Raw genomic sequence first — 72,089 nt, forward strand, 5'->3', positions numbered from 1 at the left:
TTGTTGCTATTATTGATATGAAGGAAGGTAATATTAAGTATCAATTTCTTCTCAAGAAAGGTATGGAAAACTTCCCTAGAAAGATAATGAAGTTACCTTATGATTCTATTATTAGAACAAATTATGATGTTGATGCTTCATCTCTTGATGTTACTTGATTCACACTTTCTGCGCCTAGCTGAAAGGCGTTAAAGAAAAGCGCTTATGGGAGACAACCCATTATTTTACTTCTGCACTTTTGTTTTATATTTGAGTCTTGGAAGTTTTTACTACTGTAGCAACCTCTCCTTATCTTTATTTTATTGCATTGTTGTGCCAAGTAAAGTCTTTGATAGTAGGGTTGATACTAGATTTGGATTACTGCACAGAAACAGATTTCTTATTGTCACGAAATTGTGCAGCCCCGTCTGTAGGTAACTCAGAAAAACCTGCCAATTTACGTGCGTGATCCTCAGATATGTACGCAACTTTAATTCAGTTTGAGCTTTTTCATCTGAGCAAGTTAAGTGCCCCAGAAAAATTCGTCTTTACGGACTGTTCTGTTTTGACAGATTCTGCCTTTTATTTCGCATTGTCTGTTTTGCTATGATTGATGGATTCCTTTGTTCCATTAACTTTCAGTAGCCTTGTGGAATGTCTAGAAGTGTTAAGAATGATTATGTCACCTCTGAATATGTGAATTTTTGATTATGCACTAACCCTCTAATGAGTTTGTTTTGAGTTTGGTGTGGAGGAAGTTTTCAAGGGTCAAGAGAGGAGGATGATACAATATGATCAAGAAGAGTGAAAAGTCTAAGCTTGGGGATGCCCCCGTGGTTCATCCCTGCATATTTTAAGAAGACTCAAGCATCTAAGCTTGGGGATGCCCAAGGCATCCCTTCTTCATCGACAACTTATCAGGTCACCTCTAGTGAAACTATATTTTTATTCCGTCACATCTTATGTGCTTTACTTGGAGCGTCTGTTTGTTTTTGTTTTTGTTTTTGTTTGAATAAAATAGGATCCTATCATTCTTTGTTTGGGAGAGAGACACGCTCCGCTGTTGCATATGAACACATGTGTTCTTAGCCTTACTTTTAATGTTCATGGCGAAGGATGAAACTGCTTCGTTCATCATTATTATGGTTGGAAACAGAAAATGCTTCATGTGGTAATTGGTATAATGACTTGAATAATTTGATACTTGGCAATTGTTATGCTCAAATAGATCATGTTTAAGCTCTTGCATCATGTACTTTGCACCTATTAATGAAGAACTACCATAGAGCTTGTTAAAATTTGGTTTGCATGATTGGTCTCTCTTGAGTCTAGATATTTTCTGGTGAGGTGTTTGAACAACAAGGAAGACAATGTAGAGTCTTATAATGCTTGCAATATGTTCTTATGTAAGTTTTGTTGTACCGGTTCATACTTGTGTTTGCTTCAAACAACCTTGCTAGCCTAAGCCTTGTATTGAGAGGGAATTCTTCTCGTGCATCCAAATCCTTGAGCCAAAAACTATGCCATTTGTGTCCACCATACCTACCTACTACATGGTATTTCTCTGCCATTCTAAAGTAAATTACTTGAGTGCTACCTTTAAAATTCCATTCCTTGTCTTTGCAATATATAGCTCATGGGAAAATAGCTTAAAAACTATTGTGGTAAAGAATATGTAACTTATGTATCTTATTTCTTATAAGTTGCTTGTTGAGTGGTAACCATGTTCCTGGGGAAGCCATCAACTATTACACCTTTGTTGAATATCATGTGAGTTGCTATGCATGTTCGTCTTGTCTGAAATAAGGGTGATTTATCATGATCAAATGGTTTGAGTATACATATTTTTAGAGAAGAACATTGGGCCGCTAACTAAAGCCATGTACCATGGTGAAAGTTTCAGTTTGGACACTAATCCTCAATCTCTTATGAGAATATTATCTGTTGTTGAATGCTTATGCATTAAAGAGGAGTCCATTATCTGTTTTCTATGTTGTCCCGGTATGGATGTCTAAGTTGAGAATAATCAAAAGCGAGAAATCAAATGCGATCTATCTCCTTGGACCTTTGTACAGGTGGCATAGAGGTACCCCTTTGTGACACTTGGTTGAAACATATGTTATGCAATGATAATCCATGTAAATCCAAGCTAATTAGGACAAGGTGCGAGCACTATTGGTATTCTATGCATGAATCTTGCAACTTATAAGATGTCTTATGCATAACACATGTATGATTTATTACTACCATTGACAAAATTGTTTCTATGTTTTCAAAATAAAAGCTCTAGCACAAAAATAGTAATCCATGCTTTCCTCCGTGAAGGGCCTTTACTTCTTTCTATCTTAAAAGCAAACACTTGTGTCAACTGTGTGCATTGATTCCTACATATTTGCTTATTTGCATTCATCATATTACTTTGTGTTGACAATTATCCATGAGATATACATGTTGAAGTTGAAAGCAACCGCTGAAACTTATATCTTCCTTTGTGTTGCTTCAAAACTTTCTACTAAGAATTTATTGCTTTATGAGTTAACTCTTATGCAAGTCTTATTGATGCTTGTCTTGAAAGTACTATTCATGAAAAGTCTTTGTTATATGATTCAGTTGTTTAATCATTGTCTTTACCATTGCTTCGAATCACTGCATTCATCTCATATGCTTTACAATAGTATTGATCAAGATTATGATAGCATGTCACTTCAGAAATTATCTTTGTTATCGTTTACCTACTCGAGGGTGAGTAGGAACTAAGCTTGGGGATGCTTGATACGTCTCAAACGTATCTATAATTTCTTATGTTCCATGCTACTTTTATGACAATACTCACATGTTTTATACACACTTTATATCATTTATATGCATTTTCCGGCACTAACCTATTGACGAGATGCCGAAGAGCCAGTTGCTGTTTTTGGTTTCAGAAATCCTACAAAGGAAATATTCTCGGAATTGGGCGAAATCAACGCCTAGGGTCTTATTTTTCCACGGAGCTTCCAGAAGACCGAAGAGCATACGAAGTGGGGCCACGAGGGGCCCAGACCATAGGGCGGCGTGGCCAGCATGGGGCCCGCGCCGGCCTATGGTGTGGGGCCCCTGCGCCGCCTCCAACTCTGCCCTTCCGTCTACATATACTCTCCGTCGCGAAAACCCTATTACCGAGAGCCACGATATGGAAATACTTCCAGAGACGCAGCCGCCGCCAATCCCATCTCGGGGGATTCAGGAGATCGCCTCCGGCACCCTTCCGGAGAGGGGAATCATCTCCCGGAGGACTCTTCATCACCATGATCGCCTCCGGATTGATGTGTTAGTAGTTCATCCTTGGACTATGGGTCCATAGCAGTAGCTAGATGGTTGTCTTCTCCTCATTGTGCTATCATGTTTAGATCTTGTGAGCTGTCTATCATGATCAAGATCATCTATTTGTAATGCTACATGTTGTGTTTGTTGGGATTCGATGAATATGGAATACTATGTCAAGTTGATTATCAATCTATCATATATGTGCTGTTTATGTTCTTGCATGCTCTCCGTTGCTAGTAGAGGCTCTGGCCAAGTTGATACTTGTAACTCCAAGAGGGAGTATTTATGCTCGATAGTTGGTTCATGCCTCCATTGAATCTGGGACAGTGAAGAAAGTTCTAAGGTTGTGGATGTGATGTTGCCACTAGGGATAAAACATCAATGCTTTGTCTAAGGATATTTGTGTTGATTACATTACGCACCATACTTAATGCAATTATCTGTTGTTTGCAACTTAATACTGGAAGGGGTGCGGATGCTAACCCGAAGGTGGACTTTTTAGGCATAGATGCATGCTGGATAGCGGTCTATGTACTTTGTCGTAATGCCCTGATTAAATCTCATAGTAGTCATCATGATATGTATGTGCATTGTTATGCTCTCTCTATTTGTCAGTTGCCCAACTGTAATTTGTTCACCCAACATGCTATTTCTTATTGGAGAGACACCACTAGTGAACTATGGACCCCGGTCCATTCTTTTACATCTGAATGCAATCTACTGCAAACATTGTTCTTTACTGTTTTTCGCAAACAAACATCATTTTCCACACCATACATTTAATCCTTTGTTTACAGCAAGCCGGTGAGATTGACAACCTCACTGTTACGTTGGGGCAAAATATTTTGATTGTGTTGTGCAGGTTCCACATTGGCGCCAGAATCCCTGGTGTTGCGCCGCACTACACTCCGTCACCAACGACCTTCACGTGATCCTTGACTCCTACTGGTTCGATAAACCTTGGTTTCTTACTGAGGGAAACTTGCTGCTGTACGCATCACACCTTCCACTTGGGGTTCCCAACGGGCGTGTACTCTACGCGTCATCAGAGCCTTCACCCTTTTCTTCTGCACAGGGACCTTATTATGACCACACCATGTATGATCCACCGGCGTGGAACCCTGACCCTCGCTGGGGTTGATCTCCACTTAGGCCAAAAGCCTAAGCTTGGGGGAGGTATGCCGGCATCACTCATTCATTGCATATTATAATTGTTGGATACTTGTACATACTTGTTTAACTTCTTAAAGTGGTTCCTAATAAGAGGGAGATGATATTTGGGGAAGTGCTGTTTGAAAACAGATTCTGGACTGATACCAAAAAAATTCCCAAAAACAGCCAGAGCGTTATTTTGCGAAGCCAATTTTGTGCATGTTCCCAGGTTATTATCTAACTTTCATTAGTTAAGCACTTTTCGAGCTGAGCAGCGGAAGATTTTTGTAAAAATCGATTACTGTACTGTTGTCAAGTTTGACGAATTTCTGCTGCTTTGAGTTTATGTGACTCTTTTAGTTTTCATTTTCTTGTTTTAGTTTTGTTTCTTTCCTAAAACACAAAAAAGACCAAAAATATTTATGTTGTTTCTCTTTACCATTTGTTTATTTTGGTTTCTTGTTCCTATTTTGCTTTATTTGCTATCGTTGGTTTGCTATGAGAAAATCCAAAAAGATTTTGCTTTGTTTGCTTGTTTCCTTTTGTTCTTATTTCCAATTCGAAAACACCAAAAATATTTGTTGTTCTTCTTTGGTTTTGTAAAGTTCATTATGGAGTTCAGTGGTCTTCGGTGGCTGGAGCTTGGTTTTCATTCCATATTATTCAAGCTACACAAGTGAAAGGCAATAATGACGATCTACAACAACTCGATTGTGGTGAGAGGCTGGTATGAACTCTATTTGTTTTCATTTTTGTACATATACTCATCCATGTGAGCATGCTTAGTTGGTGTATGTGAGGTATATGTCATTTAAGAAAGTCTAGTAGTTCATGATCTCTCATGTTTAGCTCCAATTTATTAATATGAGTAGCATGCCATAAATATTTGCTTGCATTGTTTTATTCATAAATAGGTATGACATTGTGGTATCCTCCTCTGAATAATTCACTTGAATCAACTTAGCACATGCTCACGCATGCATATGACTGAACAAAAGTCAATTAAGCCTCGATGATTTACTTTACCTCAGAGTTCTTGTATCACTTTATGCCTCTGTTAATTTATTTTGTCGCAAGCATGATTATGACAGTTACTGCTCTCTTGATTGTCGCTTCCCAGTCTATTGCTAGCCTTCACTTGTACTGAGCGGGAACGCTGCTCGTGCTTCCAAACCCCTGAAAACCAAGTTATTCGAGAGTGTCCACCATAAATACCTATGCATGGCATTTCAAACCATTCCAAGTAAATTCTCATGTGCTACCTTTAAACCTTCAAAGTGCTTCTCAATTTGTGTCGATGTTTTATAGCTCATGAGGAAGTATGTGGTGTTTATCTTTCAACCTTGTCATTTACTCCTGACAGACTGTCATCAATGGACTAGTGGCACATCCGCTTATCCAATAATTTTGCAAAAAGAGCTGGCAACGGGGTTCCCAACCCCAATTAATTAACTTTCATCAATAATTCTCTTCACATGTTTTGCCCTGATTTATCAGTAAGCAACTTAATTTGCAAATAGACACTCTTCCATGGTATGTGAATGTTGGAAGGCACCCGAGGATTCGGTTAGCCATGGCTTGTGTAAGCAAAGGTTGGGGGGAGTGTCATCCATAATAAAACTAAAGTACGTGTGTAAACAAAAGAGAAGAGGGATGATTTACCTTGCTGGTAGAGATAACGTCCTTCATGGGAGCCGCTCTTGAAAGTCTGGTTGACGAGGTAGTTTGAGTGCCCACTACCATTCGTTGACAACAACAAACACCTCTCAAAATAATTTTACTCCTGTTTTTAAAATGAAAAGCTCTAGCGCATGTTAATCCCTGCTTCCCTCTGCGAAGGGTCAATCTTTTACTTTTACATTGAGTCACCATCCTTTCTTTGAGCACTTTCTTGAGAGAACAATTGTCATTCTTAGTATAATATGCTTGTCCCAGAATGTGATTAACTGTGGTATAACTTTGATGCTTTTATCTTTGATAATCTCTACTTCCAGTCTTTCCATGAACTTCGAAGGTGTCCGAGCATTTATGTTTTGCTGTACAAATATGGGCAAGTGAGATACCACTTTATCATATCTTTTTATGAACATTGCAATCTTGCTGATAGACACGATTCATGATTCTTATTATTAATTTGTTGGTACCTTTTCCATGATTGACTTAGCTATTAGATTAGTTTATTTGCATGTATCTTATTATGAATTGCTTAAGTACTTGGCCATATCATGAGAATATTTACATCATATGAACAAATGTGTTCGTGAAAGTTCTTTTATCGCACTCAATTGTTAACTAAATTGCTTGAGGACAAGCAATAAGCTAAGCTTGGGGGGAGTTGATACGTCCAAAACGTATCCACTTTCCCGAACACTTTTGCTATTGTTTTGCCCCTAATTTGTGTATTTTGGATACAACTAACACGGACTAACGCTGTTTTCAGCAGAATTGCTCTGGTGTCTCGTTTTTGTGCAGAAACTCAACTTTCAGGAAAATCCCCGGGATTAATTCCAATGGGCCTATTTTCATAGAAGAGGGACGGAGCCAGAAGACCAGAAGGAGGGGGGCCACGAGGCGCCCACCCCACCAGGCGGCGCGGCAGGCCCCTGGGCCGCGCCGGCCTATGGTGGCAGCGCCTCGGCCAGCCTCTGACGCCCCCCTCTGGACTACTTAAGGGCTTCGACCTAAAAACGCACGGGGGTTAGACGAAATCGCCAGAAGACATCCATAACACCGCCGCCATCGCGAAACTCCGTCTCGGGAATAGAAACTCCGTTCTGGCACTCCGCCGGGACGGGGAATTGGAGGAGATCATCGCCATCATCACCACCGACGCCTCTCCATCGACCAGCCATGTTTCCCCCATCCATGTGTGAGTAATTCCCTGAAGGGGATGTTAGGGATTGGATGAGATTGGTCATGTAATAGTATAAGATCGTTAGGGCATAGTGCCTAGTGTCCGTAATTGGTACTTTTATGATATTGTTGCAACTTGTTATGCTTAATGCTTGTCACTAGGGCTCGAGTGCCATAATCTCAGATCTGAACATGTTATCAATTCATGATGATATTCATTGCTTTATGATCTTACCTGCAAGTTGTATACACGTATTGCTGTCCGGAACCCGAGGCCCCAAAGTGATAGAAATTGTGACAACCGGAGGGGAAGGCGGTGATATGAGGATCACATGTGTTCACGGAGTGTTAATGCTTTGCTCCGGTGCTCTAGCTCTATTAAAAGGAGTACCTTAATTACCAGTAGATTCCCTAGAGGCCCGGCTGCCACCGGCTGGTAGGACAATAGATGTTGTGCAAGTTTCTCATTGCGAGCACGTACGACTATATATGGAACACATGCATATGGATTGTTTAGTACTTGGATACTGATTTATTACTATCTGCAAATGCCCTACCTTGATTGTTATATGATTTCTCTCATCCATGCAGCGCCCATTCATCCATCCCTGTGCCTACAGTATTTTAATCCTGCTGTTTACTATAATCACTACTGCTGTCTTTGTTACACTGCTGCTGATATTTCACTACTGCTACTACTATAAAACTATTGCTACTGATAAACTTTCGCGAGCAAGTCTGTTTCCAGGTGCAGCTGAATTGACAACTCCGCTGTTAAGGCTTACAAATATTCTTTGGCTCCCCTTGTGTCGAATCAATAAATTGGGTTTTACTTCCCTCGAAGACTGTTGCGATCCACTATACTTGTGGGTCATCAGTGGACTTTTTAGGCATAGATGCATCCTGGATAGCGGTCTATGTTCTTTGTCGTAATGCCCTAAGTAAATCTCATATTAGTCATCATGATATGTATGTGCATTGTTATGCCCTCTCTATTTGTCAATTGCCCCACTGTAATTTGTTTGCCCAACATGCTATTTATCTTATTGGAGAGACACCACTAGTGAACTGTGGACCCCGGTCCATTCTTTTACATCTGAAATACAATCTACTGCAATCATTGTTCTCTGTTGTTCTTTGCAAACAAACATCATTCTCCGCACCATACGTTTAATCCTTTGTTTACAGCAAGCTGGTGAGATTGACAACCTCACTGTTAAGTTGGGGCAAAGTATTTTGATTGTGCTGTGCAGGTTCCATGTTGGCACCGGAATCCCTGGTGTTGCGCCGCACTACACTCCTTCACCAACAACCTTCACGTGGCCTTCATCTCCTACTGGTTCGATAACCTTGGTTTCTTACTGAGGTAAAACTTGCTGCTGTACGCATCACACCTTCCTCTTGGGGTTCACAACGGACGTGTGCTTCACGCGTTATCAAGCTCTTTTTTTGGCGCCGTTGCCAGGGAGATCAAGACACACTGCAAGGGGAGTCTCTCACATCCAATCTCTTTACTTTGTTTATTGTCTTACTTTACTTTATTTTATTTTCTGTCTTGTTTGCTTTCTTTATATAAAAACACAAAAAAATAGTTACTTGTTTTACTTTACTTAATTTAGTTTGCTTTACTTATTTTTATTATTGTTAAAATGAGTACTCCTGAGAACACTAAGTTGTGTGACTTCACAAGCACAAATAATAATGATTTCTTATGCAGACCTATTGCTCCACCTGCTGCTACAGCAGAATTTTATGAAATTAAACATGCTTTACTAAATCTTGTTATGAGAGAGCAATTTTCTGGTGTTAGTACTGATGATGTTGTTGCCCATCATAATAATTTTGTTGAACTTTGTGAAATGCAAAATTATAAGGATGTAGATGGGGACATTATAAAACTGAAATTGTTTCCTTTCTCCTTAAGAGGAAGAGCTAAAGATTGGTTGCTATCTTTGCCTAAGAATAGTATTGATTCATGGACTAAATGTAAAGATGCTTTCATTGGTAGATATTATCCTCTTGCTAAAATTATATCTTTGAGAAGTAGCATCATGAATTTTAAGCAATTGAATAATGAACATGTTGCCCAAGCATGGGAAAGAATGAAATCTTTGGTAAAGAATTGCCCTACCCATGGACTGACTACTTGGATGATCATCCAAACCTTTTATGCAGGATTAAATTTTTCTTCAAGGAACCTATTGGATTCAGCCGTTGGAGGTACTTTTATGTCCATCACTTTGGGTGCCGCGACAAAGCTTCTTGATAATATGATGATCAACTACTCTGAATGGCACACTGAAAGGACTCCACAAGGTAAGAAGGTAAATTCTGTTGAAGAAACCTCCTCCTTGAGTGATAAGATTGATGTTATTATGTCTATGCTTGTTAATGGTAGATCTAATGTTGATCCTAATAATGTTCCTTTAGCTTCATTGGTTGCTCAAGAAGAGCATGTTGATGTGAACTTCATTAAAAATAATAATTTCAACAACAATGCTTATAGGAATAATTTTGGTAACAACTATAGGCCATATCCTTCTAATAATAGTAATGGTTATGGTAATTCTTATGGTAATTCTTAGAACAATAGTAGGAGTGTAGCCTCTGGTATTGAAGTCATGCTTAAAGAATTTATTAGTACACAAACTGCTTTTAACAAATCTGTTGAAGAAAAGCTTGGTAAAATTGATGTTCTTGCTTCTAAGGTTGATAGTCTTGCTGCTGATGTTGATCTTTTAAAATTGAAATTTATGCCTAATGAAACTAAAAGTATTAAGTCATTTGCTACAACAAACGCTATCCAAGTTCGAATTAATGAAAATATTAGATTGATGGCTGAATTGCATGCTAGGTGGGAAAGAGAAGAAAAACTTGCTAAAGAGAATAATGTAGCAAAAGTTTGGACTATTACCACCACTAGTAATGTTGATGCTTCACATGTTGCTAAACCTCCTACTATCAATGGTAAAATAATTGGTGTGGGCAAAGTTTCTACTCCTACTACAAAGCGTGCAAAACTGCCTGAAACTGTTGAAACTGTTTGTGATAAAAGTGCTGAAATTTTTCAGAATATTGGGGACAATGAGCCCATTGCTTTAGATCATAATGGTTTAGATTTTGATAATTGTCATATCTCTGAAGTTATTAAGTTCTTGCAAAAACTTGCTAGAAGTCCTAATGCTAGTGCTATAAACTTGGCCTTTACAAAACATATTACAAATGCTCTCATTAAAGCTAGAGAAGAGAAATTAAAACTTGAAACTTCTATTCCTAGGAAGTTGGAAGATGGTTGGGAGCCCATCATTAGAATGAAGGTCAATGATTTTGATTGTAATGCTTTATGTGATCTTGGTGCAAGTATTCCTGTTATGCCTAAGAAACTCTATGATATGCTTGACTTGCCACCATTGAAATATTGTTATTTGGATGTTAATCTTGCTGATAATTCTATAAAGAAACCTTTGGGGAGGATTGATAATGTTCACATTACGGTTAACAATAACCTTGTCCCCGTTGATTTTGTTGTCTTGGATATTGAATGCAATGCATCTTGTCCTATTATTTTGGGAAGACCCTTTCTTCGAACTGTTGGTGCTATTATTGATATGAAGGAAGGGAATATTAAGTATCAATTCCCTCTTAAGAAAGGTATGGAACAGTTCCCTAGAAAGAGAATGAAGTTGCCTTTTGATTCTATTATTAGAACCAACAATAATGTTAATGCTTCATCTCTTGATAATACTTGATTTACACTTTCTGCGCCTAGCTGAAAGGCGTTAAACAAAAAGCGCTTATGGGAGACAACCCATTATTTTACTTCTGCATTTTTTGTTTTATATTTGTGTCTTGGAAGTTGTAACTACTGCAACAACCTCTCCTTATCTTTACTTTATTACATTGTTGTGCCAAGTAAAGTCTTTGATAGTAAGGTTGATACTAGATTTGGATTTCTGCGCAGAAACAGATTTCTAGCTGTCACGAATTTGAGTAGATCTCTCTGTAGGAAAATCAGAAAAATCTGCGAAAAATCATGAGTAATCCTCAAATACTCAGATATGTACGCAACTTTCATTCAATTTGAGCTTCTTCATCTGAGCACGTTAAGTGCCTTTAAAAAATTCTTCTTTACAGACTGTTCTGTTTTGAAAGATTCTGCCTTTTATTTCACATTGCCTCTTTTACTGTGTTGAGTGGATTTCTTTGCTCCATTAACTTTCAGTAGCTTTGGGTAATGTCCAGAAGTGTTAGGAATGATTGTGTCCTTTCTGAACATGTGAGTTTTTGATTATGCACTAACCCTCTAATGAGATTGTTTTGAGTTTGGTGTGGAGGAAGTTTTCAAGGATCAAGAGAGGAGGATGATATAATAAGATCAGGAAGAGTGAAAAGTCTAAGCTTGGGGATGCCCCCATGGTTCATCCCTGCATATTTCAAGAAGACTCAAGCATCTAAGCTTGGGGATGCCCAAGGCATCCCCTTCTTCATCGACAACTTATCAGGTCACCTCTAGTGAAACTATATTTTTATTCCATCACATCTTATGTGCTTTACTTGGAGCGTCTGTATGTTTTTATTTTTGTTTGTGTTTGAATAAAATCGGATCCTAGCATTACTTGTGTGGGAGAGAGACACGCTCCGCTGTTTCATATGAACACTGGTGTTCTTAGCTTTACTTTTAATGTTCATGGCGAAGGTTGAAAACCGCTTCGTTCATTGCTATTTGGTTGGAAACAAAAAATGCTTCATGTGGTAATTGGTATATGGTCTTGAATAATTTGATACTTGGCAATTGTTTTGAGCTCTCAAATAGATCATGTTTAAGCTCTTTCATCATGTAGTTTGAACCTATTAGTGGAGAATTACTGCAGAGCTTGTTGAAATTTGGTTTGCATGATTGGTCCCTCTAAAGTCTAGATATTTTCTGGTAAAAGTGTTTGAACAACAAGGAAGACAGTGTAGAGTCTTATAATGCTTGCAATATGTTCTTATGTAAGTTTTGCTGTACCGGTTCATACTTGTGTTTGCTTCTAACAACCTTGCTAGCCAAAGCCTTGTACTGAGAGGGAATGCTTCTCGTGCATCCAAAACCTTGAGCCAAAACCTATGCCATTTGTGTCCACCATAACTACCTACTATGTGGTATTTCTCTGCCATTCCAAAGTAAATTGCTTGCGTGCTACCTTTAAAACTTCATTCTTTGTCTTTGCAATATATAGCTCATGGGAAAGTAGCTTAAAAACTATTGTGGTAAAGAATATGTAGCTTATGTATCTTATTTCTTATAAGTTGCTTGTTGAGCGGTAACCATGTTTCTGGGGACGCCATCAACTATCACACTTTTGTTGAATATCATGTGAGTTGCTATGCATGTTCGTCTTGTCTGAAGTAAGGGTGATTTGTCATGATTAAATGGTTTGAGTATGCATATTGTTAGAGAAGAACATTGGGCCACCAACCAAAGCCATGTATCATGGTGGAAGTTTCAGTTTGAACATTAATCCTCAATCTCTTATGAGAATATTATCTGCTGTTGAATGCCTAAGCATTAAAGAGGAGTCCATTATCTGTTTTCTATGTTGTCCCGGTATGGATGTCCTCGAGTTGAGATCTATCAAAAACGAGAAATCAAATGCGATCTATCTCCTTGGACCTTTGTACAGGTGGCATAGAGGTACCCCTTTGTGACACTTGGTTGAAACATATGTAATGCAATGATAATCCATGGAAATCCGAGCTAATTAGGACAAGGTGCGAGCACTATTGGTATTCGATGCATGAGGCTTGCAACTTATAGGATGTTTTATGCATAACACATCTGAATTATTACTACAATTGACAAAATTGTTTCCATGTTTTCAAAATAAAAAGCTCTAGCACATAAGTAATCCCTGCTTCCCTCTCCGAAGGGCCTTTCTTTTACTTTATGTTGAGTCAGTTTACCTACTTCTTTCTATCTTAGAAGCAAACACTTGTGTCAACTGTGTGCATTGATTCCTACATACTTGCTTATTTGCACTCATCATATTACTTTGTATTGACAATTATCCATGAGATATACATGTTGAAGTTGAAAGCAACTGCTGAAACTTATATCTTCCTTTATGTTGCTTCAAAACCTTCTATTAAGAATTTATTGCTTTATGAGTTAACTCTTATGCAAGACTTATTGATGCTTGTCTTGAAAGTACTATTCATGAAAAGTCTTTGCTATATGATTCAGTTGTTTAGTCATTGTCTTTACGATTGCTTTGAATCACTTCATTCATCTCATATGCTTTACAATAGTATCGATCAAGATCATGTTGGTAGCATGTCACTTCAGAAATTATCCTTGTTATCGTTTACCTACTCGAGGGCGAGTAGGAACTAAGCTTGGGGATGCTTGATACGTCTCAAACGTATCTATAATTTCTTATGTTCCATGCTAGTTTTATGACAATACCTACATGTTTTATTCACACTTTATATCATTATTATGCATTTTCCGGCACAAACTTATTAACGAGATGCCGAAGCGTTAGTTCCTGTTTTCTGCTGTTTTTGGTTTCAGAAATCCTACACAGGAAATATTCTCGGAATTGGACGAAACAAAATCCCAGGGTCTTATTTTCCACCGAGCCTTCCAGAAGTCCGAAGAGGAGACGAAGAGGGGCGTCGAGGCGGCCACACCCTAGGGGGGCGCGGCCCCACCTCTGGCCGCGCCGCCCTATGGGGTGGGCCCCTCGAGCGTCCCCCGACTCTGCCCCTTCGCCTATTTATTCTCTCCGTCGGGAAAACCCTATTACCGAGAGCCACTATATGAGAAAAGTTACTGTGACGCCGCCGCCGCCAATCCCATCTCGGGGGATTCAGGAGATCGCCTCCGGCACCCTGCCGGAGAGGGGAATCATCACCGGAGGGCTCTACACCACGATGCCCGCCTCCGGACTGATGCGTGAGTAGTTCATCCTTGGACTATGGGTCCATAGCAGTAGCTACATGGTTGTCTTCTCCTCTTGTGCTATCATGTTTAGATCTTGTGAGCTGCCTATCATGATCAAGATCATCTATTTGTAATGCTACATGTTGTGTTTGCTGGGATCCGATGAATATGTAATACTATGTCAAGTTGATTATTGATCTATCATATATGTGTTGTTTATGATCTTGCATGCTCTCCGTTGCTAGTAGAGGCTCTGGCCAAGTTGATACTTGTGACTCCAAGAGGGAGTATTTATGCTCGATAGTGGGTTCATGCCTCCATTGAATCTGGGACAGTGACATCAAGTTCTAAGGTTATGGATGTGGTGTTGCCACTAGGGATAAAACAACGATGCTTTGTCTAAGGATATTTGTATTGTTTACATTACGCACAATACTTAATGCAATTGTCTGTTGTTTGCAACTTAATACTGGAAGGGGTGCGGATGCTAACCCGAAGGTGGACTTTTTAGGCATAGATGCATGCTGGATAGCGGTCTATGTTCTTTGTCGTCATGCCCTACGTAAATCTCATATTAGTCATCATGATATGTATGTGCATTGTTATGCCCTCTCTATTTGTCAATTGTCCCACTGTAATTTATTCACCCAACATGCTATTTATCTTATTGGAGAGACACCACTAGTGAACTGTGGACCCCGGTCCATTCTTTTACATCTGAAATACAATCTACTGCAATCATTGTTCTGTGCTGTTCTTTGCAAACAAACATCATTCTCCACACCATACGTTTAATCCTTTGTTTACAGCAAGCCGGTGAGATTGACAACCTCACTGTTAAGTTGGGGCAAAGTATTTTGATTGTGTTGTGCAGGTTCCACGTTGGCGCCGGAATCCCTGGTGTTGCGCCGCATTACACTCCTTCACCAACAACCTTCACGTGGCTTTCATCTCCTACTGGTTCGATAACCTTGGTTTCTTACTGAGGGAAAACTTGCTGCTGTACACATCACACCTTCCTCTTGGGGTTCCCAACGGACGTGTGCTTCACGCGTTATCATAGCTAAGATTGCATATATCCCTCGGCAGCCCCTCTCCTGGCCCTTATATAGGGAGCCAGGTCTCGAGAGATCTGTCCGGGTACGACTAGGTTACAAAGGATCCTAGTTCTAGACTTTCCTCGTATTCTTCGTCTCTTCGTCTTTTTCTTCAAGGAACCTTCTTCGGCACCGACGTAGTACTCCACCTTGCCATCGGGTGTCTTCATGGGCCTCCAGTTGGGCCGTACATGATAGGGCAATATCAGTTACCCGAAGGGTAATGCCCAAGTCAACATGATTGCTAGAGTAACAGAGGGAGAGAATGCTCTTTGCTCAGTTCCCCGAGAATTCGATATAAACTCTCGAGTCACCCTTGTGGGGAAAATACTCTGCTAACACAACACTCTGCACTTGGAGTCCCAATGTCATAAGAGCGCCATTACTGGTGGGTGACATTGATGGTGGTTTTCTTGCCGCGTAACGACACTGCCTTGCCTTTCGCGCGCCAGCCCGGCACAGACGGCGCTGGGCTTCCGCGCCACGTATTGAAGGCAATGGGAGCACGACTGCCCTTTTAAGGGAAGTAGGACGCGTCCACTTCATCAGCCTCATCATTGCAATTGCCCACGACAAGTTCCTCCAACCACGTTGGCGCCATGGGCAACCCTTCAGCAAGACCAAACATGACCACGAGGCTAGCTTGCCTTGCGCTGGCTAGAAGAAGGAGCGGGACCACGCGTGTCGGCTGTTCGATGAGGATCACGTTGTGCCCTTGCCAGATGTCAACCTGCCGGCAGGTTGGCTCCTCAACTCGCGATCTCGTTCCGCCGCTTCATCCTCCCGCAAGCGTGAGGATCTGGCTTTCGCCATCGACTCCTTCAACTAGCACACCTTCGGGTGATGGGAGTTCGACCCGCGCCGCCGGGTGAGATACGTCATCGACGTGGGCTTCTTCAACCGAGAGCGAGGCATTGGCCTAGACGACACCGAGGAGAAGGACGAAGATTGGGACCCCAATGACAAACCTCTTCGACAACGTTGGGGTGACTGCTCCGGCCATCAGTGTGAACCAAGAGGTCCAGCCATCGGACCTCACGGAGGAAGAGGCGATCAAGCTGTTAATCGCCCATAGCCATATATACGAGCAGTTGCACAGTCTCGTCATCAAGCTACATGACTTTGTGCTAGCTCATGGAAGTTCGATGACCCCTCCGGTCACCACCTAGGCGCAGCTAGGCGCGCACAACACCACCTCCTCCCGCACCAATGCCACCACCGCTGGCGCCACAACTGGCCATGTGCTGGCCGTGGCCTTGGGTGCCTCCGGTCTTCGTCGACCTCGTTGAAACCGACGAGAGGAGTAGGCATCCATGGCGGCGAACCCTAAATAAGGTTTGTTGTTAAGTTTTTATTCTTTTTTCGGTGCTATGCAAATTAATTTTCTATTAATAAAAATATACATCAGATACGGATAATCGCACAAAAATAACCGTTTTGGTATCCAACAATCCAATTCAAACGGACATAAAAGACACGTTTTTGGTGTCCAAAATGTGGGCAGACCGAGATGGCTTAGGAGCACGACAATTAATAAGAACATCCAGATCACATCTGTATCGAACCAACCCAAGTCGTCCGAATGGGTGGAGTACACGTCGCCCGACGATGGTACGGACAGTGTACGGACACGGTCCAGCCGCAGTGCTCGGATAAGAACAGGAGTTCCAAGTTCGACTCTTTTTATTACTTCACACCACACCGCAGTGCCCACCACCCCTCCTCACCCCCTCGCTTCTCCGCTCGAGAGCAGCCTCCGCCGACGGCTGCCTGACAAGGTTGCACCTTCAATCCCCTCCCGTTTCTCTCTAGCGATCTATGCGCTTCTTAATTACGCCATTAGGTAGCTGGTGGCATTCTCTTCTGTTTTGGACATCCCCAGATCTATTTGGTGGAATTAGTTTACTCCAGTTTGCAATAATGGAACTAAGGGTTCCGCTCGCTTTCTCTTGCAGCCGATGGCGTCCTCCAGCAGCTCGTGCGGTCCAGGTTCAGGTGTGTAGTACAGATTAAGCTAGTATCTTATTGCGCGATACATAGATCTGTTGCCTCATGCCTCACGTAGATGTACAAATTTCCTTGTGTATAAGTGGTTTCAGAATTTTGCTCTAGTCCAAGGCTCGTCTTACTAATATTTTGTTCCATTTCCCCTTGTTTTTCGTCTTTAGGTCGGACTCCTGGGCCTCCAAAGAGGTAGGGTCAAGTTATATGTATATGAGTGCTTTAAGATACTGGAATGAGCAAGGAAATGAAATTGATTTTTTTGCTATTATTTCTACTTTCTGTTTCTTATCAGACCGGAAATAGTATGCCAAACTACACTTTGTCCACTGTGTTTTGTACGTTAAATAGAATTGCTGGAAACTACTCACTGGGTAAAAAAATGCTAGTGTTTTTTTTTACCTAAAAAAGCTATAGTGTTAGTCATTGCCATTTACGTGGACCATGTTTTGCAAATTGGCTATACTTTTACCTGTTTTACTACAGAGCGTGTTCATTGTTGACATTTAATTTAATTGTGTGACTGAACTGCGCAGTCTCGCTGAGCAATTCATTGATCATAGATTGTTGTGTCGAAGTAACATGCCTGACCCAGAAAAACTACCTGGGCCATTGGATATGGCAACTTATTCTCCGCAACAGACGAATCTATGCATCCAACTGGCATGTGATTTCTACAATGATCATGTGAGTATACACACTCCACCTTTTTTTTTCGAGGATCACTATCAATTTACTTGTGATGCATGCTAATTAGATGCCATAATGGAATGTGTTCTATTTCTCTACCTCGACACTTTTTTCCTAGGTTCTACCTCTACACAGAATGTAATGAACTCCTCTGGTCTTAAAACTTGTCAAAGATTAGACAAACTATTTAAATGCTCGTGGGTTAGTCCGGGCGATATTTTTATTGTTACACATGTTGCATGTATAAAAGTAAAATACACGTAAATGTTCATATAAGAAAACGCGAGTTCCGTAATTTACACTACTAGGAAAAGGGCTATGGATGTACACATTAGCCATGGCGCGCCATTTTTTTTTGGTGCCGCTGCTATTACCCATGGCGCACCAGAAAGGGGGTGGGCCACTAATACACCCTTGCACGTGGCACACCAGTACACCACACTATTTTGGTGTGCCACGGCTAAACGTGGCCGCCTGGTTTGAGCCGTACCCGTGTAATAGCGGCGCACCATACCACGGTGCAGCACAGACACCCCACGTGTACGTGGCGCACTACATTTTGGTGCGCTATGGGCAAGGCACGTGCGCGAGGTGGACCAGTTTAGTTCGAATCGCCAGCGCACAAAGCCCGAGAGACACCTTCTCCGCTAGCAAAGGGCTGGCCGGCGGACAAGGCCATCAATGTTGACGTTGGAAGCCGCATGGCCTTCCGCGCGGACACTGACCGCTCGTAAGCACGCCCGGCTCAACGCGCTTTTGCGCGGGCAGGAAAGCTGACCGGTAGTGGGCGCAACGGCCATCAAAGCGCCCGCTGCTTAGACTTCCGCGCGCAGCATTGTTGCTGAAGGCGCAGGTAACTAGCGCCAGTCTTAATGGCGTGTTAGTATATACCGGCCTTGGGGCCGACCTCTCCCCCACTGCCAACTTCCCAGCGCCGACATATCTTGATTGCCGCTACTGCAAATGCTAGCGCCAGCCATGCCGAAGTGGTTAAAGCCGGGGCCCAACGACCACGAGGTCGGCAGCTCGCACCAGTGCTGGCAACCGCCTCGTCCTCGAGCCCTCGTCCCCCTCCCGCCCGGAAAACTGCCGTCGCCCCCGGCATCGTGGGATTTCGTCGGCCCATAGGCTGCAGTGGAGCCGGCGGAAGTCCACCATTGGCAGCAGCAGGAGCATCGTGTGTGTGTGGGGGGGGGGGGGGAGGGGGTGTCAGGACGATCCCATCCGGTACAACGGCGCCTAGCAGCTGAACCACACCAGTGTGTCGCTGTTGTCGTCGCTTGTCGGCGGCCCGATGTTCGAGGCGAAGGTGCGCCGCCGAGTCCAGCTCCTCCCGCTGGCGCTGCGCTAGGATCATGCCTATCATCGTTCCGATTATTGGCGTGCCTTCTTCGCGTGGGAGCACGAGGCTCGCCTCGCGACGACGGAAGTCCGGGACTTCTAGATCGATGAGGACTATGGCAACCTCGCCGCGATCAACAACGATGCCAACGATGACACCTCACCTTCGGCCTAGCCGGAGGTCAAGATGGAGGACCTCGTGCCCTAGGGGTACAACGAGGATGCGGCCACCGCCGAGGCCATCCCCGTGTCTAAGGCGGAGAAGGAGGCGCGCTGGAACTAGGAGCCGGGGATGGAAGAGGTCATCTGGCTCAGCATGCTGGTGGCGGAGCTGGTGCCGCTTCCTCCTCACGCGCTGCCATAGATGCAGTGGCACGGCCAGATGGCCCCGTCACCCCTGCAGCAAGCGCCTCCGGTGTGGCTGGTGTGGCTGCAATAGGGGCCAGCGGGCGCCGGCGTGGCAGCTACAAGCGCGCCCGTCCTTCCCGGAGTACCCTGCTTAGCCGCAGCAGGGCCCATGGACTCCGCCGCCAGTCGTCGACCTCACCCAAAACAAGGGCGAGCAGTAGGCGGTGGGCCATCACCGTCGGTGAACGGCGCGCCATCGCCCGTAGTAGTAGTTAGATTTTTTTATTCCATATGTTAATTATCTTTGGACAATGGAAGAAATTTAAAATTTCCCGCGTTTAGATTTTCAATCTTCGATTACGATTTTGCACCCGGAGCCGACGGGGCCATGTGGCAATTTCTTTAAAAAGTTGACAATTTCGTGAGCACAGTTATGTTGCGCCATTGTCTATGCACACGCCCGTGGCGCACGGGTGAGGGGCTATTAGTGGCGTGATAGCCACGACGCAGGGCCGTACGCCACATGCAGACCACTTTGATGCGCCATGGGTTTTCCTACTGGTGATAGTGAAAGGCCTAGGTCAATTCGGAACTTGGGAATTGTGGGTTGGCCTTCTAGAATCTAGGCCTTCAGTTATTGGTCCCAAGCCCTGATCCACCTTTACCCACCGAAGGGAATTCTTGCCGGGACAATTAACTCTTTCCTCCCATTTTGTGCTCCTGTGTTGCACAGGATTGGAGGATATGTTTTTCGATAAAGGGAATATATTAATATTAAAAATATATCACTTACACCCAGCCTCTGCAACAACGCACCACCCTAAGGCACACAAGGTCATGTAGATGGCGAAGACATTGTCACAATAAACCAGAGTGGCGGTGGAAAGTGGGCAATGAAGTTTCTGAAGAAGCTGACGAAGCCATCAACACTCGCCACGGCATGAGCAACAACACGGTACTCCGATTTAGCAGCGACACAGCCTGACGCTTGGAGGACCAAGATAGTCACCGTAGTAGACACACTAACAGGAGGTGGAGCGACGAGAGTTCGGACAGTAAGCCCAATCGGCATTAGAATATGCCGTCAAACGTGTCGAGGAAGAAGCACGAAGATGCAAACCAAAATCCATAGTACCATAGATGTAGCGAAGAACACGCTTCACTAAAGCTAGATGAGGTGCTCGCAGAGCATGCATGTGAAGGCAAATCTGCTTAACCACATATGAGATGTCCGAGCGCGTCAATGTGAGATACCAAAGGGCACCAACAATACTCATGTACTTTGTAGCATCCGAAAGAAGGTTACCATCAGTGTTAGAGAGCTTGGCCTGAGTGCCATCAAAGTGGAACTTGTGACGATAGATCCACTTTCCAGTAACAACATTGGCACGTGGTGGCTGGGGCACTAGGGACCATGTGTTATTGTCAATGAGAGCCTGGTGCTCATCCGCCATGGGAGCACGCCAGCAAGGATCCTGCATTGCCTGTCGAAAGGTGGTCGGAACAGCAGCAACGGATGTGTCGATGACAGAGAGGCTGAGGCGATCAACGGGTCGGGTTTGGCGACCCGAGCATGTGATTCCCGTCAGACCAGGAGGCGCGGCAGGTGATGCTGCCGATACCCGTGGCACGCGTGTTGATGAGGGACGACGAGGAGCAGGAGCGGCAGCATCCGCTGTCGCGATAGAGGAATGAGCCGCGACAGCCTGGCTTGGGGGCACGTCAACCTGTCGAGAGGCCGCGGCAGAGCCCGACGGGGCATCCGGGGCGATAGTCAGGTCGCCAAAGAGAACGTCGAGATGAGGTGGTGATGCCGTGGGTGGTGTAGTCGAGGCCACTGCAAGCTGAAAAGGAAATATGGTCTCATCAAAGACAACATATCATGAGTTTATGATTTTCCCTGTAGAGATGGCATAGCAACGGTAACCGCGGTGATTAGATGGATATCCAAGGAAGACACATGCAATGGAGCGCGGACTGAGCTTGTGTTGCATAGTGGAGGTGATGTTTGGGTAGCAGACGCAACCGAAGACACGGAGCATATCATATGGTGAAGACCGGCCATGGAGGCGAGTATATGGTACGAGGGAGTGTATGGGTTTGCTAGGATGCCTATTGAGCAAAAAAGTGGCGATAGCTAGAGCTTCTGCCCAAAAAGTATCATGATGATGCGAGTGAAACATTATGGTGCCCATGGTGTCGTTGATGGTACGAATAGGCGCCCAGCTTTATCGTTTTGCTGTGATGTGTAAGGACAAGATATTCGCAGGGTGGTGCTATGGGTGGCATGAAGTGTATCAAGGGAGGAGTTTAGAAACTCGGTGCTGTTGTTAGTTCTTAAAGAACGTATGGTGGCGTTGAATTGTATGAGCATACGTGAAAACCTTGTAAGAGCAAATACAATAGATTCTAGTAGTTAGCTGGCTATAAGGATTAAAATAGTATATTGTTGCTTAGTTGGAGGAGAGATAAGAGGAGAGAGAAGGGAAGTGGGCTTTTATGCAAAAGCTAGCTCTTGCACGTTCTTCTATGCACTTTGAGAGAGTGGAAGGTGGACCATATATCAATATAGTAGCACAATTTTATCATTTACTATTGTACATGTTGGCTATATGGCTAACTATAGATGACATGACCATATCTTATAGCCAACACTTGACTATTATTGAACTTGCTCTAAGGGTACTAGCAACACATGATTTGTGGCGTAGAGGAAACAACCAATAAAAATGTGAATAATCATCAACGATAATAAGATAGTATCGAAAACCAGAGTTGCTAATAATGGGTGATGTCCACATATAAGAATGGATCAAATCAAACGCAACACCTAGACGCTGAAGTAGACGTTGGCAAGCATGGCAAACAGGAGATCAACCACTCTTATTTCACTTGATTAAAGATAAATGCTGAAGGCGGGCCATGGCATCTTGTCCAGGGTGACCGAGACGGTAGTGCCACAAAACAACAGGGGCGGTGACGACCAAAGTGCTGGAGTGTGACCGGCGAGTGGAGGTGGTGCCAGGAAAAGTGTAGAGATCTCCATCACTATTGCAACGAAGAATCACATGACAGGTTTTCAGGTCCTTCACAGAGAAACCAAAGGTGTCAAACTCAACGGTACATTAATTGTCGCGAGTAAATTTGCGAATGAAAGCAAATTGCGGATTATGTGGGAAACTAGAAGAACATTGTTGAGTTTAAAGACATGTCCGCAAGGTGTGCTAAAGGAAGCATGACCAGAATAAGATATGGGTGCAGTGTGACCATTGCCAACGGTGACAAAGTACGGAAAAGACGGGTGTGGAAGAGAAAATATTACCATCGTCATTGGTCATATGGGACGAAGCACCCGAGTACATGACCCAACCACCTTGTTGAAGGGCCATGTTGTTGAGCGCAACGATGAGCGCGTAGTTGTCCCAGGTTGGTGAAGTGGACGACGATGACACGGACTGGTAGATAGGTGCCGTTGTGGTGTGGTAGGCCTGCGGATGCGGCCCGACGATGGTACGGCCTGACGAGAAGCAGACCCATGGGCCCGCAGGTGCAGGTGTCGAGCAGGAACGCGTGGCGGCGCCACCACCAGGACGCCCGCCGTTCTTGGTCTTGGGCTGGTAGATGGGCTTGCCCTTGCTGGTGTTGGGAGCGTCGGAGTGGCAGCCCGGGTCAGGGCATGGCGGAGCGGGGGCGCGGGTCTGCGCGACCAGGGTGGTAGACGCGACGTTGGGCCGTGCCGTTCGCCTACTACATCTCCTCGATTAGCAGTATGCCACACGTTCGAAGGAAGGTTGGCAGAGGGTCGGTCATGGAGATGATCGTGGCGGCGGAGGAGAAACTCAGGCCAACACCGTGCAGAATGTTGAGGACGAGGTTGTGGTTGGTCACTGGTGAGTCATTGTCAGCGAGGGCGTCCGCTAGTTGCTTCTGCCGACGGCAGTACTCGTGGATGGTCAAGGATCCCTGCACAAGTTGGCGAAAATCGTTGTCAAGATAGATGGCCTTGCTCGCCTTGTTCACGGTGAAGCGGTTTGGTCGCTCGTGAGGATCATGTCGGTAATGTATTCCTTGATGGAGGCATGGAGGACGTTGAGGGCGGTGTACTCGGAGGTGCACCAGGCAGCATCGTTGGGGGAGACGTCGGTAGTGCCGTCGATGTGGCCGATGTAACCGGCGCGGCCGAGAGTCGCGCGCATGTAGACGCACCACTTGTGTAGTTGCCGACGTTGAAGGAAAGGACAACCAGGCTGGCCTGACAAGGATCACCACCGAGAGGGACGGTGGCGGGAGCGGCGACACCAAAGGTGGTGACGATGGCGCTGGAGAACCCATTGGAGAGGGCGGCAGCTGTTGACATCGTGCAGTGGAAGAGGATGGGCTAGGGTGGCAGGTGGCGGCTAGGGTTAGGATCGAAGCGTTGATACCATGCAGAACCGTAGGAGAGGGTTTTGGGGAAAGCTTCGCACGCTAAGGCTGTGGGGTTCCTGGTCTTTGTACATTATTAGGCAACTTGGCCAATTAGGATTTGGTACAACATGTACAAATATAGTATAAACAATCTAACACGGGCGACTCGCCGAGGAGCTCCTCGTCCCCCCGTCTCTGCGTCGATTTGTTGTCGTTCATGATGTGCATGCATGGAGATTAGCCGAGTGGTCTGGTCGGCCGCCGCTGGGAGCCTAGGACGCGAGCTTGTAATGGAGCTCTCGATCAAGGGCCGGGCGTCTTTATTTTGTTGTCAAGGTAGAGACGTGGACTCCGTCAGCTAGCTACATTGTTTTTTTTACCGTGAATAGATGAAGTTTTTTAGCGGTCGGAATCAAGGAACGATGGACAGCTTTTATTGGCTTTTTCTTTGTTTTATTTTGACTTACCACCACCACCACCACGGATCGCCACTAATTGTAAAGAAATATAGCTAGAACCTGCGACAAATATTTTGAACGCGAGGGAGTACCAACCATTTTGCTAACTCTAACCAAACATGCAGCCGGACAACAAGGGTAAAGGCTTACACAGACTTAAGCCTGAGCGTGTTGAGGGTGGAAGATCCAATATGTTCATTGTGGATAATGTTGACCCCGTCTCCTACTTCCACCTCTCATTCAAAAGGAAGATTAAAAAGAAGCACTACTACTTCGCTGAACTGGAGGGAAAAGGTGGACCACAAAGGGTGACGATGTGTCGAGAGATAAATAAACAAACAGGTATACCGATCTTTCTTATATTGTTGGTCAGGTTACATAATGCAATGCTCGGTAGCCCAAATGGAGGACGAGCTCCATGGTGGCCGTTTTCTAAAAAAAATCGAAAATTTCATTTGCAAGTTTAAAAAAATTAGAACAAAAATTCTAGGTTTAGATAATGGTGAACTCTACCACTATAAAAAAATCTCAATAGAAAATTCATCGTATTATGGTCTACACAATAATGACAAATCTGACAAATTTTCATATTTTAAGAATAAGCACTGTTCATCACACCTAGATCCACATACTTGTCATTTTTTCTGAGACTAAAATAGAACGAATTTCGTATTGATTTTTTTCACACTAGTAGATTTCATTATTATCTACATCTAGAATTTTTGTTCCGATTATTTAAGAGTTTTAAATGTCATTTTTTTTTGAATATCTCAAAGAACGAGCTACATGTAGCTTGGGGGGCCATTTGTCCGTATTCCGTTATCTATACACTTCTTTCATAGAGAAATTATTCCCTTCAGCACTAAAGCAAGAAAATTCAAACATGGAACATATTCTTTAACTATTTAGATGGTGTAACTAATCATCGACATCCTGTCTCTAATTCAATATACTGATGTGCAGCATCTGCAACCATTTGTGATCATTGTTTTGGTGGTGTTCTGCACCCACCGGAAGGTTTTCTTGGCAAGAGGCAGGCACCAATGATTGGAAGGACCATCGACTGATGGTCACATGATTAGGAACTAATTCAGTCAACTTATCTTGTCAATGAATGTTCAAGTCGCAATCTGAATTATTCTACTTTCATTTATCTGTTTTAGGGCCACCTAAATATTGTTTTATCAGTGGAACCTATGTGGTTGTGGAGTAAATCATGACAAAATTGATTCTGGATGGCATTTATGTTACTAAATCTAGGTGGTATTTTATTTCATCTATAGCAAAACGTTGCATATTATGCTAATTAACCGTGCTCTTGTTTGACATACTAGAACATGCCACACGCGTCGCTGTGGGAATCATGCTTAAACAGTTTAAATAGATGATATAGCACGAATGCATAAAACATATTACAGAAAAATGGCCAGATTACTTAACAGTACAAAAATAAGCATGAAACACTGTGAGCCATGTTTAATAGGAAGATGAAATATTTTGTTTGGGATTCTGGGTGCCCAATCTGGTAAACATATTAAGCATGAATTCCATATATATGCACTACTGCAAAGGAAGGTGTAATGAAATTTATGAGATTTGCAATCATTAACAATGCATACATCTGCATAACAAATTTGAAATTAAATAAAAAACATATGCAGAAAAATTTATGTAGAGATCTTGCATAGACATCATATAGAAGATATTGTTGTGCCCCTACTGCTCTCTTCTTTATGAGTTAATTCTTTAATATTACAGATCAATCTCCTGATGTTGGCAATTTTTTCCACAAACTATTCAACTTTAAAAAGAAGAGCCACCCTCCTATGTAAATATTTAATCAATACAAACAATTGGGTCTAAGTACATCTTGAATCAGCTTCCGGAGTTACATTATCTACCTTCGGTTAACAAATTTGGAAAATCTGCAACACGCAATCAATATTGCTAATATAAACGTGTAAGCATTCCCTGCAAGTCATGTAGTTGCAGAGGTCCCTTGTCTCGTGTAAATCAGTGTAAGTGACAGCTGGATAGGGTCAATCAAATTCTTTCGAAACATAAATCAGTGTATAAACAATGACAGATAATTTTTGAAAATAATGAACTGCAAATGTGTTCTAGGAAGTTGTAAATTGAGCATAAGTTAGGAGAAAGTAAACATTGTCTTAGATTTTCTTAACAGATGCCTAGCATACGTATCAAATCTTGCTGGATACTTCTTTTCTTTTATGGCATGGAATTGAAGCTTGCATTTCATGGCGCTACAGCGTATAACAGAGAATGATAATTACGGACGAATGTCACAGTTAATATTTGAAGGGACACAACGATCATAACACATTCCTTTTTATTGATTCAAGATAGTAGGTTCTAGATAGCAAGTAAAATATGGATTTGGTTAACATATGCCTAGAATACCTACCAAATCTTGCTGTTGCTTGTACATGAATTCGAGCTGACGGAGAGAAGCACCAAATCATCGTCAGGCTGTGACTCATCTGAAGAATAGCACATCCTGAAGTAACAACATACTAAAGCGTAAGAAATCAGGGCCTTGAGCATTAGTATTCATGACAGTATTCAAGCGGTGCCGTTGGTAGACGGTATCTCGGGAAATCGGAATAAGAAAATGGTGAATCTGGGGAAGACCGAGAAGAGAAACCGAGATCGACATGCTGATCTTAACAGGCGTGTGTACTGATGCGGAGGATGATGGGGGTGGAGAGAATCGAAATACAGCAAGGTATTTAGGGCATCTCCAACCGCGCGACCCAAACGGGTCCTCGCATAACTTCTTGAAGTATTTCCCATACAATGGGTTCCTTTTCCCATGCGGAGGATGATGGGGGTGGAGAGAATCGAAATACAGCAAGGTATTTAGGGCATCTCCAACCGCGCGACCCAAACGGACGTCCGTTTTGGGTCGTTTGGGTCATCGCGCGGACACGCGGACAACGTTTCGGTCCGTGAATCCGTTTGGATCGCACTCAACGCCCAACCCTCTGACCCAAATAATTATTTCTCCTCCTTCTTCCTCTAGTAGTACTAGTTGGCACGCCGGAGGCCGCGCTCGGCACGCCATCCCGGAGGTCGCCGCGCCACGCCACGCTGCGCTACGCCACGCCGGAGGTCTAGGCCGCCCCCAGCGTCGCCGTGCGGCTGTTGGGAGAGCGGCCGCACGCCGGTAGCGGCCGCCCTCCTTCCCCGCGTCCGGATGTGCCCGTGCCCGCAGCGTGCCGAGAGCGGCGCTCACCTGGAGCTTCATCTGCGCCGTGGAGGGGCTCGACGGGGCTCTCCCGTGGCCGCCGTGCCGGGGCTCGCCCATGGCCGCCGCCGTGCGCGCCACGCCGGAGGTCGCCGTGCCCGGGTTCGACGGGGCTCTCCCGTGGCCGCCGCCGTGCGCCGGAGCTCGCCCGTAGCCGCCCTGCCCGGGGCTCGAAGGGCCTCTCCGGTGGCCGCCGTGCCCGGGGCTCGCCCGTGGCCGCCGCCGTGCGCGCCACGCCGGAGGTTGCCGTGCCGGGGTTCGACGGGGCTCTCCCGTGGCCGCCGCCGTGCGCCGGGCTCGCCCGTAGCCGCCCTGCCCGGGGCTCGAAGGGCCTCTCCGGTGGCCGCCGTGCCCGGGGCTCGCCCGTGGTCGCCGCCGTGCGCCGGCCCCGTGGCCGCCGCCGTGCGCCGGGGCTTGCCCGTGGCCGCCCTGCCGGGGCTTGAAGGAGCTCTCCCATGGCCGCCGTGCCCAGGCTCGCCCGTGCCCGCGCATGGCCGACGCGGCCGGCGGCGCCCCTTTGTGCCTCGCGCGGCCGGCTCCGCCACCGCACGGACAGCTCCGGCCCGCTACACCCCCTGCTGCCGACGCCTGGGTTGCCCCGCCCTACCACACCCAGCTTGCCCCGGCGACCTCCGCGCCCGCTCCAGCGGCACCACGACCATTGCGGCTCCGGCGACTTCTACTTGGAATGAAAAAAAGAGGAGGCGGCGGAGCCGGGAGTCTCCAGGCGAGAGCGACGACGAAGGTTAGCTAGGCGAGCTCCAATCCGACGGGGAGAATGGAGGTATCCATGGCCAAAAAAAGTGAACAGAGAGAGATAGAGGAGAGAGATGATATGGGGACTTTTTTGTCACTGACAAATGGGCCATGAACGGACATGTGCGGATGAAAATGGACGCACGCGCTTGTCCGGCTCGCCCCAAAAGCCACGTAAATTTGGTCCGGCTTTGGGTCGTTCCGGACGCGGCAGCTGTCCGTTTTTAATTTGGATCGGCCCGTTGGGAGCAGATTTTACCCAAACGGACCAATCTGATGTCCGTTTGTCCGTTTGGGTAGCCTGGTTGGAGATGCCCTTAAAAGCAAGCAACAACTGATTGGCTTCCTTCATTAGCCATCCCCGTTCAGTTTCTTCTGCGTCAATGCCCCTGTTCAGTTTCTTGTGGGCCGAACACGAAGAAGATAGACACAGCTTTGGTGGGGAGATCGGTAATTGGAAGAGGAAACGATGGGTCGGCAGTCGGCAGTCGGCAGTCGGCAGTCGGCAGTCGGCACGGAGAGTATTAAAAGCTTATGCGTGTCTCTGTAAGATTTAGAATTTGGGACGCGCCGAACTAAAAAACTGTTCCAACCGTGTCCCCTAAAGCCCATTTTTGTCCGGCACCCCCCGATACGGTGTCCGGCGCCCCGAGCCCGTCCCCGTTCCACAGGGGACGCTTCGGGCACGCCGGACAGAACGAAAAGCGACACGGGGAGTGGCGGGGCCGACGCGTCAGCGGCTCAGTGAAAAATCTTCTCCCACTCCCGCCAAATCCCGCCCCTCCTGACATATCGCGCCTATCCCGCCGCGTATTTTTGGCCTCCCAACACATATCCTGCCGATTTGTTTCTCCCTCCCGCCGTCCACCCGCCGCCGCTACCCTCTCCCCATTCCATGGCGCCGCCGACAGCCCCCAAAAAGATGGCCAAGAAAGCGGCCAAGTAGCTGTCGGGCAATGCAACGAAAGGGGCGAAAGCGCCGTTCACGAAACCGCGGAAGGCGTTGGCTCCGAAGAAGAAGCCGGAAGGATGGACGGAAGATCAATGGCAGCAAGATTGTCTGCGCCGGAGGATGGCGACGGCGGAGCGGAAAGGACGGAGGGCGGCGGAGCAGGAGAAGAAGGCTCTGGCGGCGCGCCAGCACCAGCACATAATGATCGGGTGTCTCGCCGCCACCAACGCGAGCCCATATAATACGAACGTGCCGGTGTACGTTCCGGGAGTGTTCTCTCCGTCGTCATTCGCCTTCTACAACAATGGCCCCTCCGGCACTCCCGGGTGCGTGACGCCTAACTTGTCGCCCCACTACCAGGATGCGCTGCCGCATGGCGGCTTCAACCCCAACAACCTCTACTCCCCGGCGTACGAGCAGCGCGAGCCAGGACCCGGTCCGGACGGCGACCCTTTCACTGGCCGTAGGGGGCCGCTCGAATTCGACGGCGCCGGTGTTGTGGGTGCTGAGGAAGAGGGCGGGGGTGAGGACGAGGAGGACGATGAAGAGGAGGAGGGGGAGGACGAGGATGACGACAAGGACGAAGAGGGCGGCGAGGAAGAGGACGAGGAGGGTGCCAGTGACGATGATCTCGTGGAGGTAGACGCGGACGGCGTGAGGACGAAGAAGAAGGCGTCGGGCACACGAGGCCCCAAGTGGACGGTTTTGGAGGATCTTTTTCTGTGCGAGTCGTGGGCGACGGTGAGCCATGACTCCATCATCGGTGCCAACCAAAAATACGGGAAGTATTGGGCGAGGATCAAGGCCGAGTTCAATGAGCGCAAGCTCATCAACAGCGACTACAACAAAGTGACAATGAAGAGGAGCCAAAAGGCAATGTCGACGCGATGGGCCATCATCCAGGCGTCGGTGAACTCCTTCCATGGATACCATCACGACTTAGTGATCAGAGCCGACATCAGCGCCGACGTCTCCCAAATGGTACGACTCTTTCTTCCATAATCTATAGCGCCTACATTGTGTTCGATGAAATGATTCCGCTTCCTTTGGCTAGTTTGATAGGGCCATGGAGGTTTACAGGAGGAACTCGGATGGGCATAAGTCGTTCTCGCTGATGCATTGCTATACCAAGATCAAAGGGAACGAGAAATGGCGGTTGACGCGCCTGTCACTGTCCAAGGGGAAGGACGCCATTGATCTGGACGCGCCGCTGGCAACGTCGGCGGGGCGTCCTACTGGCAACAAGGCTGCCAAGGCCGCCTTGGCCGACGCCGAGTCGTGTGAGAAGACGCAGGCGTCGATCACGAAATGCCTCGCCGACGTTTCCTCGACCTTTCTCTCCCGCGAAAAAAAGGCCGACGAAAGGTGGGCGGAGCTGCTCAAGAGGCAAGAGGAGAAGTTGGAGCTCAAGAAACGCAGGGACGACATGTCCCTGTTGAGAGCGTCGACAGAGGGAATGTCTCCCCGGAAGCGGGCGGCGCACAACTTCTTCAAAGGCCAGATCCTCGGCGACATCGAAGCCAAAATGGCGGCGGCCGACGCTGCGGCCGACGCGGCGGCCCAGGAAGCGGCATCGGCAGCAACCGCGGAGCAAGAGTCGGCTGACGCGTCTTCGACTGCTACACCTGCGTCGGCCTATGCGACGGCGGCGGAGCAGACGGAGCATGCACAACACCAGGCAGATCGCGACGAGGTCATCGTGATCGAAGGGTCTGCGTCGACTCAGGATACGTTGCCGTCGACCAACCCCTTCTTCTAATTTAGCATGCACTATGGTCTGTAATATCATCGCGCGCCCATTACTTTGATCGCCGCTACTCTGATCGCGACGATTCGGCGGGAACGATCTCTTTTCAATGCAACATTTTGAATTCCTGATTGGGGCGGCGTTTGGGGGACGCGGTTGGGGAGCGACGTCCGCCAAACGCTCAATTCGGCGCTCTTTGGGGGACGCGACTGGAGATGCTCTTAATGACCATTTTATCGGAGGAGTTTCTCTAAAAAATATCAGGATTATATATCTGAGGATTTGGTGAGGTGGCACATTAATGATGTTGCCTGTTTTTTTCCGATAAAGGTAATATATTAATATCAAAAGATACCAATTAGCACGCAGCCTCTGCAACACCGCACCACCCTAATGGCACTACGGATGCACACAACCAAAAAAAAAGAAAAAAAAACTAAGAAACAAAAGTCCCGCTACAGTATCTCGGGCCTAACAACAGCAATACATCCACCGCCAAGACAACACCTGAAATACAGACTCTCCAAAAACGACGCCTCCAAGAAGGGAACAGTGCTCTAACACTGTCGTCGCCGATCAAAGATCTTAGATTTTCACCCTGAAGATAGTCCCCACTCTCAAAACAATGCCTCCAAAAAGGTCATTGCCAGGCACAACCAGTTAAGGCCAGACCTTGGGTTTTCACCCTGAAAGGTAGGAATCTAAACTTCACCTGTGTTGGCGCCCCCACTTTCATACCGCTGCTGTGAAGCCCGGAACACCAAGCAAGTCCCTCAACAGTGCGGAGACTTGAACCTCCCTTAGCTAGTCCTCCCCTCCCGCCTTCATGAAATTCCCTTCTTCTGACTTTCATCATGCATCCATAGTCACTTGATGTCAACACAGAAAAAGAGCCTCGCGCCGCTCCCTTCAGAACCAATCGGTCGGAATAAAAGCATGGGTGCGCACGACCGAATACCACCGATCCAGCAAACTCCAGGCAAAAGCACTGTTACATTCGCCGGCGGAGCCTTTCGGAACTCAACACTCCGGCCAGATCACGAGTCCAGGCCTCCGGTAGGTCCTCCTCTTCACACAAGAGAGGCCCTAGGACCACCGCCTTTATTCAGGTCGGACCCCCACGTCGACGACCACCCTGGGCTGGCCACTCCAACCCTCCATCGGTGACACCATCGCCGGCTTCCAAGCTCCTCCATCTCGCCGCCAGAACGCCGTGATAGATCAATAGATCCACCACCACCAACCGCAGGCCGATCCTCTCCGGCAAAGAAGAGGGTCACCTCCACCGTCGAACCCAAGGCTGCTGCCCCGGGCGTCCTCGTACCGCGGGAGAAGCCCAAGATCATCGCCCCTCACCAGCGAGAGGTGGAGGGAAAGGCGTTGTCTGCCTCCACCAGCCACCACCGCCGGCATGCCGCCGATGGGAGGGGAGGCCACAACCCGCAGCTAGATCATCCACGGGAGGGCCGCCGCCGCCGCCCCTTCGTCCTCGTCCGGCCGCCGCCGCCCCAGGAGGCGGAAGGGCCGCCGCCGCGTGACAGACTCCTTGGCCGCCATTCCCGACATGTCACGAGGGAAGGCCCCCGCCACCGCCACGCCCCGAGATCTTTGCCCCCGCGGCGCTGCCGGCGGCGGCGGGAGGGTTGGGAGGCGGGGTGCGATAGGCTAGGGTGCGGTAGTTCTGATGGAGAGTACCACATTAAACTCGACATTCAGAATAAGGCGGATGGTTTCATTTGGAGTCTGGTTGCTATGTATGGTGCCGCCCAGGATGCTTTTAAGGCTGACTTTCTTCGTGAGGTGGTTAACCTCAAAAAAGATAATCCACATCCAATTCTGATTGGAGGGGATTTTAATTTGTTGAGGTTTCCGCACGAGAAAAGTAAAGGTCATTTTGATGGACATTGACCTTTCATATTTAATGTTGTCAATGACAGCCTTGATTTAAGAGAGGTCTTTATGTCCGGTCGACAGTTTACTTGGGCCAACAGTTTACCTGAGCTCTTATACGAAAAACTAGACCGTGTTTTGATGGATACCGAATGGGAAGATAAATACCCTATGGTGTTAGTCCGTGCTGTTGAGTAACATATTGTATAGGTATAGGTCCCTGTGTTTTCTCAGGGTTGTACCTGTAATTGTAGATGTGTCCGCCTATATAAACATGAGCAGCCGGCCCTATTGGTGTTGTGCAATCCCCAATAACTCTTCTACATGGTATCAGAGACCCTTCGGGTCCTGCCCTAGCCGCCGCCCTCCTCTCTCCTTGGGGCGCCGCCGGCCACCTCCTCCCTAGGGCGCCGCCGGCCACCAACCCTAGTCGCCGCCCCCTCCTCCCTAGCCGCCGCCCCCTCCTCCCTAGGGCACCGCCGGCCACCAACCCTAGCCGCCGCCTCCTCTTCCCCGGGCGCCGCCGGCTCCCCATCTCCCACCGCCGCCTCTCCCCACTCCAACCCTAACCCTAGCCGATTCCGCCCCCTACCACCACTTCCGCCATGGAGCGCTTCGACTCCTCCGGCTCCGGTTTCAACTCCTCCGGCGCCGGCAGCAGCAACCCCTTCGTCGGCCCCTCCGTCACCGTCATCCGCAACATCCCCATCGCCGAGCGCGTGCCGCTGAAGCTCTCCACCACCGCTGCCAACTTCGTCCCGTGGAAGACGTACTTCGGGTTGCTCTTCCGCGAGTATGATCTCCTCGATCACGTTGACGGCACCATCGACCTCCTCGCCATGCCGCACGACCCCGAGTGGCTCGCCATCGATGCCACCATCATCCGCTGGTTCTACCAGACCGTCTCCAACGACATCTTTCGCACCGTCGTCCGCGACGGCGACTCCGCCCACACGGTCTGGGCTAACATCACCGGCCTCTTCACCGACAACAAAATCCAGCGGGTCACCTTCCTCCAGCAGGAGTTCTTCGGCACCCACCAGAACGCCCTCAAGCTAAAGATTCTCTCTGACGAGCTCCGTGACTTGGAGTTCCCAATCGATGACAAGATCATGCTCTCCACCCTGTCGTCGGGTCTCGGCGAGGATCTCAGCAACGCCGCCTCCAACCTCACGCTCCTCACCACGCCCACCTTCGAGCAGGCCGTGGCCTACCTACGCCTCGAGGAGCACCGCCTCAAGCATCTCCGGGCTCGGGCGGCCCACACCGCCTTCACCGCTGGCTTCTCCCGTGGTGCCCAGACTCCCGCGCCCCATGCTCCTGCGCCTCGTCCCATGGGTCCGCCACCGGGTTTCCCCGCCGCCGGCCTGCCGCCCGGTCAGACCAGACCGTGGACCGGCAAGTCCGGTCACCAGGCCGGCCAGACCGGCCCCTGGACTGGCCACGCCGGCGCCCAGGCCGGCCAGACCGGCCCCTGGACCGGGCAGTCGGCTCCTTCTGGCGGTAGACGCCGCGGTCGTCGTTGCCGTGGCGGTGGAAATGGTGGCACCAATGCCACCGCCCCCGCGCCTCGTCCCCCGCAGTACACCACCCCTCCGCCATGGACTGCCGGTCACAACCCGTGGACCGGGGTTGTTCACGCCTACTCCATGCCCGTGCCGCGTACCCCCTACCCGGGCATTATGGGGCCGCGTCCAGCCTCCCACCAGGCATTCTATGCGGCGCCCCAGCCTGCCCCGGCCTACGCCGCCCCCCCGGGTGCGACCCCGTGGGATCCCGCGCTCCTGACCGCTCTCCAGAGCGCCCCCTCCGCTGGGGCGTGATATGTCTCCAACGTATCTATAATTTCTTATGTTCCATGCTACTTTTTATGATGATACACACATGTTTTATACACACTTTATGTCATTATTATGCATTTTTCGGAACTAACCTATTGAAAAGATGCCGAAGTGCCAGTTCCTGTTTTCTGCTGTTTTTGGTTTCAGAAATCCTAGTAAGGAAATATTCTCGAAATTGGACGAAATCAAAACCCGGTATCTTATATTTCACGGAAGCTTCCAGAGAGCCAGAGAGGGACCAGAGGGGAGCCCTGGTGGCCCCACACGTGGTGGCGGCGCGGCCACAGGGGGGCGCCCCCCTGGTGTGTGGGACCCCCAGACCCCTTCCGACTCCGTTTCTTCGCCTATATAAGTCTTCGTGACCTAAAACTTCAACACGAATAAGCCACGATACGAGAAACCTTCCAGAGCTGCCGCCATCGCGAAGCCAAGATTCGGGGGACAGAAGTCTCTGTTCCGCCACCCTGCCGGGACGGGGAAGTGCCCCCGGAAGGCATCTCCATCGACACCACTGCCATCTTCATCGCCATCGCTGTCTCCATGATGAGGAGGGAGTAGTTCTCCCCCGAGGCTGAGGGCTCTACCGTAGCTATGTGGTTCATCTCTCTCTTTGTGATCTAGTTGAATATCATCTATGTGCTACTCTAGTGATGTTATTAAAGTAGTCTATTCCTCCTCCATGATGTAATGTTGACAGTGTGTGCATCATGTAGTACTTGGTATAAGCTATGATTGTGATCTCTTGTAGATTATGAAGTTAACTATTACTATGATAGTATTGATGCGATCTATTCCCCCTTTCATAGCTGATATTGACAGTGTGCATGCTATGTTAGTACTCGGTCTAAATTGCAATGGTCTATCATGCACTCTAAGGTTACTTAAATATGAACATCGAATGTTGTGGAGCTTGTTAACTCCGGCATTGAGGTGCTCTTGTAGCCCTACACAACGAATGGTGTTTGTTATCCAACAAGAGAGTGTAGAGTAGTTTCAGTTATGTGATCAATGTTGAGAGTGTCCACTAGTGAAAGTATGATCCCTAGGCCTTGTTTCCAAACATCGAATCTCCGTTTATTTACTATTTTGCTACATGTTTGCTTGCTGCCATATTTTATTCAGATTGCTATTACCACTCATATTCATCCATATTACTTGTATTTCACTATCTCTTTGTCGAACTAGTGCACCTATACATCTGACAAGTGTATTAGGTGTGTTGGGGACACAAGAGACTTCTTGTGTCGTCGTGGCGAACGAGCAGATGCCATGGGATGGCTTAAGTTGGGGCCGAATGGGCGCTAGAGGATTCGGGGGAGGGTTTGCGACTAGGTGGGATGAACTTCCGGATGCTTTCCTCAAGAACTCAGCCAAAGGCCGGTACGCAAGAAGAGAGACAAGAGGAAGAACTCTTTACTAGATCGCTAGCTTCATTGATCTCCACATGGTTACAGGTTCTTGGGTACAAGGTCTATCGTCTAATCTCTTGTATCAACACGCGCCCGTATGAGGCAGTGCCCCCTCTCCTTATATAGGGGAGAGTGTGGCTTACAGAACAAGAAACCCTAATGGCATCTTTGACTGGACAAACTACTTTACAAAGCTACTTTAATCATAGATGATGCCGGGGTCTTCTTTAATCAGGGACGCTGACGTCCTCCGGCTTCTTTCAGCGTCACCTCTCTCTTTGGCGCCAGGGCTCTGATTAAAGCCACTTTGCTTAGCTCATCCTTGTCTTCTAGCTCTGAAGAGAATCTTTGACCAGTCCTGCCGACAGGCCCTTCTTTCCGGTATCTTCTTTATCTGATTCCGGTATACCCCTCTTGGGGATACCGGCTTAGCTTCACTTAGCCAAATTCTTATCTTTGTGTTCCGGTAAGAATATTAAACCGGTATCTCGATGGCTCAAACCATCCGGTTTGGCATGCCTTTGGCATACCTGGGGTTATCCCCCCAACATTAGTCCCCGAAGCTGGTATAGTCTGGCGGATTCTATCCTACAGACCATGCCAGGTTTTCATGTTTTTAGGATACCGGTTTAATTTCTCTGGCTTTGAACTTGGATCCGGCATCTTTGCCCTTATTTGTCTTTTCTCTCTTTGCAAGGTATTCCCCGGCATCTCTTTTCTCCGGTATCATTCGCATTTACTCTTTCCTCGGCGAAGTCGAGAATATCTCGGGCCCCGCGCCTGTCAGTGACATGCGCACTGTTAACTGGCGCGCCAGTGTCAGTGGTCATTTCGCTTCGACTCCCGCGCGTGCATTAAATGCACCACTGCGGATCCCACTAGCCACTTCGGATCTGTGTGTGTCTCCGTGTGTCTTCTTATTTTTTCGCGTGTACCTCCTCGCCACGTGGCGGCCCGTGGTGCGAACCGTCGCGGCCCGCGGAGCGAACCACCGTGGCCCAACGGTTTTCGGCCCATCTTCTCCCTTCTATTTAAGTAGGAATCATCGCCTCTTCTTCCTCTTCTCGCATTCCCCATTCTTCGCGCACAGTGCTCCTCGCTCGCTGCGCCTCCGCCGTTCTTCGTTCGCTATCGTCCGCGTGAGCTCTGCCGTCCGGCGAACTCACGCCGCGTCTCCGCCGGACCTCGCCGTGCGGAAATCTTTCGCAGCGCCTCCGTTGCGACCGCAGCATTCTTGCTTCTTCGCGCCCTTCACCGCTTCGCCGTCGACGATGCTCGCCGGCGACCGTAGGCTCGTTCTTTCGCCGGTGAACGTCTTCCCCAGCAACCGCGCCGCCTCAGGTTAGTACCAATCTCAGTCTGCTCTCCCTTTGCTCGTTTTCCAGATCTTGGGTCGACAGTGTTCTTATTTCCTCTTTTTCTTTGATTTTCTTCTTACTCGTAGATCTTCACGCGGGGTTCAACTGTGGGATTTCTGTTTTTTTTGCCTCCAAACCAATGTCTAGCGAGGAATCTTCCTCTGCTTCTTCCTCTGATTCCTCATCAGTAGCCGGCGTAGACAATCTTCCAATAGATCTACGGCTTTGGATCCGATGGACACCGATTCCGGCAGCCAGCGAGAATCCGGTAGCCACCAAGAATCCGGTAGCCACCTAGAATCCGGTAGCTCTAGCCAAGCTTCCGGCGTAGAGCCTTCCCCTATCACTCGTGGAGCCTGGATGGGCTCCAATGTTACCAAATACGAGATTGATTGGCTATACCGGTCCCGCAGGATTCCGGAAGGAGTAACCTGCTGGCTTCCCAGTGACGAAATCGAACCGGTGCTCCAGCCCGGTGAACACGTTGTTTTCCTTGCTCACTTTGAGCACGGCTTCGGCCTTCCCGCATCGCCTTTTTTCCGGGAGTTCCTAGATTTCTATGAACTTCAACCTCATCACCTCCCTGGCAACGCCATTTTTTATCTATCTATCGTGATTGCAGGGTTGCTTGAGAGGGATATCTTTGACCTCTTCCTCCCTGAGTTCGATAGACCTTGGGTGATTCACTTAAGGGAAACTTGCTGCTGTTCTACAAACCTCTGCTCTTGGAGGCCCAACACTGTCTACAGGAATATAAGCGTGCGTAGACATCAAGCTATTTTCTGGCGCCATTGCCGGGGAGGAAAGGTAAAAGGCACTCACACTCCGGACCCCGGCAACTAAGCTATTTTCTGGCGCCGTTGTCGGGGAACGAAGAAAAGCTACACCATAGAGATTTCTACCTCCCACGTCAACCACGCGCCAGTTGTGAACAACAAGCTATTTTCTGGCACCGTTGTCGGGGAGGAAAGGTAAAAGGCACTCACACTCCGGACCCCGACAACTAAGCTATTTTCTGGCGCCGTTGCCTGGGAGGTAAGGTAAAAGATATTCACATCCTCCAACTACTAAGCTATTTCTTAGCACTGTTGCCGGTGTGTGAGTGCTCGAAGCTATTTCCTTTAGATCCTGCAATTGCATCTTTTTGTTTCTTGTTCACTAGTTAGGCATAATGGAAAATAACAGTGAGCTTTTTAATCTATTTCCTGAGTTAAGACATGGATTGTTTGATGCGAAAATTAAAAAACCTATGGAACCTTATTTGCATGCTAGTAGCGATGATATTAGTATGAACGCTTTGAACACCATTGTTGCTAATGATATAGAAAGTTCTAAGCTTGGGGAAGCTGGTTTTGATGAGCATGATATTTTTAGTCCCCCAAGCATGGAGGAGAAAATTTTCTTTGATGATACTTTGCCTCCCATTTATGATGATTATAATGATAGTGGTATTTTGGTGCCGCCTACTATGGAGGATAAATTCTATTATGATTATACTATGCCTCCTACACTTGATGAGAATAATAATGATAGCTATCTTGTTGAATTTGCTCCCACTACAATTAATAAAATTGATTATGCTTATGTGGAGAGTAATGATACTTTTATGCATGTGAATAAGAATGCTTTATGTGATAGTTATATTGTTGAATTTTTTCATGATGCCACTGAAAGTTATTATGAGAGAGGGAAACATGGTTATATGCATCTTAATAAAATTAAGTTTCCCCTCTTTATGTTGAAAATTTTGAAGTTACTCGTGTTTTATCTTCCTATGCTTGTCACTTTGTTCTTCATGAACTTGTTTATTTACAAGATTCCCTTTCATAGGAAGTGGGTTAGGCTTAAATGTGTTTTGAATTTGCTTCTTGACGCTCTCTTTTGCTTCAACTCTTATTTCTTGCGAGTGAATCATTGAAATTTCTGAGCCCATCTTAATGGCTATAAAGAAAGCACTTCTTGGGAGATAACCCATGTTTTATTTTACTACAGCAATTTTATTTTATATTTTTGTCTTGGAAGTTGTTACTACTGTAGCAACCTCTTCTTATCTTTAATTTATTGCATTGTTGTGCCACGTAAAGTCTTTGATAGTAAGGTTCATACTAGATTTGGATTACTGCGCATAAACAGATTTCTTGCTGTCACGAATTTGAGTAGTATTCTCTGTAGGTAACTCAGAAAAATCTGCCAATTTATGGGAGTGATCCTCAGATATGTACGCAACTTTCATTCAATTTGAGCATTTTCATCTGAGCAAGTTTAGTTCCCCAGAAAAATTTATCTTTACAGACTGTTCTGTTTTGACAGATTCTGCCTTTTATTTCGCATTGCCTCTTTTGCTATGTTGGATGGATTTCTTTGTTCCATTAACTTTCAGTATCTTTGGGAAATGTCCAGAAGTGTTAAGAATGATTGTTTCATCTCTGAACATGTGAATTTTTGATTATGCACTAACCCTCTAATGAGTTTGTTTCGAGTTTGGTGTGGATGAAGTTTTCAAAGATCAAGCGTGGAGGATGATATATGATTAAGAAGAGTGAAAAGTCTAAGCTTGGGGATGCCCCCGTGGTTCATCCCTGCATATTTCAAGAAGACTCAAGCGTCTAAGCTTGGGTATGCCCAAGGCATCCCCTTCTTCATCGACAAATTATCAGGTCACCTCTAGTGAAACTATATTTTTATTCCATCACATCTTACACTACAAGAAAAGTTGTCATGGCCGACGAAGTTGAAGTCGCGGCGTGGTTGCTGGTGTACCATGGCCGACGATTTTGGGTCTCTCCGTTGTGCATGTCAAAACGTTTTTTTTCTCGTTTTTGAGGCCACCTAGCCCGACGAAAACGGCCAAAATGTTGCGTATGGTGGCCCGGGACGTGGTGCATCTCGAATTCTCGGGTTCGCCGGCCGAGTCAACACAAATCCGCACCGCCCAGGGATGTAGGGCCCAGATGGCAGCCTCTCTGGCATTGTTTTTTTTCTCGATCGCGCCATCTCGTTCAACGCTCTCCGATCGAGCCGTTTACGATGCAGGATCATGGGTCCCGCATGTCATCCTCTATGAACCAAAATTCTTTCTATTCTTGGATTTTTTTGACCCCCTGATTTCTAGCTAATTTCTTTTTCTTTTGATCCCTTGCCGCCTTGGAAACGTTGAGACCACTGCTGCTAATTGGGACTCGCATGTCATCTTCTATGAGCAATCAACTTTCTTTTCTTGGAGTTTTTTTTGGCACCTCAAATTTGGTCACTTGCCTTTTTCTTTCGATCCCCTGCCGCCTCTCAAACGGTGATACCGCTGCTGCTAATTGGGACCCGCATGTCATCCTCTATGTACTATAAAACTTTCTTTTCTTGGAGTTTTTTTTGGCACCTCAAATTTGGTCACTTGCCTTTTTCTTTCGATCCCCTGCCGCCTCTCAAACGGTGATACCGCTGCTGCTAAATGGGACCCGCATGTCATCCTCTATGTACTATAAAAGTTTCTTTTCTTGGATTTTTTTGGCACCTCATATTTGGTCACTTACCTTTTTGTTTCGATCCCCTGCCGCCTCTCAAACGGTGATACCGCTGCTGCTAAATGGGACCCGCATGTCATCCTCTATGTACTATAAAACTTTCTTTTCTTTGATTTTTTTGGCACCTCATATTTGGTCACTTACCTTTTTCTTTCGATCCCATGCCGCCTCTCAAACGGTGAGACCGCTGCTGCTAAATGGGACCCGCATGTCATCCTCTTTGTACTATAAAACTTTCTTTTCTTGAATTGTTTTTGGATCCTGATATTTGGTCACTTGCCTTTTTCTTTCGATCCCGTGCAGCCTCTCAAACGGTGATACCGCTGCTGCTAAATGGGACCCGTATGTCATCCTCTATGTACAATCAAGTTTCTTTTCTTGAATTATTTTTGGATCCTAATATTTGGTCACTTGCCTTTTTCTTTCGATCTCATTCCACGTTTGAAACGTTTAGGAACCTGCAGGCTCATGGGACCCGCATGTCATCCTCTATGTACTATAAAAGTTCATTTTCTTGGTTTTTTTTCACCCTCTGATTTTTGGCTATTTCCTTTTTCTTTTGCTCCCCTGCCGCCTTTGAAACGTTGAGGACTCTGCTGGCTCATAGGTCCCACATGTCAGCCTGTATGAACGATAAAACTTTCCTTTCTTGGAATTTTTTTACCCCCTAATTTCTGGCTACTTTCTTTTTTCTTTTGATCTCAAGCCGCATTTGAAACGTTGGGACCGCTGCAGCAAAATGGGACCCGCATGTCATTCTCTATGTACAAAAAAGTTTCTTTTCTTGGATTATCTTTGGCTCCTGATATTTTGTCACGTGCCTTTTTCTTTCGATCTCATGCCGCCTTTGAAACATTGACTAAGCTGCTGGCTCATGGGTCCCGCATGTCATCCTCTACGAACAATAAAAGTTTCCTTTATTGGAGTTATTTTTTGACCCCTAATTTCTGGCTATTTGCCTTTTTCTTTTGATCCCCTGCCCCTTTGAAACGATGAGGACGCTGTTGGCAGGTCGGTCCCACATGTCATCCTCTATGAACAATAAAAGTTTCTTTTGGTGGATTTATTTTTGACCCCTAATTAATTTCTGGCTATTTCCTTTTTTTTCTTTTGATCCCCTGCCGCCTTGGAATCGTTGAGGATGCTGCTGCCTCATGGGTCCCGCATGTCATCCTCTCAGAACGGTAAATATTTCTTTACTTGGATTTTGTTTACCAACTGATTTTTGTCTTATTTTTCCTTTCGATCTCCTGCCGCCTTTAAAACGTTGTCGAGAGGCTGCTGGCTCACGGGTCCCACATGTCAGCCTCTATAAACAATAAACGTTGAGGATGCTGCCTCATGGGTCCCGCATGCCATCCTCTCAGAACGATAAATGTTTTCTTTTCTTCGATTTTTTTACCAACTGATTTTTGGTTTTTTTCATCCCCTGCCGCCTTTAAAACGTTGACGACGCTGCTGGCTCATGGGTCCCCGATGTCAGCCTCCCCGTACAAGAAACATGTGATATCTTGATTATTTTGCTGACAATAAACATTGTATTTCGCTCTGAGCTATTGCAAACGGATAAATTAAATATTTATTTTTGCATAAACAAAGTTATATGTTGAATCTCCTTGTTTTGTGTTTTTGCGAAGCATAGGACTTTCCTGTTTTTTTAGATAAATCCGAACTTTCCTGTTTTGGAGTGGGCTGAAATTGTACGAGTCAAAAGGCCCAGCAGGATAGTTCGAATGCCCAAATGTCCAGATGCAGCCCAATTGAAATCTTTTTTTTTCTTGGATTTTTTTCACCCCCTGATTTCTGGCTACTTCATTTTTCTTTTGGTCTTGTGCCGCCTTGGAAACGTTGAGACCGCTGGTGCAAAATGGGACCTGCATGTCATCCTCTATGTACAATAAAATTTCTTTTCTTGGATTATTTTTTGCTCCTGATATTTGGTCACTTGCCTTTTTCTTCCAATCTCATGCCGAGTTTGAAACGTTGAGGAACCTGCTGGCTCATGGGTCCCGCATGTCATCCTCTATGAACAATAAAAGTTTCCTTTGTTGGATTAATTTTTTACCCATAATTTCTGGCTATTTTCCTTTTTCTTTTGATCCCCTGCCCCCTTTGAAACGATGACGACGCAGCTGGCATGTCGGTCCCACATGTCATCCTCTATGAACAATAAAGGTTTCCTTTGATAGATTTATTTTTTACCCTAATTAATTTCTGGCTATTTCCTTTTTTATTTTGATCCCCTGCCGCCTTGGAATAGTTGAGGATGTTGCTGCCTCATGGGTCCCGCATGTCATCCTCTCAGAAAGGTAAATGTTTCATTTCTTGGATTTTATTTACCAACTGATTTTTGGCTTATTTTTTTGTTTCGATCTCCTGCCGCCTTTAAAACGTTGACAACGCTGCTGGCTCATGGGTCCCCAATGTCAGCCTCCCCGTACTGCAAATCCTCTTTCTGCAAAAGTTGTATTTCTAGCTAGATAGCTAAGGTGGATTCGAATCTGTCGTGGTTCAGGCAGCTCAGGTAAGCCTTCTTGCACTGATTAATGGAACTAGTGTATAGCAAGGTCAAGACATGTGGCTCGGTGTAATGAATCTATTTGAATCATGTTGTGGATTCAATCTGATAGTTCTCTAACAGGTCAGCCAAAATAGAAATTAAGTTTTTTTCTAAAACGGAAATGCAAATTAAGATGAACACAAACATTAGTTATCATAATAGCTGATCATACATACATACTTGCTAAGAGCAAAAGCTTGCCAGAGTTTTACCACCCATAAAATTAATTAGCAGTTCAGATAAGATAACCTTATATAAGTATAACTACAAATGCATTTGCTAAGGGCTCATGGGACAGTAGAACTAGACAACCGCAAACTTTATGACCAGCATGTCACAGTGGCATCGAAAGATCTTGACCTTCAACTTTGATCCAATGCGAAGTTTGGCACCGCCAATGAACTTTTTCCACCTGGAAGTATGCGGTGACCCAGCATACCACTGCATGTTGTAGTATACAAGTCATTGATATGATCTTTGCGAAGGGACTTCTTCACAATTTGCCATATCCCTCAGAGTGGTACAACAGAAACATTGCAGGTCATAACACTCCATACTTTATTACAAACATTGTCTTAACAAGTTGGTATTCTCACAGGTCCTATGAGAACACCCTAAGATACTACTTAAGTACGATTACAACTCATAACAAATATAAAGAGCTCAACAACTTATTTAGGTAAGTTCTACGTTGCTCGGCTCTATGATGCTAAGGTATGTCACTACTCCTCCACCTCCGTGTCATCTGGTCCGTAGACTATCCCATAGTCTACGCCTTCCACTCTGCCGGTAAGATCAGGTTCTTCGTAGACCAGCTCGTAACTTCCTTCTGGTGCTCCATCGTTGACGACCTCCACTTCCGGATCACAGTCTAGCAAGGGTGTCGAAAGAAAGTGAGTACAGGGGTACTCAGCAAGTTCTAAAAGAGTAAAAAGTGTTTGATGCACTAGCTACGACCATTGATCAGGAAATCGCAGGTCAATGCATGTTTTGAAATCATTTCTTCAAAAGGTTGCTTTTATTATGAAAACTATGCCCGTCAGTCTTCACAGGTTGACTAGAACTTCGTGGAGTTCCTTTCCTGCCGCGTTCGCAGTTCCCTTCCCGGAACAAGGAGTGACAGCCACAATTTGATACACTCTGCAGAGGTGCGTTACTTTTCCCACAAGAGATCTCACCCTTCTTGCCATCCGCAGGGACTTGCCCCCGTTCACACTTCCTTTGGTGTGAGGCCAAGTATAAAGATCCAAGCCCACACCGCCTTCTCCGCGACTGCAAACCCACCCTTTTGTCCAACCGTACACCTCCAGTAGACTTCCCCCGATAATACGGCTTTACTCATGGTGTACTCCGGACAATCCCTCATAGATCGTAGAGCTTATCATCACTAATGGATGGGGATTTAAAAGGCTATCCCAACCTATTGCGGCAGTGCCTCCAGCACCCCACCGGCTCTCCGATCCGTTGGCGTGCAGAAGGGAAAAGATACGGCTGGCTTCCCCAGAGCCATTATAGATCTCATGGTCAACGCGGTTTCTACGGCGCTAGAATCACTGGACGGCATTGGTAATTTAATCCTAGGGTGATATAACCCAATGCAATGGAACCTCCACCATATCAACACATACCATGGTTCCATTGGCAGCCACATAGTCATATTCATAGTTGGAAAGTAACATTTCATTTGCGATGCAGGAATGATAAGTATATAGATTTGCATTAAAGTAGTAGAAAATACTCAAGTTGACATGAGCAAGGGTGAACTTGCCTGTGGACTGCGAGATAGTGCAGTTCAATGCAGTTGATGGAACCTGGACCTCGGGTTCTGTAAGAAGCATCATTGTCCGGTAAGGACAATGTTATAAAATCCAAATAATGCAATTATGGATGTATTATTTTATGTTGAATCCCTTTACCCCACTGAGTTATATCAATTTAGGGTTGCGTTTAAGATTTATGTCTTTGACAGTAATTTACAATTGATTTAAAAGTATAAACCATTTTTAATTCACACAAAGTACAACAATTCAAAGTAAAACTATTTACTTGTTGATTCCCTTAATCATTCTAAAAATAATTGAAAATTATAGAGTTACCTCTATAGTTTTTGAAATAAAAAGGAATATAGTATTTTTCTTGGAAAAATACCCTTTTCAATAGAAATGACTTGGAATATTAGAATTTCATTTTGAAATGTTTAAAAATAAGTATTTGAACTTATTTGAGATTTTTCCTTGGATTTTAATTACAAGGAAATAATAATTTTAAATTCCAAGTTATTATTTAAATTCTTAAAATTCATAATTTTGAATTTGTTTCATAAATTCAATTTCATATTTTATTCTTGTTAAGATTTATTTTTCATTCATTAATCCAATTTTTAATGGATCTTTAGAGTTGTGTTTGATTTATTAAAATTTGGTAAAGTTCTGGCCTTTTATTAAATGTTAAAAGACCAAAATACCCTCCTGGACTCTTATTGGGCCCAACCCATTTACCTAAACCCAGGGATGGCCCAATAAGGCTAATCCCCTTTTGGGTTCGGTGGCGCCGAACGGCCCACCTCACTCTCACTCACTCGGCCCTCTCACTCGCTCGACCTAACCCTAATCTCTCTCGCGACGCGCTGGCGATGGCGTCGCCGCCATGGCCGCCGCCGTGCTCCGGCCATCGCCGTGCTTCCCTGACCTCGCCACCTACCTGATCTGGACCGCCGCGAGACGATCTATCGATCTGTCCACGCGGTTTCCTCGATTGCTTCCTCTCCTGGCGAATCACCTCCCCTCTGGATCTTGTGGAGAATCGCCTTGAGCGATTGGGGATCTCCGACGAGCTCTCGCCCTCACCGTCGACGTGTGCGCCTCCGAGACCGACCTGGCGCGGGTGCTGCTTGCAGTACCTGTGCCGTCGTCTCCATGCCGTGCTGCTGTGGTGGTGTTCGTCGGCGTAACACCGGCGCCTTCCCTGGCTTTGCAGCTGCTATGGCCACGCGAGCACTGCCTCGCCATGCCATAGCCTCTGCCACCAGGCGCGTGTAAGTTGCCCTGCTCCTTCTCCTTCTCATACCTGTGCGCCTCTCCAAGCTACCGTGCTTCTTCTTCCTTATGCTCTGTTGCTTTCTGGTGATCCTGTGATCACACATAACTCTGCTATGGTTGCTTAATCCTCCTATGCTTCCCTTTGCTGCAAGCTCATGGCCCAATCACCAGTTTCTGGTGCTGGCCAGTGTTGCCTTGCTTGCTGTACATGCTCTGTTTGCTTATCTGTTGCTCCTAGCCTGCTTGAATCTTGCTATGCTCTGTTGTGCTTGCTTATGAGCTTGCTATCCATACAGTACTTGCTTATGGGCTTGCTTGTGCTTACTGGAATGTTATACTTGCTTGTCTAGGTGTGCTGTAGTTCATCAGTGACACTTGTGAGTGCCAGTGGTGCTTGGGAAATGCTTATGTGCTTCCTATGCAAGCCAATGATCCATTGGATCATTCCTTGCTTGTTGGCTAACCTCTCTGTGTAACTTGGCTTGCTATAATTGATCCATTTGATCATCTCAATTATCAGTGATAGCTTACTGGTTAATACTGTGACTAAATGATTCAATTATCTTGTGATGCTGATGCTCAAGCATCAGTATGATGTTGCTTACTTGTGCTGTTGCTCATCTAAGATATCTAGACTTGCTCTAGTGGCTATGGATTAAACTGTGTTGCTTAACAGTATGCTACTGTCAATGCTTAGCATGGATCTGTGATAAATTCATGCTTGTATTACTTAAATTATGATGAACTGCTTATGCAGTGATGATTAAATTACTTGCTTGTATCTGAAGTTGCTGTTCATGATTCTTTTACAAGCAATTAGAGTCTGAATCCATTTCTGGATAGTGATGCTTTGTATTTGGCTTGGCCTTGGGATGGTTCTAAATGTGCTGTGACCACAGTAGCCTTGCTACTGACTGGCTGCTCACATGGTTGGTTGGATCTTGTTGGCTACTCATCTTTGCTTGCATATTTGGGGATCATAATAAATATGAATGCCAATATGCTTGCCTATGAAGAAATCTAGGGTTTCCTGATGGTTGCATGCTTAGGATTTTCTGTGTAGTCTTGGTTAGCTGCTAAGCCTTGCAATACATCTACTGGTGCTATCTGTGCATGAGATCTTGCTAGTGTGTGCATCTGTGCATGATTTCTAGCTTCTGTGCACAAGATCTGTATCTGGATGATTTCTATCTTAGTAGCTTCTATACTGACAGTGATCCTTGGTGAAACCAAGTGATGATCTACCCTTTTGAGCATCTGCTCATCCCATGCTTATTTCATGCATATGTGATGGATCAGATCCATTGGATCTGTCCAGGTATTTGGTATACCTTGTTCCAGCTCCTAGAAAGAAATGTTTTGTTGATGCAGACTTGGGTTTGTGTCACAGCCCTTCACCTCCAGGTCTTGGATGATCTTCTCAGGTCACCATGATCCCTGGTGGTTGAGTGGTTGTGTGTGTTGGTTCTGTTCTTGAGCAAGAACTGGATGAACTATGTTGTGCTACCTTCACCTTACCTTGTGAATCCTTATCTGGTCGACTGGTTACTGTTTCTAGGGTTTGGGTCCCTTTTATATGAACTCTGCTTCTGTTCTTGCATTGACACACAAGCCTGGCTTGCTTTAGTGACTAAGCTGATGCATGCCTTGCTGTGGCTTGCCCAGCACACATGAGCTGTGTGCTCTCATATGCTGAAACTTGAGCCCCTGGTGGTGCTCAGGTTTGGTCTGCTGTTGCCCTTATCTTGTGCTGTCCTTGGTTTTGGACAAGCACAAGTGTGCATGACACTTGGTTCTGTCCAAACTGAATTCTTTGGCTAACACTAACATTCTGGCTAGTGTTGGTGGTTTGTTTTGCAGGTTTTTTTGAAGATGAACATGACCAGAAGATATTCTCCAAGTCATTTAGTCTAGGTTTTAGTTTAGGAACAATATTGTAATCTTCATTTTCATTTCTGTTTATTATTCATCAATTCTTGTATCAAGAATATTGTAAAGACAATGTAATCTGTGTTGTGATATCAATAAAGCTCAAATTTTACTTATGAGCTTTTGGATTTGTGTAATGTTTATATTCTGGGATAAATGTCATATTTATTATTCACTTTGTAATTCAAAGTTATTTGAATTCATAATTTGTTTTTGAATTGTGATTTCAATGTCCATATTCATTTATACTTAATGTTTGATATTCCAAATGCATTTTATTTGTTAAATGAAATCAATACCCCAAATCAACAAGATACAAAAGAGATCATGTCGAAATTTCCCTAACTCACATTGCCTAACCCTAAGTGCAAAATGAGAGAGAACCTCGATCCCTCTTAGGTTTAGTTGCAATAAGGCGCGAAAATTTCCCCCGTTTTGCGATGAAATGCACATCCCATTTCTAAATCTACCCTTCGTTGTTCCTATGTTCTGGGTTATTACAGCCTCTCCCCCTTAACAGAAACTTCGTCCCGAAGTTAAGATTGGTACCTGAACATCTCGGGGTAAGACTTCCTTAATTCTTCTTCCGTCTCCCAAGTTGCTTCTCGCTCAGGATGATGTTGCCATTGCACTTTACAGTATTTGATTGCCCTGTTTCTTAACTTCTTCCACTGTACTTCTAAGATCTTTTCCGGTCTTTCCACATAAGTTAGGTCAGATTGCAGTTCTATTTCTTCATATGTTATGGGATCATCTGGTGCTTTTAAACACTTTCTGAGTTGTGAAACATGAAACACATTATGAACTTGACTTAGTTGTGCCGGTAACTCCAACTCAAAAGCTGTTCCTCGATTCTGACTGAGTATCTTAAATGGTCAATATATCGAGGACTTAACTTTCCTTTTACTCCGAACCTCTTAAGTCCTTTCATTGGGCTAACCTTCAGATAAACCATGTCTCCCACTTTCGGTTCCCAATCTCTTCTCTTTAAGTCGGCGTAACTCTTTTGACGACTCTGAGCTATTTTGAGTCTATCCCGGATCACCTCGATGACGTCTTGTCTCTCCTTGATGTAGTCCGGTGTAAACTCCTTGTTTTCTCCGGTTTCAAACCAACAAACTGGTGATCGACACTTTCTTCCGTACAATGCTTCGTACGGTGCCATCTGGATGCTACTCTGATAACTGTTGTTATATGAGAACTCCGCTAGAGGTAAATGGTCCTCCCATGAGCCTCCAAAGTTCAGAGCACAGGCTCTAAGCATGTCCTCAAGTATCTGATTGGTTCTTTCGGTTTGTCCTCCGGTTTGTGGATGATATGCTGTGCTGAAATCCAATTTGGATCCCAAAGCTTCTTGTAGTCGTTTCTAGAATGTTGATGTGAAAATTGAACCTCTATCTGAGACTATCTTCTTTGGTACTCCATGCTTACTCACAATTTCCTTCACATATATATCCACAAGCTTTTCTGCAGTATCTCTTGTGTTTACGGCTATGAAATGAGCACTCTTGGTAAGTCTGTCCACTATTACCCATATCATATCCTTCTTCTTACTAGTCATTGGTAGACCAGTAACAAAATCCATTCCGATTTGATCCCATTTCCATTCCGGTATCTCTAGTGGTTTGAGTAATCCCGCAGGACTCTGATGCTCTGCCTTCACTCGTTGACATGTATGACATTCCGAGACATATTGTGCTATTTCTCTTTTCATGTTGTTCCACCAGAACATCTCCTTCAAATCCATATACATCTTAGTACTTCCCGGATGTATTGAATAAGGGGTTTCATGTGCTTCCTTTAATATGATTGACTTCACTTCTGGATCATCTGGTACACAGATCCTTTTCTGGAAGTATAATGAATCAAAATCCCCTAGATGAAATTCCGATGGTCTTCCTTCTCCAATCCTCTTGATTTCCTCTTGGATGAACAAATCATCCGCTTGCTTTCGGATAATCTCATATTTCAAATCTGAATACATCTCATCCATAATCCTCATGGTTGCTATACTTCCCTTAGCATCACCTTGAATAAATAAAATCTGAGCCTCCTCTAGCTCTTTCCGAAGTTCTTTTGGAATCTCCCATTCCATAGGTTGATTCTCCGTACTCTTCCTACTTAGGGCATCTGCTACTACATTAGCCTTGCCTGGTGTATAGTTGATCTTAAGGTCGTAATCCTTAATTAACTCTAACCATCTCTTCTGTCTCATGTTTAACTCTTTCTGGGTGAAGAAATATTTCAAACTTTTGTGATCGGTGTATAACTCACACTTGGAGCCATATAGAAATTGTCTCCAACTTTTCAAAGCATACACAACTGCCGCTAACTCGAGATCATGTACTGGGTAGTTGTGTTCATGTGGTTTCAACTGTCTTGATCCATAAGCTATTACCTTCCGATCTTGCATAAGAACACATCCAAGTCCATTCTTGGAAGCATCACAATACACCGTGTAATCCTTTCCAGGTTCAGGAACTGCTAATACCGGTGCCGTGGTTAACTTATCTTTGAGTGTTTGGAAGCTGGCTTCACACTCATCAGTCCATACGAATGCAGTATTTTTCTTGAGTAACTTGGTCATTGGTCCTGCAATCTTCGAAAATCCCTCTATGAATCTCCGATAATATCCTACCATACCAAGAAATCCTCGTATCTCCTTAGCATTTTTAGGTGATTTCCATTCTAATACGGACTGAACCTTGCTTGGATTCACCGCTATGCCTTCTTTGGTTATAACATGTCCAAGAAATTCAACACTATCTAACCAAAATTTGCACTTGCTAAACTTCGCATATAGCTGATGTTCCCTCAAAGTTTGCATAACTATCTTCAAATGCTTGGCATGTTCTTCTTTATCTTTGGAATAGATTAGAATATCATCTATGAACACTATCACAAACTTGTCCAAGTACTTCATGAATATCTTGTTCATCAAATTCATGAAAATTGCTGGTGCATTTGTTAGTCCAAATGGTACAACCAAGTATTCATGGTGTCCATACCTTGATACGAATGCTGTTTTTGATACATCCTCCTTCTTGATCTTGATTTGATGGTATCCTGACCTTAAATCTATCTTCGAGAAGACTCCTGCTCCTTGAACTTGATCAAAAAGGTCTTGTATTCTAGGTAACGGATACTTGTTCTTGATAGTTACATTGTTCAAATTTCTGTAATCTCCACACATTCTCTTTCCTCCATCTCTTTTATCCACAAAAATAACTGGTGTACCCCATGGTGACACACTTTCTTGAATGAATCCCTTCTGTTCTAGCTCATCAATCTGAGCTTTCAGTTCCACTAACTCCTTTGGCCCCATCTTATATGGTGGTTGTGCTATTGGTGCTGTGCCTGGAATCAGATCGATTGTGAATTCTATCTCTCTATCGGGTGGCATTCCCGGTAGTTCCTTAGGAAATACATCCTTAAACTCATTCACTACAGGAATATCTTCAATTCTCACCTCCTTCAGGCTATTAAGTTCCAATCCGATCTCCAACTCACTGTACTTATCTCCTTGGAACACTATTCGACCTCCGATGGAGTTGCGAAGTGATACTGTTTTGTCTCCACAGTTAATCACCGCTCCATTTTCTGTCAACCAATCCATCCCTAGGATGACTGATATGTCCTTCATGGGTATGATGAATAGGTCCGCGAAATACACACAGTCACATATGGTTAGGACTTGTGCTTCTTTCACGTGGGTTACTAAAATCGTTCCCCCCGAGGATAGAACAGTTATAGGGGTTTCTAACTTAGAACATCTAAGCCCGAACTTTTCCACAAACTCCAATGCAAGAAATGATGTGGTTGCTCCAGTATCAAATAATAATACTTTGCCAGGATGAGTAAGAATGCTTAGCGTACCTAAGACTGTTTGGTCCGACTCTTCCGCTTGTTCCAAAGATGTGCAATTCAGCTTTCCATAAGGCTTTCCCCTCTTGTTGTTGTTGTTGTTGTTGTAGTTGCGGTTGCTGTTGTTGTTGTTGTTGCGGTTGTTGTTGTTGTTGTTGTTGTTGTTGTTGTTGTTGTTGTTGTTGTTGTTGTTGTTGTTGTTGTTGTTGTTGTTGTTGTTGTTTCCACCTCGTCCTCCAGAGCTCTGTCCGCTCCAAGACGCCTTGTTTGGACACTCCGGCTTGATGTGTCCTTCCTTCCCACAACCATAACAGATGATTCTGGGTTTCTGACAATCCTTCTGCAAATGACCTCTCAGGCCACAATTGTTGCAGATGATTTGGTTAATTGGATTCTGACTCTGACCTCCCCGGTTGTATTGATTACCAGTAGTAGGTCGGTATCGGGGTTTGAAACTCCGATCAGGTGTTGGTTTACTGATTGGGTACTTCCTTGGCTCTATACGAGCCCTCTTCCTCCTGTCCTCTTGGACTTGCCGGTAATCATCCTCGAAAGTGATTGCCGAGTCAATCAGTTCCTGGAATTCGGCAGTCCGTGCCAACCTCAGTTGCATCTTCATGTATGGATTCATGCCTTTCATGAACCGCTTCTTCCTTTTCTCCTCTGTATCTACATCCTCAGGTGCATACCTGGATAACCTGTTGAAATCCCAAACATACTGCATGATGGGTGCAGTATTCTGTCTTAGTTCTTCAAACTCCCTCTTCTTCAGCTCCACCACGCTGTCCGGAACATGAGCATCTCAGAACTTCTTCTTGAACTCCTCCCAGGTGAACACCTTATCAGGAGGGTGTACTGCTACAAGGTTCTCCCACCATGACGCTGCTGGTCCTGACAACAGATAAGTGGTATATCTGATCTTCTCCTCATCGTTGCAACCAACGGTCTTCAGCTTCCTTTCCGTATCCATAAGCCAATCTTCAGCGTCCATTGGTTCTGGAGCTGATGTAAATGGTAGTGGTCTTGCATTTTGGAAGTCCGATAGAGTTACTCCCTTGCCTTCATTACCCCTATCATTGATGACGTGGGTAAAGAAATCTTGCATGTTCTTGCTCGCTTTTCCTGGTAACGCCTCCTATCTTCCTCCATTGACCTCATATACTGTTGGAAGTCTGGGTGCATCATTGGGTGTGGTGGTGGTGGTGCGTTCTCTGCTCTAGCTGCTGCATCTGCCTCCTCTTTCTCTCTTGCTTCCCGCTCTCTACGAGCCTCTTCGGTTTCTACTAACGCCATTTCCCCCTAGTCCTGTAACAAAGAGCGATTACTCATAATTACACCATGCAAATGCTTTCTGAGCTCAACTCAATGCCCAGAACTAGTCACACAATGAAATCAAGAAGCAAATACAAAACAAACATTTATTATGCATATACTTTGTATAATACATAACACACTCACAAACTTATATTACATGTGGTACATATAAACCACTTATTTGGCTCAAAGCCCAAGCCAACGGGAATTTAAAATACGCTCTATTACAATACCACCTAGATTACTTTATTCTTCCTCGGAGCTCTACTCCTCATCATCATAGCTCGCCTCCGCGTACATTCCTGGGGTCCATCCGGTACAGCGGTCTGTCCTCCGAACACCGTCCAGAATAAAGGTTCTTCCCGTAGGTATGTAGTCTGAATCGGACGAAGTGCCGAGACAGAGATCTGTCATGCCAAAGTAACTAGATAAAGACTCATACATATCCCCAGTGGAATACATCTCCTCTTCTCCTGTCATCCATGGAGGATTCCTATTCACTTGACCCCTCATCTTCTTCTTCTTCTTTTTCTTTGTTCCAGAACTCTCACCTACGACGTACTGGGATGTTTTGGGTAACCCCATCTCCAAATCTAAAGAAATGGAGTTGGTGTCTTTCTCTTCCTGCCCAAAGCTTTGGTTAACATTCTGGTTAACCGCACCTCCTTCATCCTCTGACTCACAAGTGATGGGTTCTCCTTCATCTCCAAATGGTTCCCCGAAATGCCAACCAGTCGAATTCTCGATTGGTGACTCCGAGCAGTTTAGGTTCCTGGAATCATCTCCCCCATATCCAGACTCATATGATGCTGACACATGTGGATAATGTGGAACAAAGTTAGGTGCGAGTGGATCTTTATGGGATAACTGGTCACTCAAATCTACATAGCTGTTTAGGCTAAAGAAAGGTGTAGTATGTTGTGGTTGTGCCCTCAAATCACGCATCCGAGTTTGGACTTTATCAGGGTCCGTGAACTCAACTAGCATGTGGTCAATCTCACCTCTCATCTTCATGTGTAAAAGGTACATCGTGGTCAATAAAGACTTACAGCTATCCATGTGCTGTGCTGCAGCTTCAGGACTTCTGTGTGCTAACACCAAATGATTCAGAGTGGGATCCTCATCTTCCTCGGCATGAGGTATATGAGAAAACTCTGAACATAGCAGTTCTACTGACTTGTGCTGCCTTATCTCAAGGATTGCCTTGAATAGGCCCATATGGTAGGCTGTGGTGATAGTTTTGGCTTCTCCGTATGGCATTATACGACTCATCAGCAGTTTTTCCGGTAGTTGGACTGATACTCTGCACTTGGCTAGGATTTCCCCATCATAGTAGGTATACTTGATAACAGGTATCCGTGGATCACAATGAAGTTCCTTCAGCATCCCACACAGGAGAGCTGTTATTGGTCCATCATAATCACCGAGCCAACCCTCAACCTTCCTCAAAGTCCTCTTAGGAAAAGTGTTCGCCATTATGGCTATATACAAAAGCAGAATATTAGTAGTGATAATGCATCATAATAGCTATAATAAAGAATTATCGCACTAAAATATATGGTTTTGCTATTCTCAAGTGAATAATCACCATATTTCTAGAGAATCCTTTACTATTTCTACTAGACTCCTATAGGTTTCTTCCCTATACTAGGTTTTTCCAACCTAAGGTCGCAACATTTGCTCTGATACCAGCTGCGGTGACCCAGCATACCACTACATGTTGTAGTATACAAGTCGTTGATATGATCTTTGCGAAGGGACTTCTTCACAATTTGCCATATCCCTCAGAGTGGTACAACAGAAACATTGCAGGTCATAACACTCCATACTTTATTACAAACATTGTCTTAACAAGTTGGTATTCTCACAGGTCCTATGAGAACACCCTAAGATACTACTTAAGTACGATTACAACTCATAACAAATATAAAGAGCTCAACAACTTATTTAGGTAAGTTCTACGTTGCTCGGCTCTATGATGCTAAGGTATGTCACTACTCCTCCACCTCCGTGTCATCTGGTCCGTAGACTATCCCATAGTCTACGCCTTCCACTCCGCCGGTAAGATCAGGTTCTTCGTAGACTGATACATCTCCGACGTATCGATAATTTCTTATGTTCCATGCCACATTATTGATGTTATCTACATGTTTTATGCACACTTTATGTCATATTCGTGCATTTTCTGGAACTAACCTATTAACAAGATGCCGAAGTGCCGCTTCCGTTTTCTGCTGTTTTTGGTTTCAGAAATCCTAGTAACGAAATATTCTCGGAATCGGACGAAATCAACGCCCAGGTTCCTATTTTCACCGGAAGCATCCGTAACACCCGGGAAGGACCGTAGGGGGCACCGGGCCCTGCACCATAGGCCGGCGCGGCCCAGGCCCTGGCCGTGCCGCCCTATGGTGTCGTCGCCCCTTCGACCCTCCTGACTTGCCCTTCCGCCTACTTAAAGCCTCCGTGACGAAACCCCCAGTACCGAGAGCCACGATACGGAAAACCTTCCAGAGACGCCGCCAACGCCGATCCCATCTCGGGGGATCCAGGAGATCGCCTCCGGCACCCTGCCGGAGAGGGGAATCATCTCCCGGAGGACTCTACGCCGCCATGGTCGCCTCCGGTGTGATGTGTGAGTAGTCTACCCCTGGACTATGGGTCCATAGCAGTAGCTAGATGGTTGTCTTCTCCCCATTGTGCTATCATTGTCGGATCTTGTGAGCTGCCTAACATGATCAAGATCATCTATCTGTAATTCTATATGTTGCGTTTGTTGGGATCCGATGAATGGAGAATACTTGTTATGTTGATTATCAAAGTTATATCTATGTGTTGTTTATGATCTTGCATGCTCTCCGTTACTAGTAGATGCTCTGGCCAAGTAGATGCTTGTAACTCCAAGAGGGAGTATTTATGCTCGATAGTGGGTTCATGCCTGCATTGACACCTGGGACAAAGGATGAAAGTTCTAAGGTTGTGTTGTGCTGTTGCCACTAGGGATAAAACATTGATGCTATGTCTAAGGATGTAGTTGTTGATTACATTACGCACCATACTTAATGCAATTGTCTGTTGCTTTGCAACTTAATACTGGAGGGGGTTCGGATGATAACCTGAAGGTGGACTTTTTAGGCATAGATGCAGTTGGATGGCGGTCTATGTACTTTGTCATAATGCCCAATTAAATCTCACTATACTCATCATGATATGTATGTGCATGGTAATGCCCTCTTTATTTGTCAATTGCCCAACTGTAATTTGTTCACCCAACATGCTGTTTGTCTTATGGGAGAGACACCTCTAGTGAACTGTGGTCCCCGGTCCAATTCTCTTTACTGAAATACAATCTATCGCACATCGTTTCTACTGTTTTCGCAAACAATCATCTTCCACACAATACGGTTAATCCTTTGTTACAGCAAGCCGGTGAGATTGACAACCTCACTGTTTCGTTGGGACAAAGTACTTTGGTTGTGTTGTGCAGGTTCCACGTTGGCGCCGGAATCCCTGGTGTTGCGCCGCACTACATCCCACTGCCATCAACCTTCAACGTGCTTCTTGGCTCCTCCTGGTTCGATAAACCTTGGTTTCTTTCTGAGGGAAAACTTACTGCTGTGCTCATCATACCTTCCTCTTGGGGTTCCCAACGAACGTGTGAGTTACACGCCATCAAGCTAAATTTCTGGCGCCGTTGCCGGGGAGATCAAGACACGCTGCAAGGGGAGTCTCCACTTCTCAATCTCTTTACTTTGTTTTTGTCTTGCTTAGTTTTATTTACTACTTTGTTTGCTGCACTAAATCAAAATACAAAAAAATTAGTTGCTAGTTTTACTTTATTTGCTATCTTGTTTGCTATATCAAAAACACAAAAAAATTAGTTTACTTGCATTTACTTTATCTAGTTTGCTTTATTTACTGTTGCTAAAATGGCCAACGCTGAAAATACTAAGTTGTGTGACTTCACAACCACAAATAATAATGATTTCTTATGCACACCTATTGCTCCACCTGCTACTACAGCAGAATTCTTTGAAATTAAACCTGCTTTATTAAATCTTGTTATGCGAGAGCAATTTTCTGGTGTTAGTTCTGATGATGCTGCTGCCCATCTTAATAATTTTGTTGAACTATGTGAAATGCAAAAATATAAAGATGTAGATGGTGATATTATTAAACTAAAATTGTTCCCTTTCTCATTAAGAGGAAGAGCTAAAGATTGGTTGCTATCTCTGCCTAAGAATAGTATTGATTCATGGACTAAATGCAAAGATGCTTTTATTGGTAGATATTATCCCCCTGCTAAAATTATATCTTTGAGGAGTAGCATAATGAATTTTAAACAATTAGATACTGAACATGTTGCTCAAGCTTGGGAAAGAATGAAATCTCTGGTTAAAAATTGCCCAACCCATGGACTGACTACTTGGATGATCATCCAAACCTTCTATGCAGGACTAAATTTTTCTTCGCGGAATTTATTGGATTCAGCTGCTGGAGGTACCTTTATGTCCATCACTCTTGGTGAAGCAACAAAGCTTCTTGATAATATGATGATCAACTACTCTGAATGGCACACGGAAAGAGCTCCACAAGGTAAGAAGGTAAATTCTGTCGAAGAAACCTCTTCCTTGAGTGATAAGATTGATGCTATTATGTCTATGCTTGTGAATGATAGGACTAATATTGATCCTAATAATGTTCCATTAGCTTCATTGGTTGCACAAGAAGAACATGTTGATGTAAACTTCATTAAAAATAATAATTTCAACAACAATGCTTACCGGAACAATTCTAGTAACAACTATAGGCCATATCCTTATAATAATGGCAACGGCTATGCTAATTCTTATGGAAATTCTTACAACAATAATAGGAATTCACCCCCTGGACTTGAAGTCATGCTTAAAGAATTTATTAGTACACAAACTGCTTTTAACAAATCTGTTGAAGAAAAGCTTGGGAAAATTGATATACTTGCTTCTAAAGTCGATAGTCTTGCTGCTGACGTTGATCTTTTGAAATCGAAAGTTATGCCTAATGAGAATCATCATAATAAAATTGTTACTACAGCAAATGCCATCCAAGTTAGAATTAATGAGAATATAAGATTAATGGCTGAACTGCGTGCTAGGTGGGATAGAGAAGAAAATGAAAAACTAGCTAAAGAAAAGAATGTAGCTAAAGTTTGGGCTATTACCACCACTAGTAATGCTAATGCTACACATGTTGCTGCACCTCCTATTAATACTAATAAAAGAATTGGTGTTAGCAATGTTTCCACTTCTAATGCAAAGCGCGAGAAACTGCCTGAAACTGCTAAAACTGCTGAAACTGCCTGTGATAAAGCTGCTGAAATTTTTTCCAACATTGGGGATGATGATCCCATTGCTTTAGATTATAATGGTTTGAATTTTGATGATTGCCACATCTCTGAAGTTATAAAGTTCTTGCAAAAACTTGCTAAAAGTCCTAATGCTAGTGCTATAAATTTGGCTTTTACACATCATATTAAAAATGCTCTCATAAAAGCTAGAGAAGAGAAACTAGAGCGTGAAGCCTCTATTCCTAAAAAGCTAGAGGATGGTTGGGAGCCCATCATTAAGATGAAGGTTAAAGATTTTGATTGTAATGCTTTATGTGATCTTGGTGCAAGTATTTCTGTTATGCCTAAGAAAATTTATAATATGCTTGACTTGCCACCGCTGAAAAATTGTTATTTGGATGTTAATCTTGCTGATCATTCTACCAAGAAACCTTTGGGTAAAGTTGATAATGTTCGCATTACCGTTAACAATAACCTTGTTTCCGTTGATTTTGTTGTCTTGGATATTGAATGCAATGCATCTTGTCCCATTATATTGGGAAGACCTTTTCTTCGAACTGTTGGTGCTATTATTGATATGAAGGAAGGTAATATAAAATATCAATTTCCTCTCAAGAAAGGTATGGAACACTTCCCTAGAAAGAGAATGAAGGTACCTTTTGATTCTATTATGAGAACAAATTATGATGTTGACACTTCGTCTCTCGATAATACTTGATACACACTTTCTGCGCCTAGCTGAAAGGCGTTAAAGAAAAGCGCTTATGGGAGACAACCCATGTTTTTACCTACAGTATTTTGTTTTTATTTTGTGTCTTGGAAGTTGTTTACTACTGTAGCAACCTCTCCTTATCTTAGTTTAGTGTTTTATTGTGCCAAGTTAAGCCGTTGATAGAAAAGTAAGTACTAGATTTGGATTACTGCGCAGTTCCAGATTTCTTTACTGTCACGATTCTGGGTCCACCTCCCTGTAGGTAGCTCATAAAATTAAGCCAATTTACGTGCATGATCCTCAGATATGTACGCAACTTTCATTAAATTTGAGCATTTTCATTTGAGCAAGTCTGGTGCCATTTTAAAATTCGTCAATACGAACTGTTCTATTTTGACAGATTCTGCCTTTTATTTCGCATTGCCTCTTTTGCTATGTTGGATGAATTTCTTTGATCCACTAATGTCCAGTAGCATTATGCAATGTCCAGAAGTGTTAAGAATGATTGTGTCACCTCTGAATATGTTAATTTTTATTGTGCACTAACCCTCTAATGAGTTGTTTCGAGTTTGGTGTGGAGGAAGTTTTCAAGGATCAAGAGAGGAGTATGATGCAACATGATCAAGGAGAGTGAAAGCTCTAAGCTTGGGGATGCCCCGGTGGTTAACCCCTGCATATATCAAGAAGACTCAAGCGTCTAAGCTTGGGGATGCCCAAGGCATCCCCTTCTTCATCAACAACATTATCAGGTTCCTCCCCTGAAACTATATTTTTATTCCATCACATCTTATGTGCTTTTTCTTGGAGCGTCGGTTTGTTTTGTTTTTTGTTTTGTTTGAATAAAATGGATCCTAGCATTCACTTTATGGGAGAGAGACACGCTCCGCTGTAGCATATGGACAAGTATGTCCTTGGTTTATACTCATAGTATTCATGGCGAAGTTTCTTCTTCGTTAAATTGTTATATGGTTGGAATTGGAAAATGATACATGTAGTAATTGCTATTAATGTCTTGGGTAATGTGATACTTGGCAATTGTTGTGCTCATGATTAAGCTCTTGCATCATATGCTTTGCACCCATTAATGAAGAAATACATAGAGCATGCTAAAATTTGGTTTGCATATTTGGTTTCTCTAAGGTCTAGATAATTTCTAGTATTGAGTTTGAACAACAAGGAAGACGGTGTAGAGTCTTATAATGTTTTCAATATGTCTTTTATGTGAGTTTTGCTGCACCGGTTCATCCTTGTGTTTGTTTCAAATAAGCCTTGCTAGCCTAAACCTTGTATCGAGAGGGAATACTTCTCATGCATCCAAAATACTTGAGCCAACCACTATGCCATTTGTGTCCACCATACCTACCTACTACATGGTATTTTCCGCCATTCCAAAGTAAATTGCTTGAGTGCTACCTTTAAAATTCCATCATTCACCTTTGAAATATATAGCTCATGGGACAAATAGCTTAAAAACTATTGTGGTATTGAATATGTAATTATGCACTTTATCTCTTATTAAGTTGCTTGTTGTGCGATAACCATGTTCACTGGGGACGCCATCAACTACTCCTTGTTGAATTTCATGTGAGTTGCTATGCATGTTCGTCTTGTCTGAAGTAAGGGCGATCTACACTGAGTTGAATGGTTTGAGCATGCATATTGTTAGAGAAGAACATTGGGCCGCTAACTAAAGCCATGATCCATGGTGGAAGTTTCAGTTTTGGACAAACATCCTCAAATCTCTAATGAGAAAAAATTAATTGTTGTTGAATGCTTAAGCATTAAAAGAGGAGTCCATTATCTGTTGTCTATGTTGTCCCGGTATGGATGTCTAAGTTGAGAATAATCAAAAGCGAGAAATCCAATGCGAGCTTTCTCCTTAGACCTTTGTACAGGCGGCATAGAGGTACCCCTTTGTGATACTTGGTTAAAGCATATGTATTGCGGTGATAATCCAGGTAGTCCAAGCTAATTAGGACAAGGTGCGGGCACTATTAGTACACTATGCATGAGGCTTGCAACTTGTAAGATATAATTTACATGATACATATGCTTTATTACTACCGTTGACAAAATTGTTTCATGTTTTCAAAATCAAAGCTCTAGCACAAATATAGCAATCGATGCTTTTCCTCTATAGAGGACCATTCTTTTACTTTCAATGTTGAGTCAGTTCACCTATTTCTCTCCACCTCAAGAAGCAAACACTTGTGTGAACTGTGCATTGATTCCTACATACTTGCATATTGCACTTGTTATATTACTTTACATTGACAACTATCCATGAGATATACATGTTACAAGTTGAAAGCAACCGCTGAAACTTAATCTTCCATTGTGTTGCTTCAATGCCTTTACTATGAATTATTGCTTTATGAGTTAACTCTTATGCAAGACTTATTGATGCTTGTCTTGAAGTGCTATTCATGAAAAGTCTTTGCTATATGATTCACTTGTTTACTCATGTCATATACATTGTTTTGATCGCTGCATTCACTACATATGCTTTACAAATAGTATGATCAAGATTATGATGGCATGTCACTCCAGAAATTATCTGTGTTATCGTTTTACCTGCTCGGGACGAGCAGAACTAAGCTTGGGGATGCTGATACGTCTCCGATGTATCGATAATTTCTTATGTTCCATGCCACATTATTGATGTTATCTACATGTTTTATGCACACTTTATGTCATATTCGTGCATTTTCTGGAACTAACCTATTAACAAGATGCCGAAGTGCCTGTTCCTGTTTTCTGCTGTTTTTGGTTTCAGAAATCCTAGTAACGAAATATTCTCGGAATCGGACGAAATCAACGCCCAGGTTCCTATTTTCACCGGAAGCATCCAGAACACCCGGGAAGGACCAGAGGGGGGGCACTGGGCCCCCAGACCATAGGCCGTCGCGGCCCAGGCCCTGGCCGCGCCGCCCTATGGTGTCGTCGCCCCTTCGACCCTCCTGACTTGCCCTTCCGCCTACTTAAAGCCTCCGTGACGAAACCCCCAGTACCGAGAGCCACGATACGGAAAACCTTCCAGAGACGCCGCCAATGCCGATCCCATCTCGGGGGATCCAGGAGATCGCCTCCGGCACCCTGCCGGAGAGGGGAATCATCTCCCGGAGGACTCTACGCCGCCATGGTCGCCTCCGGTGTGATGTGTGAGTAGTCTACCCCTGGACTATGGGTCCATAGCAGTAGCTAGATGGTTGTCTTCTCCCCATTGTGCTATCATTGTCGGATCTTGTGAGCTGCCTAACATGATCAAGATCATCTATCTGTAATTCTATATGTTGCGTTTGTTGGGATCCGATGAATGGAGAATACTTGTTATGTTGATTATCAAAGTTATATCTATGTGTTGTTTATGATCTTGCATGCTCTCCGTTACTAGTAGATGCTCTGGCCAAGTAGATGCTTGTAACTCCAAGAGGGAGTATTTATGCTCGATAGTGGGTTCATGCCTGCATTGACACCTTCCTCTTGGGGTTCCCAACGAACGTGTGAGTTACACGCCATCATAGACCAGCTCATAACTTGCTTCTGGTGCTCCATCGTTGACGGCCTCCACTTCCGGATCACAGTCTAGCAAGGGTGTCGAAAGAAAGTGAGTACAGGGGTACTTAGCAAGTTCTAAAAGAGTAAAAAGTGTTTGATGCACTAGCTACGACCATTGATCAGGAAATCGCAGGTCAATGCATGTTTTGAAATCATTTCTTCAAAAGGTTGCTTTTATTATGAAAACTATGCCCGTCAGTCTTCACAGGTTGACTAGAACTTCGTGTTGTTCCTTTCCTGCCGCGTTCGCAGTTCCCTTCCCGGAACAAGGAGTGACAGCCACAATTTGATACACTCTGCAGAGGTGCGTTACTTTTCCCACAAGAGATCTCACCCTTCTTGCCATCCGCAGGGACTTGCCCCCGTTCACACTTCCTTTGGTGTGAGACCAGGTATAAAGATCCAAGCCCACACCGCCTTCTCCGCGACTGCAAACCCACCCTTTTGTCCAACCGTACACCTCCAGTAGACTTCCCCCGATAATACGGCTTTACTCATGGTGTACTCCGGACAATCCCTCATAGATCGTAGAGCTTATCATCACTAATGGATGGGGATTTAAAAGGCTATCCCAACCTATTGCGGCAGTGCCTCCAGCACCCCACCGGCTCTCCGATCCGTTGGCGTGCAGAAGGGAAAAGATACGGCTGGCTTCCCCAGAGCCATTATAGATCTCATGGTCAACGCGGTTTGTACGGCGCTAGAATCACTGGACGGCATTAGGGTGATATAACCCAATGCAATGGAACCTCCACCATATCAACACATACCATGGTTCCATTGGCAGCCACATAGTCATATTCATAGTTGGAAAGTAACATTTCATTTGCGATGCAGGAATGATAAGTATATAGATTTGCATTAAATAGTAGAAAATACTCAAGTTGACATGAGCAAGGGTGAACTTGCCTGTGGACTGCGAGATAGTGCAGTTCAATGCAGTTGATGGAACCTGGACCTCGGGTTCTGTAAGAAGCATCATTGTCCGGTAAGGACAATGTTATAAAATCCAAATAATGCAATTATGGATGTATTATTTTATGTTGAATCCCTTTACCCCGCTGAGTTATATCAATTTAGGGTTGCGTTTAAGATTTATGTCTTTGACAGTAATTTACAATTGATTTAAAAGTATAAACCATTTTTAATTCACACAAAGTACAACAATTCAAAGTAAAACTATTTACTTGTTGATTCCCTTAATCATTCTAAAAATAATTGAAAATTATAGAGTTACCTCTATAGTTTTTGAAATAAAAAGGAATATAGTATTTTTCTTGGAAAAATACCCTTTTCAATAGAAATGACTTGGAATATTAGAATTTCATTTTGAAATGTTTAAAAATAAGTATTTGAACTTATTTGAGATTTTTCCTTGGATTTTAATTACAAGGAAATAATAATTTTAAATTCCAAGTTATTATTTAAATTCTTAAAATTCATAATTTTGAATTTGTTTCATAAATTCAATTTCATATTTTATTCTTGTTAAGATTTATTTTTCATTCATTAATCCAATTTTTAATGGATTTTTAGAGTTGTGTTTGATTTATTAAAATTTGGTAAAGTTCTGGCCTTTTATTAAATGTTAAAAGACCAAAATACCCTCCTGGACTCTTATTGGGCCCAGCCCATTTACCTAAACCCAGGGATGGCCCAATAAGGCTAATCCCCTTTTGGGTTCGGTGGCGCCGAACGGCCCACCTCACTCTCACTCACTCGGCCCTCTCACTCGCTCGACCTAACCCTAATCTCTCGCGACGCGCTGGCGATGGCGTCGCCGCCATGGCCGCCGCCGTGCTCCGGCCATCGCCGTGCTTCCCTGACCTCGCCACCTACCTGATCTGGACCGCCGCGAGACGATCTATCGATCTGTCCGCGCGGTTTCCTCGATTGCTTCCTCTCCTGGCGAATCGCCTCCCCTCTGGATCTCGTGGAGAATCGCCTTGAGCGATTGGGGATCTCCGACGAGCTCTCGCCCTCGCCGTCGACGTGTGCGCCTCCGAGACCGACCTGGCGCGGGTGCTGCTTGCAGTACCTGTGCCGTCGTCTCCATGCCGTGCTGCTGTGGTGGTGTTCGTCGGCGTAACACCGGCGCCTTCCCTGGCTTTGCAGCTGCTATGGCCGCGCGAGCACTGCCTCGCCATGCCATAGCCTCTGCCACCAGGCGCGTGTAAGTTGCCCTGCTCCTTCTCCTTCTCCTACCTGTGCGCCTCTCCAAGCTACCGTGCTTCTTCTTCCTTATGCTCTGTTGCTTTCTGGTGATCCTGTGATCACACATAACTCTGCTATGGTTGCTTAATCCTCCTATGCTTCCCTTTGCTGCAAGCTCATGGCCCAATCACCAGTTTCTGGTGCTGGCCAGTGTTGCCTTGCTTGCTGTACATGCTCTGTTTGCTTATCTGTTGCTCCTAGCCTGCTTGAATCTTGCTATGCTCTGTTGTGCTTGCTTATGAGCTTGCTATCCATACAGTACTTGCTTATGGGCTTGCTTGTGCTTACTGGAATGTTATACTTGCTTGTCTAGGTGTGCTGTAGTTCATCAGTGACACTTGTGAGTGCCAGTGGTGCTTGGGAAATGCTTATGTGCTTCCTATGCAAGCCAATGATCCATTGGATCATTCCTTGCTTGTTGGCTAACCTCTCTGTGTAACTTGGCTTGCTATAATTGATCCATTTGATCATCTCAATTATCAGTGATAGCTTACTGGTTAATACTGTGACTAAATGATTCAATTATCTTGTGATGCTGATGCTCAAGCATCAGTATGATGTTGCTTACTTGTGCTGTTGCTCATCTAAGATATCTAGACTTGCTCTAGTGGCTATGGATTAAACTGTGTTGCTTAACAGTATGCTACTGTCAATGCTTAGCATGGATCTGTGATAAATTCATGCTTGTATTACTTAAATTATGATGAACTGCTTATGCAGTGATGATTAAATTACTTGCTTGTATCTGAAGTTGCTGTTCATGATTCTTTTACAAGCAATTAGAGTCTGAATCCATTTCTGGATAGTGATGCTTTGTATTTGGCTTGGCCTTGGGATGGTTCTAAATGTGCTGTGACCACAGTAGCCTTGCTACTGACTGGCTGCTCACATGGTTGGTTGGATCTTGTTGGCTACTCATCTTTGCTTGCATATTTGGGGATCATAATAAATATGAATGCCAATATGCTTGCCTTTGAAGAAATCTAGGGTTTCTTGATGGTTGCATGCTTAGGATTTTCTGTGTAGTCTTGGTTAGCTGCTAAGCCTTGCAATACATCTACTGGTGCTATCTGTGCATGAGATCTTGCTAGTGTGTGCATCTGTGCATGATTTCTAGCTTCTGTGCACAAGATCTGTATCTGGATGATTTCTATCTTAGTAGCTTCTATACTGACAGTGATCCTTGGTGAAACCAAGTGATGATCTACCCTTTTGAGCATCTGCTCATCCCATACTTATTTCATGCATATGTGATGGATTAGATCCATTGGATCTGTCCAGGTATTTGGTATACCTTGTTCCAGCTCCTAGAAAGAAATGTTTTGTTGATGCAGACTTGGGTTTGTGTCACAGCCCTTCACCTCCAGGTCTTGGATGATCTTCTCAGGTCACCATGATCCCTGGTGGTTGAGTGGTTGTGTGTGTTGGTTCTGTTCTTGAGCAAGAACTGGATGAACTATGTTGTGCTACCTTCACCTTACCTTGTGAATCCTTATCTGGTCGACTGGTTATTGTTTCTAGGGTTTGGGTCCCTTTTATATGAACTCTGCTTCTGTTCTTGCATTGACACACAAGCCTGGCTTGCTTTAGTGACTAAGCTGATGCATGCCTTGCTGTGGCTTGCCCAGCACACATGAGCTGTGTGCTCTCATATGCTGAAACTTGAGCCCCTGGTGGTGCTCAGGTTTGGTCTGCTGTTGCCCTTATCTTGTGCTGTCCTTGGTTTTGGACAAGCACAAGTGTGCATGACACTTGGTTCTGTCCAAACTGAATTCTTTGGCTAACACTAACATTCTGGCTAGTGTTGGTGGTTTGTTTTGCAGGTTTTTTTGAAGATGAACATGACCAGAAGATATTCTCCAAGTCATTTAGTCTAGGTTTTAGTTTAGGAACAATATTGTAATCTTCATTTTCATTTCTTTTTATTATTCATCAATTCTTGTATCAAGAATATTGTAAAGACAATGTAATCTATGTTGTGATATCAATAAAGCTCAAATTTTACTTATGAGCTTTTGGATTTGTGTAATGTTTATATTCTGGGATAAATGTCATATTTATTATTCACTTTGTAATTCAAAGTTATTTGAATTCATAATTTGTTTTTGAATTGTGATTTCAATGTCCATATTCATTTATACTTAATGTTTGATATTCCAAATGCATTTTATTTGTTAAATGAAATCAATACCCCAAATCAACAAGATACAAAAGAGATCATGTCGAAATTTCCCTAACTCACATTGCCTAACCCTAAGTGCAAAATGAGAGAGAACCTCGATCCCTCTTAGGTTTAGTTGCAATAAGGCGCGAAAATTTCCCCCGTTTTGCGATGAAATGCACATCCCATTTCTAAATCTACCCTTCGTTGTTCCTATGTTCTGGGTTATTACAAAGTAACAGCCAAGCGGCCATCTGTGGGACTGACGGAGTACCGTCCCTCCATGGTGAGACCTTCACTCTCCATGACGAGGGAAATCTTGCCCCTTCGGCCAGCATTGAGATCCTTGGAGATACTTTTAGGCAATTTCTAATTCAAAGCAAGAGATACCACCAAAAAATAGTCAATGGCACCAATGCACTAAAGACTGAACCATGTGAGACTTTGAGAAGAGAAGACATCAAGATAAGAGTAGTTATGCTGTCATATACTCACGAACATAGCCTTCAGATGCGTCTTGGTCACCACACGGGTGGCCACAGCAATGAGCTGAGACCTCGGTGATCTGGCTGGGGCAGGTGCAGGAGCAAGGGCTGGTACACGAGCTGGTGCTGATGCAGGAGACTGCTGGGCAGGTGCAATAAACGGTGCCTCTAGAGGAGCCGGTGCTGATGCAGGAGACTGTTGGGCAGGTGCAGTAAACGGTTGTTATCACCAGATTTTGGTCAAATCAGGAGGTGGGCCGTTAGAGAGATGGGCTTGGAAGATTACACGTGGAAGATCTCTGAAGCGGCCTTACACAGAGAATTTGGGCTAGATTGCCCGTGTATCTTTAATCATAGTAGATTGTATCGTAGATTTAAAATTAGAGTTTGTATCGTGCACGGTGGGATATTCCCACGTTAGAAAGTCCCTTGGACTATAAATATGTATCTAGGGTTTATGGAATAAACAACAACTCACGTTCAACCCAAAACAAACCAATCTCGGCGCATCGCCAACTCCTTCGTCTCGAGGGTTTCTATCAGGTAAGCGACATGCTGCCTAGATCGCATCTCGCGATCTAGGCAGCACAAGCTCCACGTTGTTCATGCGTTGCTCGTACTGAAGCGTCTTTGATGGCGAGCAACGTAGTTATCATAGATGTGTTAGGGTTAGCATAGCTCTTCGTATAACATGCTTACGTAGTGCAACCCTTGCATGTCTAGCCGCCCTCACACCTATCTCAGGTGTGGGGGCGGCACCCCGCTTGATCATTATTTAGTAGATCTGATCCGTTACGATTGCTCCTTGTTATACAAGGATTAGTGTAATATCTGCAATAGTTAGGCCTTACAAAGGGGGGGAGGATCCAGCGGCACGTAGGGTGGCGTTCGCAAGTCCTAAACAGGATGTTCCGAGGATCAACTTCATGTTGGTTTTTAGGCCTTGTTTAGGATCGGCTTACGATCACCGTGCGTGGCCGCGAGGCCCAACCTGGAGTAGGATGATCCGATTATGCGGTGAAAACCCTAAATCGTCGTAGATCTCATTAGCTTTATCTTGATCAAGCAGGATCACCATATATTCGTGCACCCCGTACGAATCATGGGTGGATCGGCTCTTTGAGCCGATTCACAGGATAACCTGAGAGCCGATCGAGGCTCGTATTTAATGTTTACGTGTATGCCATGCAGGAAACTAAGCGAGGCATCCCCATCACCTTCCTGACCAGGTATAGGTCAGGTGGCACGCCCTTGCACTTCGCATCGCCGCGTGTGACCAGAAGAGCATTGCGGGCCGTCGCTCGGAGGGGTCTCAGCCAGCCGCAGCTCTAGGCTCTTCCCGGCTCTACCGTGTTGACAAGTCGCTGCCCGCCGGTGGGTTTCGGCAGTCAACACATTCTGGCACGCCCGGTGGGACAATCGTCTACATCAACCACATCGCCATCTACATCTGAGATGGCGGACGGCACGCCAGTCACCTACGAGGAGCTGCCTGACGAGCTCAAGAAGAGATATGACGAGATCAAGGCCACCCTCGAAGCCGACCTCATCGGCTCTTTTCAGAGAACCCGTTCCCATGGCATCAGATGGAAGGGATTCTCACCGCAAGGTGCACTCGATGGGATAGACCTCTCTGCCCCGTCGGAGGAACGCACCAGGGGCCTGCGGCAGGAGATCAACTACTTGGTGGCTCACTCGCTACACCGCCACTCTGAGAACCTGGTCAACGTGTTGGAGCGTGTCGCTCTGCGCGTGATCCAGGAGATCATGAGCCACCAGTACTCGCCGTCAGGACCAGCTCTCGGGACGCATCAAGGAGAGTTGCCACTCCAGTCCCGTCCACCGCTGCCATATGCGTTGGCAGCACCAGCTGAAGTGCCGGCTACACCGACATTCGTCGTCTACAAGATCGGTGGTGACTCTAGTGACTACCAGTTCTTGGCTGAGGCGCCTAAGGAGATCCCTCAAGGATACGCGTGCACGTATGTGCGTATTGTGGCAATCGGGCACTCTCAAACCAGGCCACAACATCGTGGACTCCGGCGAAGACAGGGGAGGAACGTCGCCGACAGAGCTTGAGAAGCGTACGTGGCTAACTAAGTACGCCACCCCGACGAAACTCCGAGCCCAGCTCCCGCAGCTTGGCTCAGAGCTGGAAAAGCAAACATGGCTGGCTAAGTACGCCACCCCGGCGAATCTTCGTAGTGCAACTTCGGCAGCCAGCACAGCGGATCAGATCAGCACCATACTGAGAGACCAGTTCGGCATGGTGCCGAAAAGAAGGGCAATCGGCTATTCCAAGCCGTACCCCGACGAGTACGAGATGATCCCGCTGCCACCTAAATATCGGCTCCCTGACTTCTCCAAATTCAGTGGATCAGATGGCTCCAGCTCCATCGAGCACGTCGGCCGATATTTGGCGCAACTAGGACCAGCTTCAGTGTCGGATCAGCTACGCGTGAGGCTCTTCTCACAGTCCCTCACGGGATCGGCTTTCGGATGGTACACCTCTTTGCCAGCAAACTCCATCCGGTCTTGGAAGCAATTGGAAGAACAGTTCCATATGCAATACCATTCAGAAGCTTCCGAGTCCAGCATTGCCGATCTAGCACAACTATGTCAGAAGCACGGAGAAACGGTGACAGAATACATCCAGCGCTTCAGGAGTCTTAGGAACCGATGTTATTCGGTTCGTATAACTGAAAAGGAAGCAGTCAAGTTGGCAGTAGCTGGCCTTGCAACACAGCTCAAGGACATGGCCTCCCAAGCAGATTATCCCTCGCTGGCGCACATGGTTCAGAAACTATCAGCATATGAACAGCGCCACCCGGACCTGTACCAAGACAAGTTCAAGCGTGCAGTAGTCCTGGTCGATGCAGAGGAAGACGAAGTTCCTGCGGGAGACCAAGAAGTAGCAGTGGCTGAGTGGACTCGGGGAGGAATCCCCGTGTCCTGCAAATGGGTAAAGCCACCAGGGCCGCCCAGGGGATTTGATTTTGACGTGACCAAGACTGAACAAATCTTCGACCTCCTGCTCAAGGAGAAACAGTTGACGATTCCTGAAGGTCTCAAGTTCCCCACGGCGCAAGAGCTGAACGGAAAGCCATACTGCAAATTCCACAACTCGCTCTCCCATGCCACCAACGACTGCAGGGTGTGGCGTCAGCACATCCAAGCGGCGATAGAGAAGGGGCGTCTAATTTTCAACCAGTATGCCATGAAGGTCGACACCCAACCCTTCCCCGCCGTTAACATGGTGGAAGTCACCTACCCTGAGGGTTGCCAGCCAGGTCCCTCGTTCAGCATCAACATGGTAGGACCTGGGAACCACTCTGGCAAAGATGGAGATGAGGGCAGCTGCTCTCATAGCAAGGACACAGAGGAGGCCGCTCCACGCGATCGGCTCCATCATGATGGCAAGCGCTACGTCACAGAGGGAGAAGTGAAGAACATAAGATATCAACGACCTCTCTCTGATCACCTCCTCAACAAATATGTGAATCAGTATGACCAACGCCGATGGTCCAACTATGATGATGAAGGAGATCGTCTGGCTAGAGAAGCCAGAAGACATCGTCGGCATGATCGTGATGAGGAGGAGCGCGAGCGCCGTGCCACGGACAGGTCAAGGG

General features: G+C 45.3%; 1 protein-coding gene across 1 annotated transcript; it reads left to right on the top strand.

The window, feature by feature from the left end:
- Positions 1-16,912: 16,912 nt before the first annotated feature.
- On the top strand, positions 16,913-25,836 carry LOC127305685 (uncharacterized). The gene is made up of 6 exons (XM_051336200.2): positions 16,913-17,093; positions 17,271-17,310; positions 17,484-17,508; positions 17,853-18,003; positions 24,686-24,902; positions 25,524-25,836. Exons 2-6 carry the CDS (start codon positions 17,274-17,276, stop codon positions 25,625-25,627), a joined length of 534 nt encoding a protein of 177 aa, XP_051192160.1. The 5' UTR covers positions 16,913-17,093; positions 17,271-17,273; the 3' UTR covers positions 25,628-25,836.
- The last annotated feature ends 46,253 nt before the right edge of the window (positions 25,837-72,089 follow it).

This window comes from Lolium perenne, chromosome 6, assembly GCF_019359855.2.
Source record: "Lolium perenne isolate Kyuss_39 chromosome 6, Kyuss_2.0, whole genome shotgun sequence".
In the NCBI taxonomy this organism is placed as follows: domain Eukaryota; kingdom Viridiplantae; phylum Streptophyta; class Magnoliopsida; order Poales; family Poaceae; genus Lolium; species Lolium perenne.

What these genes read in the sequence shown, in the direction of transcription:
- LOC127305685 (XM_051336200.2), top strand. Translation starts at nt 17,274, where the DNA reads ATGGCGTCCTCCAGCAGCTCGTGCGGTCCAGGTTCAG. An exon ending in ACTCCTGGGCCTCCAAAGAG is followed by an intron (nt 17,509 to 17,852) that starts GTAGGGTCAAGT and finishes TGAACTGCGCAG; the next exon opens with TCTCGCTGAGCAATTCATTG. An exon ending in AGAGATAAATAAACAAACAG is followed by an intron (nt 24,903 to 25,523) that starts GTATACCGATCT and finishes ACTGATGTGCAG; the next exon opens with CATCTGCAACCATTTGTGAT.